The following is a 72,089-nucleotide window of genomic DNA, read 5'->3' as shown; positions in this document are numbered from 1 at the left end:
CCCACCAGACAGTGAAGATGTGGAGGGAAAGGAGAGGGAGAAAGAATGTAAAATATCTCATCAATAACTTTACAGTGAAAGGATATTTTGTAGATAATGAGTCAAATAAAACATATTAAAATAATCTGACCTGTTTCTTTTTAATTTTTAAAAATATGGCCTCTAGGAAGTGAAAAATTACCTCTGGCATGCCCATTATATTTCTATTAGACTTAATCTTGAAAAAAAAATTCTGCAGAAGTGATTCAATTATTCACTTACCATCTTTTAGAAAAATATAGCTAGACTTCAATAAAAAGCTATACTTCAATTAAAAAAAGAATAAAGATACAGGATGCCAGTATGCATAGACTGCTTGCCTAAACCTCATCTACAGCCCCACAGAACGTGTTCTTCTGCCCCTGGTCTAAGTTGTGTTACACTTTCAGTGGTCAGATATTTACAGTTGTTTCCAAGCGTGGATGAATTGAGGCTGACTCAAGGGCAACCGCACTCACCAGTTGCACCTACAGAAAATCTTGCCTTCTTCAGACTGACACATCTCTCAGAATTCTCTTAACTCCCCAACAATTTCAAGCAACAGCCTCCGTCCCCATGGATTTGCTCACATATCTGTGTAATGCTTCATTCAAAGGGTGCAGTCCCCATTTGGGACCACCTCAAATATGGCCAGGTCCCAAAAAGTCGTGCCAAAGGGACTTCCTCCATGTGTTTCCAGGCCATCTCTCAAAGTGCCCCTGCTATGAGGAGCCTGAAAATGATTGCTCTTCAGAAGAGCAGGGAAAAAATGAAACGAAGGATTCTATCTGCCTGAACTGCCAAACCAGACTCCGAGAAGCAGGTCCCCCAGGGGGTGACTCAGACCCACATGATGTTTTCCAGGGATGAGGCTTTCCTAGGAGGGGAGGTGTGCGTTCGGCTCTCTGGCCAAAGGCTACTCCAGCTTGGACGGCCAGCCCACCCCACAGTCCAGGGGACCTAGGGGGGCCCGGTTCTCTCTGCCCGGAGCTGCAAGCGCTCTCGCCGCAGCCATTAGAATAAATAAAAGCCTGATCATCAACTTGAGGGGCAGAGGGCGCGCTAGCCTGGCAATGGTGGGGGGCAAGCGGATGAAGAAAAGGGAAAAGCGAAGAAATAAGCAGCAAAGCGTGGCGGTGCACAGTACCCGGCCCCAAGAAGCAATGAGTCATAGTCTTCCACAGGGGGCGCTCTCAGAAAAGGAAAATCTGTGGTCCCAGTCCCCTCCTGGACAGAAGGCATACACCCAGGCACACAGACACAACTCTGAATTTTCCACTTGCAATAGCCTTCTCCTGTTAGTTTCTATTGTGTTTAAAATGGGGGAGAAAAAAACAAAAACAAAAACAAAAAAAGGAAAGGAAGAAAGGAGAGAATGGCTCTTGGATGGGGGTGGACCTGAGCCAACCTGCTGCCCCCGAGCCCAGGGGCGGCGGGGGGTGGGGGGACCCGGGAATCCTCTGACTGCAGTTACTGTATCAAGGATCCTGAGTCTGAACTGAGTTACCGACTCCCAGTTATTCCCTCAAAGGTGACTAACACGCAACCCTTGTCTACAGTTTTCATATTGTAAACCTCAGCCGACTCGACGTCTTCATAAAACTAAAGTCCCTTTCCTTACAGAGGAGTAGCTTCAATTCAAATTTTCCTCCAGGGATGAGAATCCAAAATCCTAACTCCATCTGTGCCTTACTACTGAGCTGTCTTCTTTTTTTTTTTTTTTCTGTCTGAAATTTTTTGGCACAGCTTACAAAGTAAAACGTTAAAGGAAATAAAGCTATAAACATGAAAAGAACAATAAAGATCATGATTGGCTTGACGTGTTTTACACTCTTATTATTCAGGCAGAATTTAGGAAGCAAAAACTACACTTAATTGCTTTAAAATATACCTCCAAAATCACTACATTAAAGGGTGTTACAAGGGGTGACATTGTAAGAACATTTCATTGATATGATTGGGGAAATGGAGGAGGGGGGTGCAGCACACAAGGAAGAATCGAATTTGAAGGAGAATTTGTTAATTTTAAAATGTCATCCAAGTAATTACAGTCATTATACCTCCCCATGTGCAGCAAAAAAGTAAAACATACCAAGCTCTCCCGCAGATTTTCGTATATATACATACACTGTTAAAACATACACGCGTGCACACAAACACATACGGCGAAACCAGATTTCAGACTTTAGCTCTTGCTTGCCAAGGTTCACCCTAGAGCAAATATTTACTGCGGAGTTACAAAGTTCCCCTAAAGGAGGACCAAAATGGAAGCGTTTACAGACGCCGCGAGTACTTGACCGGCGTAGGGGCCACAAGAAAGATATAGTTTAATAAAAACATTTATGGGCTTTGAAAGCAAACACAATCCAAGAAGCTTGCACATGTGGGAAAAGATGGTATTTCAGCCCGACACGTTTTCTCTTGAAGCTCCTTTGGCTGTTTGCAGTGAACAAGCCCCAGTTTCCTCTGAGGCCCCGGTAATCCGTATTGTAAAATATTCGCAGGAAACAAATGAAAGAACTACCCGACACCGCCGTCGGAGGCAGGGACAAGGATGTGGCTCTTCTCTTTTACATGCAGACAGAAACTTCCCAGAATTTACAAAGGTCGCTGCACTGGAGCTCTCTAACCTAAACCATCCCCATTTCCTCCCCCGCCCTGAGAAAATCTCTTTCTTAACTGCTTTCTTCTGCATTCTCTCACCCCATCAGCCTACCCACCCCTTCACGATCCCCAAATGAACCCGATGTTTGCAAAAAAAAAAAAAAAAAAAAAAGGGAAAATAACCACTGGTGTGTATCCTCGCTGTTTCAATGCCTTTTGGCCTTTGCCTCCAGTGCTTTCTCCGAGCCTTGGAGCCCACTAAGTATGCAGGGCCTGAGAAGTAAAATTTTGCATTTAAAGTTAGCACTTCTCACGTTCACTGCATTTTGCTGGGCCACTGGGTCTTGGTTGGGGGGGGCGGGGTGGGGGGTGAGCCTGTTCCTCATTAATGTTTTTTTACTTGATTCCCCATGAATCTCGGACAGCCTGAAGCTCTGGTTATCAACCAAAAGTAATCTTAAACTACTCTGCGACATTTACAAGTCACACAAATAGAAAAAGCAATCAACTGTTTGATAAACTTTTGGAAGACCTTGTGGAGCCTTGCAGCTCTATCCTTGGGTTCTATCGCCCCCTGGTGGCATCTCCGAAACAAACAGGGCCAAGGGCTCAGCCTCTCAAAGGTTCAAGGGTCCCGCCCTTGGCGGCTGGAGCAGCTCTCTGGAACGTACTGGTGCTAACTGGGGTGTCGGAAGGGGACTGAGGGACCAATAAACTTGGGGGAAAGGCAGCTTCCCGAAACCCACCCAGCCAAAAGGGTTCAGGCTTCTCCACCCCAAACAAAAATACATTAGAGCTGGACAAAATATGCAGATCTTAAACAGCCCCTTCATTTTACAGACGAGAAACTGAGACCCAGAGAGACCCTGTGACTTGCTTGGGGTCCCTGGTTGCTGTGGATTAATCTCCCTACCCCGGTCACCGCTGCTTTTTGGGGGGGGGGATGACAGGGCTTGGGGCCCCAAGCCGCCGGGCAAGATTGAGGAGTGGGCCTTATTCTGTTGGGAAAGACTCGAGGGAGTGATCAAATGAGGGGGCGAGCGGCGGCCAATTGTCCTAGGCTGAATAGTCTCCGTTACCGGGTGGGACCGGGTGGAGCTGCTTTCAGGGCCACCTCGGCCCCTGGTGGAAACGCGCCGCGCCACCCGGACCCCGCAGCGGCCGCACCGGGCCTGTCTTCCCAGGCCCCGGGCAGGCGGGCGGGCGGGCGAGACACAAAGCAGGCCCGGCGGGCGTCGCTGCGGGTTTCGGGGAGGGCGGCGTGAGCTGATTGATTGATTCACGGCGTTTAACCCCTGCCGCCGCACGGGAGGCGGCCGACCCAGCTGCGGCCGCGGGCCTCGGGTGGCCGCGAGCGGGTCCCCTGCCCCCGCCCCGGCTCCGGAGGGGCGGGGGGTGATTTACAGCCGCGCCGGGCGGACTCGAGCGAAATCACTTCGACCGGGGAAGCCGGCTCCCACGGCTCAGTCCGGAAGAGGCCCTGAAAGGGGAGAGGATCAGGAGTCAAGGGCCAGGGGGACCGCCAGCCTCAACTTCTCTCGCAGGCTGGGCTGCGCGGACAGGAGGCCACGCCGTTTCCTGCCTTCTGCCCCGCTTTTCGCCAGGAATTGAGGTCCCAGGAGAGCTGGGCATCCCTCGTCCCCGGGACTGCTGCCCCGCGCGCCCTCCGCGCAGTCCCCGGGCCTTTTCCACGCGGGCGGGTCCAGTTCCCGAAAGCTGCCGTCGCACAGCTCGGGGCGCCAAATTCGAACCTTTGCGCTCGCTTTTACTGGGATGAAGCAAAAGAAACCTAGTCATAGAGATTAGGGAGGGGGGCCGCAAGCTCCCAGAGGTCACCAGAGAGGCTGGAGAGCCCCTAGGCCCCACCTCTGATTAAACACAATTTGCTCCCTTTTTTTGTAACGCAGAAAACAAACATTAAGAGAGCAGCGAGACTGTGCTTAGAAATTTAAGGTTCTTTTCTAACTGGCCCAGGAGTTTATGTTGTTGAGTTCTTTGCCTCTCTTCATCATTCTTACTGCCGAAGACATATAAGCGCTCCCTAAAATTTTTGCTTTTCCTTTAGCCTCTGTATGATGCTCTCAGATCATACTTTGTTTCGGGAGTGGGGGTGGGGGTGGTTGAGCAGATAGTGAAATAAACATATGGTTCAACTTGAACTAATGAATCCTAAGTGGTAGCTCTAAAGTAAAAAATAATTGTATTCAATTTTCCTATGTATACGTGGCTGGGTGTGATGAGTTTTACTACCTACAGCTCGTGAAGTTGATCACTAGAAACGGGGTTGATGAAAACGTGTAGATTTTTGCTCTGCAGACACTAGGGATATGGTGTCAAGCTAGACAATTTTCCACAATTAGGATGTGAGAGGGAGACGTGAGTTCCCGTGGGCACCCTAACCGTTACTTTCTGGCCAAAACAAAAGTCAGCAGACAAAGCACAAGCAACAAACCCAGTAAATCCGCCCTTTTGTAAGGTGAGAGCTTAATAGCTGTTTTCAGAAAGAATTTTTTAAAATAATAAATATGCCAACTTAAGATCTTTTAAAACTGCTGACTGCAATTCTAAAACTCAAAATTATAGGGTAGAATGATCAAAAGTAAATGTACAATTGTCCTGCTAGTATAAATGAGTGAAGAATGCATGAAGTTTCCCAGGAAGAGGGCGTCAGCATGTAAATGGGCTTATTACTTTGAGTATTTTCTTTCCTCCCTTCTCCCCTTGCAAATACCATTAGTTCTACGTCTGACCTTGAAGTATGGGCAGCATGAACCCCTCTCTTCCTGATAAACTCAAACAGAAAAACAGATGTACTTGTAAAGAGGAAGGCATGAGAAATGGAGGTCAGTACTTTCCAGGGTCCCTTCGCCCGGATTGGCAAACAACGGCGCTGCTTGCGACTACAGCGACTTGTGAATGGAAAGAAAGTCTTCCCTATCCGTAATCGGGTCCCCAAAATGAGCTCCTAAAAAAGCCACGCTGTTCTAACAGCAGCTTGATCCGACCTCGGCCCCAGAAGTCCAGCTCCGCTCGCGGGAAGACCACTCGCTGAGAAGTATGACTTCACTCTCGATCTCATTTTAATCACTAAGAATCATTAAGCAGATTTCTTAACCTTCTTTTTACCCTTTTTTACCCCTAGCTTTTTAACTCGCGTGGTGCTGTGCTTGTGGTGCACACTTCGCTTTAAGGAAATGTTTTTGCAAACACGTTCACTGGAGTACTTTACTCGCAAACTTTCTGGGCAAAATCTCAAGAGGAGGTTTCACGTTAAAGCAACAACTAACAAAGCTTAGTTTCGTAATATGTAGCTCCTTAAGAGTGCTACTACATTCTCACTTCATTTAACTATAAAATATAAAAGTGTTTGGTTTTTAATTTTTCTAAATTCCTTTTGGGGTTCAGGGGTTGAGAGTGGGGACGGAGATCCAAAGGCGATCCTTGTGCCATCTGGCGGTACCGTGCGGAATTTCGCTAAAGAAGCTAAATTTACCGACCATCTGTGCCTGGAAAGGCTTTGTAAATCTTGTTCTTTTGAAATCAAGGGGGGAAACTGCCTCCTTCTCCAAGGATTAATTTAGAGACAGAGATTCTCTGTGTTGGTAAGAATGGAGAGGGAAATTCTGTGCGTTGAAACTCTACAGTTACATTACATAGATTTCTAGACTAAACCATCATATATGTGCAAGACATAACTCTTGGGGTTTTTTTAATGGATAATTTTTATTCCAGTGACGTAGAAGTTTGGGAAAGGTCAAGACGAACTGTGGAGTTGAATCTTTTGCTTCATTTATTCACTGTGCAGGCGTCTGTGCAATATCCACCTCTGAACACGTGAGGGCGCGCTCAAGTCCCTCCGGACCCAAGTAATCTGACTCCTTCCATTATTTGCATGAATTACCTTGATTGGATGTTAGGCTTTTAAAACGTCAATTTTACGTCAAATTGTGGTCAGCCAATCAGCAACCTACTCCAGCGTGATTGGTTTCTACTGTAGGTGTCAATCATCTGAAATTTGCATACTAGTTCGCTGGTCGCTAGGAGCCTGTCAGTCGGCTGTGGCAGCTGCAAGGGAAAGATTCGGACGGAGAAAAATGAAAAATCAATTTGTTCTAGCAAAGTGAAAGAAAAGTGTCCTTTTGCTCGTTATTTTAAAATAAATTTAGGTGCATATTTACCTAGAAATAAAAACATTCGATTAAACAAATAAAGCATCTATCAAAGCCTTGTTTACTAAATTTATTTAATATTTGCTGCTTTAAAATATCCATAAGTAGTAAAAAGCATAATGAAATGCAAAGAGAATATAGATACTAATAATTTAGTGTCGTTAATGATAATTTAAAATTAAAGGTGAACATGGGACTCATAAATAATTACTGTGATGGTGTAAAAACACTGCTTTCAATCCTTAGGTAGGCTGAAAGCACTGCTTCAAAAAAACAAAAGCATTAATGGGGAAATTTAAAGGAACATTATTTTGCTTTTAACAGTCACGTATTTCCACTACTCCGCTCTTTTAAATTTTTACCGTACACTCACAGACTGGATAGTACTTAAATTGAGATTTTGTAATACTTGTGTTTGTACATCTCTTCCCCCCCAACACATACACCCCAAAATAAAAACAAAATTTTTTAAAACCTCAGGGCCCAGGAAGAGGTGATTGCCAGTTATAAATTTCAGAATTCGTAAAACCGAAGCTTTGATTTGCCAGCTACAAAATTATTCTAGGGCTAATGTACTTTTAAATGTGTGCAGAGTAGTAAGACGTTTATTATCTCCCTAAAATATGTGCAAATACGAACCAACGACATAACAACTTACAATAGGAAAACACTCTCCAGTTTCCTTCTGCCCAGTTTCAAAACGCCGAAGAAACTTGTCCGAAACGAGAATTTGGATGCAACAGGGCAACGGAGAAACGTTTCTCCTCTCCACTAAGCCAGCCCTCGCCTCTGAAGAATTTTGTACTAGGCGTTAACCACAAGCATTGCAATGCTCTGGGGTTGCTTCTACGGCATTTACCGGATTGGGAAATTAATTTCAAACTTTACATTCAGTAGCCAATGGGTTTTTCCTTCGGTATCTTGTCTTTGACACTTGTTTTACTGGTTGCTACATATCTCTAGTTCTCTTTTTCTTTCTTTTCTTCTTCCTTTCTTTACTCCCCCCCCCCCCCCCCCCGTCTTCCTGTTAAGGATTATCAGTGTTCCAGGTCTTGAAAGTTCGCTCTGGTTTGCTGGTTTGCATAACTACAGGAGGCTAAGATATGTGTGTACCTGTGTGAAGGGGGACTGAACCAGGCTGTGTCAATCTGAGAGGAAGTGGGATGTGCGGTGCATTTGAAGGCTCGGCTTTGATACGAAGCATGATTTAGTGTGTGCTTTACAAGAAATGTACAAATCGACAAAGTAGAAAAATTAAATCTCTTCTTGAGAATTTTTTAGTATTTTCTTCAGATCCAGTAAAGCATCCATGCCTTCTACTTCTCTTTACTCCTTCCCCAATTAGCCTGCTGCTAGAGACCCTCCTCAGTAAATCTCTTCCAGACGGTCTCCGGAGCCGGCGAGGGTCTGTAATTGTCAGCCGTTCTGACTCAGCGGAAAATACCCGCAAAGAGGACTTACAGCCACCGAACCGGCAGAAGCAGCTTCAATTCGAGCACTCATCGCCACCACTATCACCACTATCACCACTATCACCCCCTCCACCACCACACACACACACGTACACACACAAACGCGCGCGCACACACACACACACGCACACGCACACTCACAAAACCACGCACGCGCACTCACCTCCCCTTGCTGTCAATCACACTCACGCCATAAGACGCATGCGCACTGATGGACTCCAGCCCCTACGACCCCACGCCCTTTCCATGCGTCACCCAGCCCGATGGACCAATAAGAGGGTGGATTTGGGGGCGGGGCTACAAGGAATCAGCCAATGAGAGAGCGGTTGGAAGTCAAAGCTTGAGAGGAGTAAATCCTTCCCTGGTCGACGTTCAGCCGCCCCCGCGATGATTTATATGTCCCTTTTATTATTTGTAACACTTTGGGAAGTTATTAAAAGGAAGATCTACTGCTTCCTCCTTTTTGGGTGGAACTGGATGGCGATATTTGTCACTGGCCCTTATTAGGGAAGAGTAAGGAGCGGTGGAAGGCGGTTGGATGCCGTGTTTGTGTGGGTCCTGTTTTTTATTACAAGACAGATTATCCTTTTCATTACAAGCTGTAGACAGGGCCAACTTCGAAGGTCCTCGCGGCCGAATGATCTTCGATCACTCTGGGAGCTGAAACCTGATGCCTTCCACTTTCGTGTCTGTACTCTTAGCGTTGGGAAGAGCCTCTCGGGAAGGTGTTGCAAATTTTGCTTGAGAGAGAAAGAAATAAGCAAAATCCCTACCTCCCCACCCCGCGCCTTAACACGGAGTAAACCTCGGCCTTTTTCCGCTTGGATGCTCATTAAGAAGAGTTAGTTGACTTTGTAGCGGATGCAATAAAACTTGGATGGCTTCAGGCCCCAAACAATCCTGGTTTCTGTTTTTCTCTCGCCCCAACCACACCCCTAAGGAAATTGCCTTTTCAGCAGGCGCCTGCGGGAAAGAACCGCAGGAGACAGATTCCCCTCGGAGACCGGCAGTTGCGGGGGAGGGGAGTCTGGGGGTATGGAAATAAAGGGGGCCAAGGTAAGAGTGCAGGGCAGCGAGGGAGGTCTTTCGCGTTTGGATTTGAATTTTCTGGCCAACTAGGGGAGGAATCTACAAACCTGGAGGACACGCTGAGGAGTGGTCACCCAAAGAGCCGCTTACCACCCCAACCTTGGCTTCGCTTCTGCTCGGTGGGGGATTTCCAGTCCTCAAGGGTGGAATAAGCGGCAAAGAGCAAAGGAAAAACCGGATAAAAATTTGCTACCATCAACCTACAAATACAAATACCAGTTTCAAACGTAAAACACGATTCCAAGAGGTCAGACAGTATGTTGTCTCTGATGGCTAGGTCACAGTCAGGAACTTCAGTCGTTGGTCTGGAGACAGTTTTATTTGAAATTATGAAAATCCATGCAGGGAAGTTTGCTGGGGCATAGGAGTAGGGCGATGAGGTCCAAGGCGGAGGAGGCGGGTAGAAGGAACCAAGAACTGTTTGATTGCAGGGCTGAGTTGAAGGAAAACAAAACCGTGAACTTCAAAGCTGCCTAATACCCTACAGGTTAATTTCTGCTTCCTAAAATGTTGATCAGGGTCATAAATCACCCGCCCCACCCTGGCCGGTCCAGCTTGGTTCCCGAGAGGTTCTCTCCCCGCTGCCCTCTGCAGAGGCGCAGGGTGATCCTCCAACACGAGGCTGTCTGCTGCCTTTTGGGGCAGGAGGGCTCCTGGGGCTGGGTGGGCGGGTGGATGCGCGGGAATCGGTTTACTGGAGGAGGTTAGGGTCTCGGGAAGACCCTGGGAGAGGGGCGCGCCCGACCACAGAGCGGGGCCCCTGCAGTGCCCACTTCCATTCCACCGGGCCCTAAAATAAAACCCAGCCCTCAAGTGTGTCTAGAGCACTGTTTGAGGAAGGTTACAGTGTGTTTAGAGATTTGCAAAGCTCTGCCTAGCAGTAAAGATTAGAAAGGCCTGCCTGAGATTTGTCAAATAACTTCCGGTAGTATAGGCCGTTGAAACCCGGGCGAGCTCTGCAGCCTCTGATCTTGGCTGGGTCGGGACCTGTAACTCGGTGCTGGACAGCTCGCCAGAGGCTCGGTTGAGCCAGGCGCGCCCGGGGAGTGCGGAAGGGAAGGTCGGCCTCCAGTCCAGAGGGGGCCCTCCTTTAAGGGATATCGCGGTGTGATGGTAAAAGTCAAGTCGAGGCTTTTCTGCCGGCTTTTCCCCAGGTGTGGACTAAGCGCCTTGCAGCTGACTCTTAGACTGAGGGAAATGTCACCAAATCCAGAGGCCAGACCTCCCTAAATGAAAGCCATAGCGGTGGAGGCTAGGGAGTGGACCTACCCAGGAAGGCCAAGAAGATCTTAATCAAAAGGGCCCACTGTCCCATCAGCAACAATAAATGAACAATTTTAATATAAAGCCAAATAGCATTTTGTCAAAAATCTAAGAGACAGTGATCCTCGCAGCCCAGGACGCTTAGTGGGCTTCAGTCCGTAGGAATTCTCGGCTCTTTCGGATTCTTTCTAGGCGGGCACTGACGCCGTACTTCTTTCCTTTAAGGATGACAGTTTGAGCCTCCTCACACCCCAGAGCTGCACGTCATATCAGTCGAGGGACGTGGCTGTCTCAGAAGCAAACGCACCTCTCTAGTTTACGTGGAGTTTACAGCTTGGGCTCACCAGGCTAAAATAAACAACTGAAGGAGGCTGTTGACCAACGGGGGAGGGAGGAGAGCGGGGTTTGGAGAAAGAAAGAAAACAAAAAAGAAAATAATATGGGACATCTGTTGTTGTCCCTCCACTACTACAGGGGAATTTTTTTTTAAATATTGTTATTGCCTCTGCATATTAGATACAAAGAAGTATATCCGAAAATGAAAAATCAAGCCAGGTAGAATTCGTTATCATAGGTAAATAATTACTTAGATTCAAACACCTAAATGTTCTTCTTTCTGTGAAAGGGAGCTTAATGTGGTCTGCCTATAATAAGATACACACGAGTTTGCACACACATTCACACACACACACACACACACACACACACACACACACATACACACATACACCAAGCTTATATTTCCATTTTTTAAAACATAAAATAACTCTGAAGTTGTTCAGTGATGAATACATTTTTAACGGTTTAAATATTTTATGATCCATGAATAAAAGCAGGATTAAGTTCCAGGAAATAACAGATTGGAGATTTGATCATTTTCCCCATGGAGGGCAGGGAGCAGAATAATAGTTTCCCAAAACAAAGTTACACCATCGATGAAAACAAAGGGCATAGAGAATCTCAAGAGAGAGATAAACCAAAAAGAGAGAGAAAGAGCGGAGAAAAAAGAAAAGAAAAGAAAAAGAAAAGAGAAGACTATGTGACGCATTGGGACATGTTTAAAGATCAGGCGTCAAAATAGTACAATTCAAGGGCAAATTAAAAGAAAGCCTTGAGGGTTTATCTGAGGGGCTGTCACGGCCATGGGTGGAGTAGCCACATCTGTCCCACATGTCAGACTTCCCTGCAATGTGCTCCATGCTTTTCAACTTTGGTTTCTGAATACAGCGGCGATTGCGGGGATGGGAGCCCTTGCAGCCTCAGGGTACAATGCGGACTTAATCTGGGCACGTGTGTGAACTCTCCCCAGAAGCTCTGAACGCCAAGCCCAGGACTCAGTGACACTGTTTTCTAACTCACTAGGAGAGGGTAATAAGAACAGCTTTCTCTCTTGGCAATCCCAGCCCCGGGCGGCCAAGGGAGAGAAAATATTCTCGACAGCTTTGGAATTAAAATGATTTGATAATAACCACTGCTCGCACTTTCCGGGGCCCCGACCTATCTATACTAGTGGTATTTACATTCCTGGAGGCCCCGTGAGGAACTCGCAGAGGCACGGGTGTCCACAGCGCCTAGAACCCTGCACTCGGGCCCCCAGGTCCATGGCAAACTATTTTCAAGACCTGCCCCCCCCCCACCTTTGTGAAGAACTTGGGAGCATTCATCAAGTCTGCAATGCGTTTATTCACCGCTGTACCTTAGAGCTTTCTAAAGGAATAGGAACCTATTATTTACATCCGTTTCTTGCACAGATATTTATTATCTGTAAGAATATTTAAGGGTCTGTATTCAGCCGACCACCTTTGACAGGTGCCGTCACCTCACACTCCCTGGTAATGGACCACACTGTGGCTGCATTTAATTTATTGGGGTGAGAAGTTACTGCGGGAGGTTTGCAAAGGAGGCATTTGCCACGAAGAGAGAGGCCGGGGCCCAACCCCATAGTGCTTGGAAGATTATATTTTTGCCTCAGAAAAACGCACTCAAACATAGCCCAAAATATGAAAAGCATTTCCTTAAGGCGTGAGTTGTTAACTAGGGTCCACGGATGCTTAGGGGTCTGTGAATTGGCCTTAGAACACTCTGAAATGGAAGGGTAAATTTTGGGTAGCAGTTGTAGTGCTCCTTAATATTTTGAAAAAAGTTTGTGACCACCACCCATAGATAAAGAAAAAATTATTAAGAGGCCATAAGCTGAAATTTACACCAAGAGGGAGGAAGCTTTATGTTCGGCCTGATAGAGGAAATCTGAGAAGCTGGTATAATTAGCAACGAACTAGGCACGATTTTTCGCTTACTTTCAGGCAATAGATCAAAACAAGCAATACTGAAACCCTTTAATAGCCGTGCCATTGTGATAAACTCAAGAGAGCTCAGGGAACTGGCAAACGGCTACCTGGTGTTAATATTAATGCATTTTTAAGCCAGATTATTTCAATGACTCCATTTTCTCTCTAAACTTCAAGGCAACCCAAGACCCCTTAATATTGTCATTACCACGGCCGATAGAGGGAACCCGATCCGATGTGGTTCTAAAACAAAATGGGATATTAACCGTGTTTGTTTTCACTTTGATCTATAGGAAATAGGTCCTGCGCCCTGTGACCCATTAAACTAATAAGATTATACACATCAGCAGAGCGGAGGTTCTAATTGTTTCCATCTGTCCCAGATCTTTGCATTTTAAAAACTGATGAAAATGGGACTTGAGTTACAAAAAAGAAAATATATTGAGAGCGAAAGAGTGACAATGCTGAGTCGGTCGGACCACACATGAAATCAATTACCGAGAAAAAAAATAGGTATATTTGGCGTGGCGCTTGTTAGGAAGAAAAAAAATGCAGCAATCATTTAATTGATCGGTGGCGTGCTCGCAGTTTTTCTGAAGCTAACACTTGCTCGAGAAAACCAGCCAATCAGAAGCGTTTCCGGGAGACACTCTACACCTCCCCGCCTCTTCATAAATATTTAAATAGTTAGAACTCTAGATTTCTTATTTAAATATTCAAGAAAATATGACAGGGTCTTCTTTCATTGGGTTGCTCACAACGAGGTGGGGCAAGAGGGAGGAGACGCGTTTGTCCGGCTCTCTTATTTGCTTAGACGGCTTTCTTTTACGTCATTACATCGCTAAGCGAATCCGTGAAGCTCACTTTGACAACCTCCTCTGCCCCTCCTCCCTCCGCACGTAGCCAGCCCTAGCCACTAGATTGGCGGCATGTAAATGAAAGAACGCGACGTTCCTCACTCCGCTGCTTCCCCGCCTCTTCCCGGGGCGTGGAGAAGTAAACTGGGTAGGAGGGGCCGATTGCGGGCGGGGCCGAAGGCGGGGACGAGGATGAGGCGGAGAGAACGGTGACACGTGGGACTGGGTTTACCTCTTTTCTTCCTCCCCCGCGGCTCCACCTCCCGCGGGGCGGGATGACGTTTGGTCATTGGCTGGGTTAATGAAGGCGGGGGCGGGTTTTTATTTTGCATAAAGAGTGGGCGGGCGTCAGCGGTTCTTAGTGTAATTGGAGAACGGGCGTTCCTACCCTCTTCCCGGGGGGTGTGGGCGGGTCCGGGGTGTGGGCGGGTCGGGGGTGGATCCCCACCAGACTCGCCCGGCTTTCCGCCAGGGGCTTAAGAAAACAAACGGTTTTCTGAAAAGATTCGTTTTAATTCGCCCTTTAAAGGGAATTACATATTTCTATATGGGTTTTTTCGTTTATTTTTACAAGTCATTCAGGGGTGTACCGTGAAATAAATAGACATTGCCAATACATCCAAAAAGAAAATTAATTTCCTTTCAATCTGAGTAAGGTCCGGTACTCCCCCTGGCCTTTTGTGAGGGGAAAAAATTTTTTTTGAATAAATTACTCTTTCACTAGAATTCATTTTTGTCTTTACTAGGAATTCCCTGTCTCCCTAATTTTCCACTAGCGGAGCTACGGAAAGCCGAGTTGAAGTGTGTAAAAAGGCAAGAAAGAGTGGAAAATTCTTGCAGGCTAAGCGTTCGTAAATTGCTTGTGAATGATGCAAGTGTTAAAATATTTTCCAACAGTACTATGCCCCAGGGATACTCGGTTGACATTTTTTTAAATAAGAAAATTACTCTTGTGATTTATTTGTTTTGGGTTTTTTTTTTTTTAATCCCTTCTGTTTTGCGTCCAACTGAACATAGATGTACCTTTTCGGGACTCGTGAAATAAGATGTCAGGTGGCAGATAATTGCAAAAGGGAAGGATGAACACTGATTCCAGGAACCTGGGTTTTAAAACACCATCTGTGCGTTTACATTGGATAAGATTTCTACAGCTTTCAGAAAAGTAATTGCCGTGGCTTGCTCCAAACTAAAATTTGGGAGTGTTCCTTAATTCAGATTACTCTTAGGCTACTTGATAAAATAAAGAGGGAGGAAAGGGCTGCCTTCTTTTGGCGGCCTTGCGGGACTTAATTTAAACAGAAATTACAAACTAAATTTATAGCAATAACGAATATATAGCATCCGCCCCCAAATTCTGTCTCCATCTCCCTCATGGAAGACAAATGACACCTTTCTGTTCTCCGATTCCTAATCCTGTAGCGCAGAAATAATGAGTTTTCCAAGTACTGCATTAGTAAAACCCTGAGCAATCTCTCAACGGAGAATAATGGTTCCAGGAAAATTAAGATCAAGGGGAAAGAAAAAGTTTTCTTGATAGGTCAATGTGGCCTAAACCTTTTTCTTTGAAACACTTTTTGACAAGTAATAAAAGTAGAAAACTTTGCTTACTTTCTGCCTTCCTGTAGTTCTATCAATGTGTTGATTACATTTAACTCAACTCATACTTAATTTTGTAGTCTTAAAAGTAAATGGCTTGAAACATTATTTTATGCCTCCTCTCTGAAGTTACATTCTGAAATATTATTCCATTGCTAACAAGTAATTTAATGTTAAAATACATGTTAATGCCTATGATATTCCAAGCAGTTAAAATAATGCAAATCCACCTTTAAGCCAAGAAACATTATGTCAGTTGATAATTTGTTAAAATTGTTACTTGAAATTGAACTCCAAGTAAAATAGACCAATTAAATATTAGTATTTTTACACACTCGATTCTTAGTAATTGTAACTGGCTACTTTTACAATATAATGGCAAAAAATTATATGTTCAGATTTATCAGTTTTAGGAGTTGGCTCTATCACTGTGTTGATTCTGTTTTAATAAGCTTTGGGACGATAAATAAAACACCAATTTAACAAATCTAAATGAAACTGTATTTAGTCCAAGCTATCAATTTTTTTTTCTTTCTTTCCTTTATTTTTAATGATTAAGGCTCTTCTAGTTCTAAAGTAATACATGTTCCTGAAAAATACTTAAAGGCATAAGAGGGGGAAAAAACTCTAAATATATATATATTCTCACAATCAAGAATTAAATCTAACATTTTCCTGTATTTCCCTTCTACCTTTTTCTGTGTATAATTAGTACTGGGATTTGTTCCTTTGCTTTTTACAAGATTCAGATTGGGCTCTATATTAAGAACTCACTCTTCAAAGTTCACATTTATATTGCTCTTATTTTCTGCTTGAATTAAAATTTAACTTTGTAAGAATGTATAGTTTTATTACATTAATATTTTTTTAAACTTCATTGTATTATAAAGAAATACATATTCATAAAATAACCATGTGAGTTTACCAAAAAATAGAAATAGAGTAATGATCTGTTCATACATAATCCCCACTGTCACTTGTTTGCATTTTTTAAAAAAATCACTGTACTATCATTTTTAAATATAATTAATGGGACCTTTGGGTTAAAAGCAAAATAATATACCCCAATTTAATTTACCTTTTTGCATATTTTTACAATGATCTTTAAAATTTTAAGGGTAATTTGAGAGTTTTCTGTATGTTTAGCTTATATTCTGCAACATATACCAGTAATTCCAATATTATTTATACAAACATTTTCTCTGAGTTTTACAAAAATCCTCCATCCCTATACCTTCTACTTCTCTTAAAATGCATAAGTTTATTATTTCTGTTTCAAATCCTGCAGGAATCCATAATCACAGCAAACCAACACATTAAAGACATTGGTCTGTTTTCAAATTGCAAAAATGTTCCTTTAGCCCAATTACGTTTTACTAACAGCATCTGCTTCCAATCTATTTGCACTTTTAGAATTACCGATTTTTATTAATGGCACCTGAAAATACCAGCAAGCCACAAAGGACATGTAATTAAGAATATCATCAAGCACGTATTTAACCAAATGCATGATTAGCTATGTTTGTGGCCTCTAAATTAGGCAAAAGTATGTATCTCACCATTTCATTTTACAGTCTCTAATGCTATTTACTTCTTCTGCATCATGATGTTATGATTCCAGTAAAAAAGCAAATAATCCTGTTCATCATTAAATCATAAACTCATAGCAATACAGTCTTTATAATATATCACATATCCTGTAAATTTCTAAGCCACATTATTTCATTGTGGTGGCAGACGGTCATGGAGAGAAATCCGTTTTTACATCTTGATTTCCTTTAACTTACAGTAATACCAACTCCAATATATTCAAACAAGAGTTCCAATGATAGATTTGAAACATTTTCCAAATATATAAACTAAATTGTCAACTGTGAGAAAGTCTAAATCTGCTTCATGTATGGAATACATGGATAATTTCATCAATTTTCCAGGTGGTTTTATAAGAAGAAACATGGAAATTGATATGCTTCACAGGACAGCAACAGTTAAGGCTGCTCTTTTTTATAGACAAAGAATCCAAGAATTGAATAAAAATATACGGTGGCATTTTAAAACATCTCTAAATAAGAAATTATCGACCAATTACATGCTCACAGCTGGAAGGTGGTTGCTTCATATGCATTTTAAAAGACTGTATTTGCCTTTGTGGGTAAACACCCTTCACAAGAAAGGAAATTAAGAACATGGTAAGGGTGTTTGTTTTGTTTGTTTCAGGTTTCTTTTACCATGAATGTTTTAAAAAATATTTTAACAGCATGAATTCACCATTGAAGATGGATGTATGTGTGTGTGTATGTGTGTGTGTGTGTATGAAATTTTTCCTTTCATGGAAACAAGAAGTGTTTTGTGTCTAGTGTGCCATAATTAAGTAACGAAAACAGACACTTGAAAAAAAAAAATGAGTGGCTTTGCTAATAGTTACCCTATTTAAGGATCCCATATTCTATGGCTGTTTCTTAAAAAAAAAAAAAAAGTGGTGAAGCAGTTATACAATGCTTTAACTTTTATTTACTATAAAAATGCAATATATAGAATAAAAACAAAATAGTACCAGAATACCAGCTTTCCATACAAAGACAAAATGTATCTAAGAAAGAAATAAGTCTACTTCCAAAAGGTAACAGGAACAATTTTTTGTTCCTTTTAAGCTTGGGTTGTGTTGAAAATTGCCTTGATTTTCTCCCTTCACATCATAGATAGAGGAGTTCAAATGAGGTTTCAAAGTAATATTCAGCCCCCTAAAACTATACAATCTTTTCATTTAGACTTGATTATAAAATGAACCTTGTATAGAAAACAAAAACTAGATTCCCTGATACATCAATTTCTCAGTTAACAGTGTCATTTGCACATTCTCGTGATGTGAAAAACAGAATGCCAGGCAAAAATTACATTTCTTTCTAAAATTGCAATATAGTACTGTAACTTCTAGAGGTCATAATGCTACAAACTTTTGAGGGAAAAACTCCTGGGAAAATAAATGTATTTCATCACTAAGATCTTCCCCTCTCTTTTTAGTTTATCTTCTGCAATATATGCAAAATGTCACTATTACTCAGAAGAATATTTGAAAGGATACTCAAGGCATATGAATGGTATCTTGATGAGCAAATTAAAGTATGAAATTGGCAGATGACTTAATATATCTGGGATCCGTTTGTCCTGATTTTAAAAAGAGTCATCGATCATTGAAAATCATTAACTATGGGCTAATACGCTTTCAAAACCATATATAGATATATTTTTCAACTGAAATATCATATGTGCATTGTAAAAAATTTTTAAAGCACAAAGAGGCAAGCGAAATTCAACCCCCAACAGTAGAAAACCACTGCTCAGATTGTGATGAGTATCCCTGACGTCTTCCTTTCTGTGTATATATTTTCATTTCAAAAAAATTAAACATTGCCCATAGTATTTTGTAAACTGTTGAGGGTTTTTTGTTGTTGTTACACTTAATAGATAATGGAAATCTTCCCATGGCCTAGGATTCTTCTACAACATTATTTGGATTAGCTGACAGATCCACTTTCAGTGATCATAGCTGGGTTTACTCAACACATTCCACATCATGAGCCATTTAAGTTGTGTCGAACTTTCTGGCATCATAAAAAGAGCCGCAGCGCACATGACATTACATCTTTGTCAGCAGCTGTGACTATTTTTGTAGAGAAAATTCCTGTGAGAGACATGGGGTCTTTCCAAAGCTTTTTATTCGTTTTTCACTTTTTCTTTCCTTTTTCTTTTTTTCTTTCCCCTTTTCCTTCTCTTCTCCTTTTTTGGGGTGTGTGTGTGACTGTGTTTTGGTTTTGATCTTCAGCTTGATTACTTGTTTTTTTAATTTTAATACTGACCTATAAATAATTCTCTTGCTTTGAAAAATCAATACATTAAGAAAATTAAAAAGGCTAAAGTTCCCATAGACCAGCTTCCTCTTCCTCAGCTTGGTGTATAGCTCTTTAATCCTTTTAATATGCATTTACAGATATATATGTACATATAGAAAATAAATCACACTGCTGTATAGTCTTAAATACTCAGAGTAATTCAAATTGTGCTCATTCTCAGTGATGAGCATACATCACTTAAAAGAAGAGAAGTGGGAGAGAAGGAGAGAAATTTAAAAGTATGGTAATGAGGTAAAATGAAAATAAAAGTTAAGTTAAAGAAGGTAATGACTTCCTTATCTCCTTTCCACAACTGGAGAAGGCTACTTAGAGTTACGAAAAAAAATAGTGATCCTTTCTTTACCTAGTGCCAAGTCCCCCAGCAGTTTATTCAATCCACGGAGGTGATGAGAGGGTCCCTGTGCTGCCAAGCCAAGTCATTCCTCATCTGGAATCAAATCCCTAGCAGTTGTGCAGTTGTGTGTCCTGGTTGACAACATCCAGTATCACCTTAGGAAATGCCCAAAACATTTGCAGAAAATGAACATCAAGCCTGGACTTTTTCTATTTTAACAGGCAATTTTAGCACAATTAAAATTAAGAATCTACTTAGATTTCAGAATTTTAGTAGAATAGAATTCCCTCAGTGAGCATCAATACTGCTCAGAAAATAGGACTGACAGAACTGAATTCTGAGTCTTCCACTCTCTTTTTCCTAGTTTTGGGGATGGCAGAGGGAGACCCCGGAGCTTCCAGCGGATTAGAGGGATGTCTTTGTTACCTTCTTAGTGAAGCAGATGCTGCAGTTGAAGGGCTGCGGGAAGAGGGCTTAGCACGTTGAAGTGCTTCTTGCAGGTATAGCGCGATCCCCGGAGCAAGGTCGCCTCCCGGCGCTCCCTCCGCCACCCACCCACACAATCCCGACGCGGAGCCGGTAGAAGCAGACGAGTCAGCAGGATAGTACAGGATACAGCTGTATCATCGCGGTACCACCTCATCCTCCTCCCTCCTGACCTTTCCGCAAAGATGAGTCTCCAACTTCCTTCCTTCCATTGTGAGATGCTCTATTATCCGTCTCCCCAGGGAAGTCACTCTTTCCGAACATAAAGCAGGGGTGTAGTGGGGTTAGGGAGGTAGCAATGAAGATAAGGAAGAGGATGAAAGGAAAAACTATGTAAATAAGAATAATCTGGAACCTCATTCATTTTGTTTCTTCTCGAATTTTCTTGCAGTATGTAAATCAACAAAACTGAACTGACTGACTGACTTAAACATACTGGAACTTAGAAATTGACCAGTTACTCCTTTCTCATTTCTAAGTGTCAAACTGATGCTAAAACGCCATGAAAACAAACTTCCCGTCAGTAAAGGCTTCCTCGAGCTTATGGAAAATAAAAACATACTAGACATCAAATAACTGCTACAAAACATTCTGATACATCAAGCCTGGACCTATCAGAAACAGATGGGCTGACTTCCTCTCCGTATTTCACACCAACTCCAAAAAAAGTTAAGGAAGAGCCTGGGGGGAAGAAAAGGATAGAGAGAAAGCTTTTCCATTTGCTCATCCCATGTTGGAAAATTTTGAGAACACCCAACCCATTTTAATTATATGGTTTTATTGCACTGGGAAATTAATTATTATTGCTCCATTAGAGGTGCTGACAAACACTTAATCTTTCAGAAACTTCTGGCTCTTCTTCATGTAGTCTCTTTTACAAAGGCATCAAGCCTTTTTTAAAAAAATGCCATAGAACTTTTAGGTTCTGGCATCAGAGCTGATGCCGTATTGTCCACAAGCAAACTAAATCTTTGCACGTGCATCCTTCCTGAGGGCTACCTCCACAGTACAGAAGAAGGGAAATGTTTATTATCTCTCTAATTAATATGAGCAAAAGTAGTCTCTCCTCCTCCAAGAAGCCACCCAGATTTTTCTAATTTTTTTTCCAACTGTATGCATTAACTAAATATTTTCTAAACTTCCACTTCTTTCTGAATGAACTATAGAAAAATCTAGGAACTATGAGTATCTTTGCACTTGTGTTTATCTATTTAAACTTTTATAAGCATGTCAGAGTGTATGGAGTGCTAATATCGAAGAACTTGGAGTAGTAAAGTAGATTCTACTGCCTCATGCAAATACAGTGAAATTCTAGACCGGGGAGACTGCATTTGTGGGAAATATTTATTCTTAAAGATGTCTCCCTGTCATTGCCTGTTGCTCTCATTAATTGATCATTCTGTTCTTTTTTTCTGGTAAAAATCCATCAAGAGTTAGGATCAAAGATGGAGACCCCCAACTTAAACCAGCTCCTTCCCTCCATCCTCTGTTTATTAAATCAAGAGTTAAGACCGGGTGAATTCGATTACTCCTTTGAAGACCACATCTTTGTTTTGAAAGGCAGATCCCTAAAAGCAGCATAACTCGAGCATGTGTTCATCTGAACAGTCCAGAAACGTGCCCAGATTGTACCAACTTGAAATTTCAAATGCAATCTGGAATGTAGACCCCCAAGCCAGGCTGATTTGCTGGCTTGGCCACTGGCCACCTGTGGGACCCTGGGCCAGCTTTGTAACTTTTCCATCTCTATTTCTTTCATCAGTACAAAGAGAATAATATGGTATCCACACTCTCATGGGACTGGGGTGAAAATTACATTAATATGCATAAAGCTCTTAGTGGCAAACAATCGAAAGATTATCTTTCCCGAGGTCTAGAAGTGATAGGGAAACTTTGCCTAAATAAATAGAAATTCCCTTTGCCTAGAAAACAGGATATTTCAGCCTCTTCAGGTTAAGTCTGTGTCCCGTCGGTGAATGAGGGCCAAGGGCTTCCTATTCTACCATCTTGCTGATGATGTCGCTTGCCGTATTTAGGCCTCTTTAAATGCTTTCTTTTTCTTTCTTTGTTTCTTCTTTTTCGAGGGGGTGGGAGAGAGGGTAATAGGATTCATGCCCTGCCCATAACAGACATCCAGTAAATAACTTTATAATGAACGAATGCAAAAAGAATGGACTGTGGCTTCACGTTTTAATAGTGGAGGGGATGGAGGAGGGTCGTGTAGGGGAGGAGCTGAGGCACCCGCAGGAGCCTGGGATTATCACCAAGAACAGAAACTGAGAGTTCTGAGTCCAGTGGCCAAGGAGGTGAGGTTCTAATGGCAGAGCCCGGGGCAGATGACAAACGCAGAGACAGCTGACCTGAGCGACACGACCCCTGAGAGTCGGGCAAGCTGTTCCTAAGCTTTGACTGTCCCACAAACAGTGTAACATCTGCGAGGCTCATTGTCTGGTGGCAATGGGCAAAAGAGAGTGTAACTGTCCTCCTGGGGTCCTGACCCCCCACTATCTCCTATGCCAGATGAGTCTTATACCTGAAACTCAGTTACTTCTTTCTGAAAGGATGATGCTTAGGCAGCAGTAAATGAGTACTCTATGAAAGTGCTCTGTAATCTGCATAAAACAAAACAAAAGGTAAAAAGCATCATGACCACATCTGAATTAGAACAGAAATTAGGGTTAACCCTAAGGAAGATGTTCCTAAGAATTCAGGACATCATACCAGAGCAGATTTTAAAAGGAGATTGTGGACTCTCTGTTAAGGGAACTTGAAGGAAAGGAGAGGAAGGACATCTGTTGGGAGGAGGAGTGTGTAAAGGGCCCCGGGCAGTGCTTTCTGGCTCTCAGATTCCATAATTATGCGGCCTCAAAGAGCAGGCACTGTGATGCCCAGAGGTGCTCGTGACTGAGGAGTGGTCACCTTTCCTGTGGCATCCAGAGGCGCAAGCCAGCATGGCCCCTAGGTGTGCTGGGATGTGAGGGAGCATGGCATCTGGAAGAAAGAGAAAAGCTGCAGACCTGCTGGCTTGGCAAGATCTTGTTTGATGGGTGATCTCTTTTTAGAGAGAGCAGTCTACCTGGGGTGCAATTACATTTTTAAATACTGCCAACCAGGTTTTGTAGGGCCTGAAACTCATAAAATTTGGGGGCCCCTCTTTGAAGAAAAGATCAGGAAATTACCCCAAAAAAAGAAGTCAAAATGAAGCACAGGATCTTGAAAGGGGCTCACGCAGATGAGGGTCCTGAGGTCTGGGCTTTGTCAGCTATCTGGTAAGCCAGCCTGCCTACGACCAGGTGATTATCTTCACTTTGCAGGTGGGGAAACTGAGGTTCAGAGAAAGGAGAGAATTTGTCCCTGGGCGTGTGGCTCGTGGCTGAGCTCCCAGTCATCCTCTTTTGCATGGCACCACGGCTGCACTGACAAGTAGGGTAGGATCTCTGTTCTCATCTGTGTAAATATAGATCACCGGGGGCTGTATTCCTGAGAGACGTGTTTGCACCTGACTCTGAGAGCTAGTAGCTAAATGCTGAACGTCCTTATGTGTGAGGGTTCCAGAAATCCAAGAGGTTTGCTGGGCCTTGGTCACTTGGAGGTTTGATTATGGGAGCTTAAGTGAGAGCAACAGGAAACACCGATGATCTACAAGTGTTAGTAAGAAACAATGTTTATGGCTATGATAAAAGATATAAGCTCTAGTGTCTACAGCAGAAGTCAGGAACGTGGTAGCAAAAGTGACCCGAGAAAGATAAAGTTACCAGAGACCCAGACCAGCGCCATCTTTCTCCAGCTACAGATGAAAACTGAGGCCCAGAGAGGGTAAGTCACTTGCTGAAGGCCACACAGCTTCCAGTGGCATATTTAGAACTAAGAATCTGCTCCTGCAGTTTAAGTTCTTCGATGCCAACATCGTCTTTGGGGTTGTAATCCCACAAATCATTCTTTATTTACTTCCTAAACAAGGACAGTAATGCTGAGTTGAACACTTAGCCTTCATTTTCATTTATTTTATTAATCTCAATGATAAAACAGTATCCATGTTTTGTTTTGTTTTGTTTTCTTCATCCTACAAGATGCTTGGGACTGTCTTCAATCACGATCCTTGCAAAAAGAAAGGATTTTCCACAACTTTTACATTTGCCTATTTAATTTTATTTCCTGGTGGTTTCTATAGTTGACTGAAGAGTTAGTCCAGTTGCAGGTATTGGTGAAAAGAAAGTTATCATGTCCTTTTGCATTGGTTTCAGTGAAGGACATATTTTCATGTCCCCTTTTTATTAATTTTTTAATCAACTTTTAAAAGATCATTTCCAATACAAGACTTAGATGGTACATCTCCAGTAAGCTGGCTACATCGTTCCCATGATCCCAAAGCAACAGATAAAGTTTACTGGTGAAAAAGGAGATTAGCCCTCCCATTTCCTACCCTCCTCCTATTTTTCCTACTCTACTCCAGCTCCAGATGGCCCTCTAAAGCTGTGCTGTCCAACAGAACTTTCTGCGATGATGGAAATGTCCAATATGGTAGCCATTAGCCACATGTGCCTGTGGAGTGCTTGAAATGTGCTTACTGTGACTCAGGAACTAAACTTGAAATTTCACTTTATTTTGATCAAATTTAAATTTACATAGTTATAGGGGGCTAGTGGCGATAATATTGGACAATGTAGGTGTAGAACATGTCCATCATCACAGGACGTTTTATGAGACAGCATTGATCTAAAAGGTTTACCCCTGAGCAAGAGCCTTGAGGTTCTGCCCGATGTCTGACCCTGAGCTGGGCGTCAGCTTTCGGGCTGAGCTGAAACAGAGGCCTCCAGGAGGGCTTGGTGAAGACTCCTGGGCATCTGGAGGAAAAGAATTAGGTCAGGGTAGACTTAACTCTTTGGTTCCTACACAATAAAACCCTAGAGTATATAACAGAGAAGGGACCTTTGTCCCTGCCCCTCTTTACAGATGAGAAAACTGTGGAGCAATGAATTAATGACTTGGCCAAAGTTAACACAACCAGTGAATTAGTCTTCTAGTTCCCAAGCCAGCCCTCCTTCCTGGTTAGGCAACAGACTAGTTCTGAGAGCCAGGGAAAGTCATTTTTTCTTTAATTCTTTCAACACATACATATTTTGTGTTTCCTCTGTACAAGGATTCTTAGGTGTGGAATGAACAGGGTGGGAGATGTGAGTTGGTGCCTCCTGGTGGAGGAGGAAGGGGTGTCCATCAGCTCATCTCAAAAGGCTGTACACAGGACCAGATAGGGTGACAGATCATCCCAGTTTGCCTGGGACTGACTCAGTGTTAGCCCTGAACGTCACACATCCCGAGAAGCACCTCAGTCCAGGGAAAATTAGGAGTCGTTCACCCAAAGGCTGATAATAACATCACTGACCTTCCAGAATCCAGAAGCAGAGAATCAAGGCAAGTACTATCCTTATGTGGGTGGCTCATGCCTTTGCTCTATAGATTTGGAGAAAAGGGAGTTTCCTGGGGTAATATCCTGGTATTTTCCCTTCATCTGCATTCAATTGTTCTTCTCAGCCAGCAACCTACAAGCAGCCCTGCTTTTAAATGGACCATGCCTCCTTACAGAACATTACGTCTTAAAATATACCTTTAAAAGGCCATAACACGATTTTAAAACAGAGATATGGAGTGATTAATCCACAATGTAGAACTCTGTTCTGGAGGTTGAGACCAGCCATTACAAGGTGAAAGCATTTATACAGTCGTCAGTCATCTGCACCAAACCTTGCTTTAGTGGAGGTCTGGGGATTTCTAATGACCCCTTTAAGAACGTCCTGTTTCCACTTGACTCAGTCCTAGACTGAGAAGCATTATTCAGGTGCCCTCTGAATACCTAGCTACAGCATCAATTGTGCAAAGCCCCAGGATGAGGGACACAGCAGAGCATACTAGAAAGAGTCTAGGGTTAGGAGATGAGAATCTGGGTTATAGTTTTAATTTTGCCGTTAACTAGCCTGTGTGACCTTGGGTAAGTCACTTGAAGTCTCTGAGCCTCAGTTTCCTAATCTGCAAAACAGATTCCAATGCCTGCCTCAATTGCAACAAATGTGAAAGAGCTTTGAAAAATACAAAATATTACACAAGGACAAGATATATATATATAGTGAGGGGACTCTGAAAAAGGAAGGTGACCTTTGAAAAATGTAACCCTAAGCAGAGATTAAGCACAATTACTGGGATCTGCGATGAACCTGCCTCCCTGAAGGACGGGAAAGGAGGCACGGGAAGTCAGGAGAGCACAGCACAAACGAGCCCCAGTCCAGACAGAAGCTATCAAAGGTCTAGGGATGTCAGGAAAGACACAGTGTCTCATTCTGGTGTGTTCGGTGACAAAGACATAACCACAAAGTGAGTCATTTAAAACAAACCACCAGAACAGGGTGGCAAGATCCCCAAAAGACAGAAATACGCATAAGACATATTCTATTAACGTGTCTTTACATATTGAGTCTCTAGTCTCGGAACGTACGGCAAGATGTTTTTTCTTGCCATTTTTGCTTGCAAACAGGAGGGTCATAACAATTAGATCATCCTCATCTGAAGCCCAAATCGGACTCCTTTCCTAGAACGTTGTTTTTACTGACAGTCCCTAAATAGCTAGCTTCTGCCACAGTAACACTGCATAGTAAACAACCAGCAAACCTCAGTGTCACACACCAGTTAATATTTTTGCTCATGAGTCTGAGGGCAGCTCTGCTAATTTCGGGCGGGCTCACTTATGCACCTGGGTCCGCGGGGGGTTGTGCTGACTGTGGCTGGGCTCTCATCTGTGTTTAGGGGTTGGCTAATACAGAGTAGAACCATCTGGATCAGCTCATATAAGCTGACCAATAAAATATAGGATAAGCTCAACTAGAATTTCACATAAGTAAAAAATAATTTTTTTAGTATATGTCCCCAATATTTGCTAAATCTGGCAACCCTACCCACGTGCCTCTTTTGTCCCCCTAGCAAGGGACCCTGGCATGCTTCGAGGGGCTGGGGCAGAGCAGCAGCAGCACACACGGGTCTTGGGCCCTGGGCTCTGGGAGCATCATTGTGTTCTATGGGCCAAAGAAAGTCACAAACCCAGCCCAGATTCAAGGACTGCAAAGTCACATGGAGAAAAGATGCAGGGTAGGTGAAAATTGGGGCTATTTTGACAAACCATCTGCCACCATCCCCAATGGCAAAATCACCAGCCAAAGACACGGGTACAGTACCCTGTAAGAAAAAGGACTCAAAAGTCGCCTGTCCGTTCTATTCCAATACAGAAGAGACGCCAGCTTGGGGAAGGGTTTCCTCAGGGCCTGCAGCTACGGTGGAGGAGACCAGGATTCTTGTCTGACTTTGTAAATCATCATCTCCTTAACTTGCTTGGGCAGAACACTTCTCTGGGGCTCAGTTTCTTCATCTATAAAATGGCAAGCACGCACTCACAGGACCTTGCAGCTCTAAGATTCCATATTCCTGAATATTTTTAACTTGAGCAGCTTGCCTTCGTCCATCACTTTCCCCCAGCAAACTCTTTCAACCGAATCAACTTAATGACTATACTGGCAATTCTATAACTTAAAACCACCCACTATGGTCCTCTTGACTGCTCCTGTATTTGAAGCAAATTTAATCACCAGTACATATCCAATAAAAAAAAATGAACAACTCCAGGCCGAGGGGACAGCCGCTCCTGGCAAGGAACAAGCCTCTTGAATAAATAAATCTGTTTTGCCCAATATTTCCCCCTCTTGATTTGAAGAGAGCCAGTAACCCCTTTTCTGTCATTGAATTAATTTGCTAGAAGTGGCTGTAATTTCTATATAAATCCTGAGATTGTTTCTAATTTACATGTTATATACGAATGTTTATGCATGTGGTGCCGGCCTAATGTTCTCCAGGGATCTTCTTGGAAACTGTATGAATCATGTAAACAAAATTAGACTGAAATAAAAAGAATGTATGATGTTTTCCTCACTAGTACTAATTTTTTTCTAAGTTTGGTTTTCTCCATAATGGTCTTCCTGCTGACTTTAATTATATTTATGGCACAATTATCCTGTGCCGGGAGCATCCTCGTGTGCCCGCTGCTCATTTGGCATCAGTCTGGTATGGGGGATGCCCTGCAGATGGAGAGGAGGGTACGGCTCGTCTGTTCTTTGTCCTTTTGGGGAGCCGGTGAGGACGGAGGGAATAAAAGGTGTTACAGCAGTATGCACCTGGCTTTTCTCCCTGCCCCGTTCCACCTCTGCACTACTTCATGAGGATGAATTCAGGTCATGGGCAAAACTGAAACCAGGTCCAGGGAGCTTCCTCTTTCTGTGGTTGCCCAGAATGCTGTTTGAAGATCATTCCTGCTGTTAATTAATGATTTGCCAGCTGTCTGCGCTGTTTGTGTAGCGTTTATGTATGCGCACACGTCGTCCTTTACTCCATTTCGCAGACTAAACCAAACACAATGAACGTGTAATATGAATTAAATCTCCCATCTCTCTTTCCAGCAAGATGCCTGCTTAGCTGAGATGGTTCTGCCTTGAGAAATCCCAGGGGAACTATGCTCACCCACAGGCGGGGAAACGGCCTCGGCAGCTCTGCTTTGCTGGGAGGTCCCACAGGGTCACGCAGAAAGCCGGCTGCACCTCAGGTCGGGGGTAATTATCAGCTCCGTGGTCTGGGTGGCCAGGCCACCACTCTTCAGAAAATTAAACTGTTCCAGGCCTCCGGAACTTCTGCCAGAAGACTGGGTCAGCATCTCCTCGGGACCCTTCCTTGTCACAATTTCTCTTCTCTAAATAGTAAATACTGTGTCTGTGATTGTTTTCACTAACTCCTGGGGCTGATCCCTGTCACAGCCGATCCGGGAGACAGCAGTGCTGGTTAGCACTCGGGAATATGAGACGTTCGCACTGACTCACCTCCAAGCTTCCTCTAACCCTGTGGTTCAGAATTGAGAGGGTTTTGTTATAAGCAGCTGGGTTTCTATCCATTCTCTAAGCCAACCTTCATCAGACTAGGTTGTCCCCATCCAAGCATCCCTTCCTGAAAAATCAAGGAGAATTATCATCTGCCTATGATAAAATTGGATAGAGCATAATAGTTCGATTTTTGTTGAACTATCCAACAACAACAGCACACAAAAACACTTTCTTTTACACTGTTAGGTTTAGAAGAAGATGGCAGAAACACGACAAGGTCCTTAGGAAGAAGGGAGGGGCACGGATGTTTATTGAGCACATACTCTGCACCAGGTCTTGTGTTCTGCCTTGTTTCATCATCAAAACTACACTGCATATTCCATCATTTTGTCAATGATGAATCTGAGACTCAGAGAAGTTATCGCTAAGAGAGAAGAAACACAACTGAAAAGAGCATATGACTGTTAAGTGCCAAGCCGGGCCCTCCGTGTCAGAAATGCAGCAGAGGCTGGGAAGAGACAAAGGTGAGCAAGAGCTGGGGTAGGTGGTCCGGGAAGCACACAGAAGGCTTCGGTAAGCGACGGGTAGCTGTGGGGGGAGAGAACATCCTGTGAGAGAATCCAAGTGAGGATGGAACAGAACATGTTCTCTGGGAGGGTGTTCGCCTGCTTCAAGACCCAGGTTGTGATAGGAGGGAGCTGGGGGCTCTGGACTCTACACTCTTGGCATTGGAAGTGGCCCAATATGGGCACACGTCTGTTCCAAGCGGTCAGAGAAGGAAGCACAGTGACCCACATGGTCATATAGCCACAAGGGTCCTTCTGCCCCTTGGGTGGGGCCCTTAATCTAGCTGGCAGACTTTTCGAGGCTTACTGGGGCAATTAAATTCAGCATATACATGTATATGTAAATACCACTTCTCCTAAAAACAATTAGTAAAATGAGTGCCCACAATGTGAGTATAAAAGTTGGACACCCCAGTGTTCTGTATTTAGTGACGGCATGAAACGCATCCAACATAACATCTCTACCTTTTGGAGTTTATCCCTATTTCTATGTTTCTTTAGGACACTGCAGTTAATTCTGATGTGTTCATGTTCTATTCCAATATCCCACAACTACTATCCTGTTTATTCATCTGTCTTTATGAGCATGAAGATTTTCATAAAGGTAGGAAAGAAGCAAAGTACATTTGGGAGATTATAAGGCAAAAATGTTTTTTAAAAATAGTTTTCCCCTTTTTTGGTGTGGGGAAGAGCAGGGGGTACAGCTCAGTGGTAGAGTGCAGGCTTAGCATGCACGAGGTTCTGGGTTCAATCCCCAGCACCTCCATTTAAAAATAAATAAATAAAGTAGAATAAAAATAAATTTTAAAAAAGTTTTTATTTTCAATATTGAATCAATTCAAGAAGAATTCAGTCTGCAATGTCAAAACTAGGTCACATATCCTGACTTCCTTACACCCACAGCTTAATAATCTAAAAATAAAAATCAGTTCTTGTCTGAGGGTTGTGAAGAGCTCATAATTGCTTTAGAGTGAAGCTCAGAATGACTGCGCCTTCTCCCCTCTCTTCCATTTCTTGGAGAGGAGAGTATCATTTTTCAAGTCCAAGGTATTACATTGCGTGGTAACCAAGTAGGAAAATCTCTGTTGAAGACGAAATAATTCTCATCATTACGCTCTTCAGGCAAAAATGAGGCCCCTTGTTTAATGCTGCCTATAAAGATAGCAGAGAAGTAATATGAACCAATTGTTGGTTAGAAATCTTTTCCCTGTAAAAAAAAAAAAATTGGTTCACAAACGTTTTTCTGCCTGCTATCATGGCAGTATTTTGAATTAAGAGCTTGCTTTGATTTTTACAGAAAACTGGTTGCCCCTTTTCCAGCTACTGAATTTTCTTACTCCTTAAGCCCAAGATCCAGCGGTGTTTGGAACATCATTACCACACACACATTAGCTGTGTGCCTGGCTGGGGTGAAGTTCTGGTTTGTTTGCTTTATGAGATTTTGTGCCATTAAATAAAACCTTGGGCTTCTAGAACACTGATGAATTTCCCATCATAGCTACTCATCCATTTACATACGTGGATATTTGTAATAGGGACAGCCTTCCATTTTTATTAGCACCTTCTTATGGAAGTATTTAGCCTTCTAACCAGCCAGAGTTTTTAAAAACCAATTCCTGGAGTTTTCATAAAAATTTAAAGTATCTATCAAGAGTTTTTTAACTGTAAAGATCAGCTATAAGATGGAAATGGAAGAATCCATTAAAATCTCATTATAGGAAGAGAAATTCCCTGCCACTTTTCCTCAATTCTACCCCACAGGAATGTAACTGCCCTCCCTTCCCTACCTCTGTCTCTATCTCTACGGCTCCCTATTAGAATCCAAGAGCTGGGGTGGGAGGGGCCAGTGGAGATGTGGGCACGTGGTCCTTGTCCTCAGCCTTGACCACAGATCCTGGATCCGTACCTGCTGTGGTTGGCTGGCTGCGATCCCTGCATCCTCAGTCCTGCTCCCTTCATTCTTCATCCACAACCTTGGAGAAGCAGAATAAGGTTTGAGTCTCCCAAACCCTATTTCTAATCAAAATTTAGACATTTCCACAACCTGATTTCTTTTAGACCAAGCCAGCGTTTCTTTTAAGCCCGGTCTGTTCTGTGAGGCCAGCTAATTAGCCTGCCTGTACCAGCAGTACTCACTTTTTATTACCTTTAATAAAACAAAGCCAGGTTTGAGGAAGTGTTGGATGTAAGCTGTCTCCAAAACCTCAGGAAGGGAACCCCCACCTTCCAAGCCCCCTCCTCCTCCCCAGGAAGATTTGTGGTCTGGTTAGAAGGACCATTTAGATGATGAAAGGAACCAGTGGACAGCCCCTGATTTATAAGCAGTGTGATTTTTTTTAATATCCACCAAATTAATATTTTTATGTCTGTTCCCCCATCAGGTTGCTTCGGTTTGAATTTCAACGAGGGGAGCCTGCCAAGACCACGTAGTAAAATACGAACTGGATCATAAATCCCAGCAGGGGTGGGAGAACGTAAGACAGATTGCTAACACCTTTGAAAAAAAAAAAAACTTTTTAAACAAAAAAGGCAGGAATTTGCTTTCAAGTATACCAGGCCCAGCAGGGAACAGGAGAGACACAAGTCGTCAGAACGTGAAAGCTGGTTTGCCTCCCCAAGATCACTTCTCGTGGACTCCAACCCATAGAAAGCCATTCCGGCAGGTAAATCAGGCCCCGTGGGCCTTCCATCTGACACCAGTGATGTTTCTCTGGGATGTGTGTTAGAGATAAGGCAGAAATACTCTCAAACGAGTACCTTCCAGAAAGCCGCTTCTTTCTGCATGCCTCCCTCTGGAGTGACCATTCACACAGCTCATCAAAGTCTCCTTTCATTAGTGCCACGCCGAGGGAAATCAACACAGCTGGCAAGACGGAGTTTGAAGCTGTAAGAAGAAAGCCATGTGTTTCCTCCCTAAGACGAAAATCATTTCCCTACGAGGAATAAAGAGCTTTTACAAACTTTCTGGATGGATATGTCTTGGAGGGGAATGAGCTGATTACTCTCACACCCTCACTGTGTACCAGCAGGAGAAACAGAAGCCCTTATTTTGCTTAGTTTTCTAACAGGTTGACTATATTTGAGCATATATGGAAAAGTAAATGCCCTTATAACCTACCTTATTATTACACCGATTTGGATAAACCACAGATCAAGTCATGTCGGCTGAAACGTAACCGCTACCCGCAGGAGAAGCCCGATACAGCTCAGCTGATAGCCCATAAAACAGACGCTAGTCCTGTCTGTCAACACCGCATTATAAAGGCGTCTCACTAATCCTCCTGCTGGGCAGCACTAAATCCTGGACCAGTGTTGTCTTTCCTTTCTGTCACTTGCCTATCCCTGGGTCTTAGGACACACAATTTGATAACGGGAGCCAGATGACCTGCTCTCGGCAGCTGTAACATCTCCCGCATCACAACTTCACCAGGAACTAATGGGGTTCCACGGAAAGCCACTCACAGACCAAATTGCCCTTTCTCATCACACTTTACCAAAAAACCCTTTGGACCTTTGTTTTACCCAACTGGGCTTAGAGGCAAAGTCATGGCTGCGACTTTCAGAAATCTTGTAAACAGGCAAGGGTGCAGCCCCCAAGAGGGACCAGATGTGTAAAGAGATTCACACTGAATGGAAACACACGGAGGAACTCAGAATCTGGTTTTACTTTTTGGTTCAAGGATGTAAAGATTTTGAATTTGTCAGTATGAGCATTTCATTACAACCATAGGAGAAGAATTTTATATATATAATATATAATACATATAATATTTATATATATATAAAAGATAATGTTAGTTTTTAGTTGAATAGCCTAAACCTTTAGCAAACTCTCACAAGTTCCCACAGTTGAGCACAAGTCCCACAGAAACCCAAAGTACATGAAAAGGTTTTTTCTAGGAAGTACATTAGTAGGACAATTACTGAAATTTGGAAAAGGTCTATAAGTTAGATAATAATACTGTAGCAGTGTTGATTTCCTAGGTTTAATACCCACACTGTGGTTATGTACGTGAGTTTAGGAATACACGCTGACGTAGTCAGGAATAAAGCACAACGTGTCTACAACTTCCAAACCATCCCAAGAAAAGTATTATCCAGAAAAGTATTAGCACAAAGAGACACACACACACACACACACACACACACACACACACACACACACAATGATAAAGCAAACCCAGTAAAATATTAACATCCGAAGAATCTGAATGAAGCCTATACAGGTATTCTTGTTACTATTTCTGCAACTTTAATATAGATCTGAAATTATTTCAAAATTAAAAGTTTTTTTTTTAAGGCTTCTTTTTTAGGCCTGCCAGAGTTATTGTCTCTTTTTCTTTTTTAACTTTCTTTTAAAATGTTTATTTTTTATTGAGGTATAATTGACATATAATATTATACTAGTTTCAGACGTGCAACATAATGATTGGATATTTGTGTACATTGCAAAACAATCACCAGGATAAGTCCAGTTGACATCCATCACCACACATAGTTACACAGCTTTTTTGCCTTGCGATGAGAACTTTTAAGATCTACTCTTAGCAACATTCACATGTGCGATATGGTATTGCTAACTATAGTCACCACGCTGCACATTACATCCCCAGGACTTGTATTTTGTAACTGGAAGTTTATACCTTTTAACCCCCTTCACCCATTTCACCCACTCCCTAACTCCCCATTGTCTCTTATTTAAAATAAAAGCCCAAAAGAATGCCTTTGTAAGTTTCTTTATTTGCTTCCCCATATCCATCTCAAAAAGGACTTGATATAGGTTCTTCCTATTTTGAATATCATTTAAAACCCTTGATCTTGAAAAACGGAGGATGTGGAACCGGAGATAAAAATGGCAAAACACAAATTGCCACCAGTTACGTGAACATCCAGAGAAGAGAGATTCTGGAAGGAAAAGACCTGAATTCTCTAGGTCTAGAAATTTCCAAGCTATGACAGTTCTACCTCTGTGGCCCTCAGTTTCCTCATCCTTAAAATGGGCATAAAGGCAGGGCTCTAGTGAGGACTGTACAGGACCTGCCACCTGCTCAATCAGTGGTGTCCAGTCTCGGCTCTGCCACCTCTTCCGACCTCTAGTCTCCTTGTCTGGAGCAATGGGACAGCACCCCATGGCGTGGGGTAGGAATCACAGTCTGCCCCACGTTTTCTGAGTGTCCATGGAAGCCCAGTGGGAAAGACAGCCGTCACCAAGGCTCTGCTTAGGCACCTGGGGGAGCTTCTTTGCCCTTTCAGACAAGCCTTTCCCTGTATCTCTGCCTTTGGTAATGGAAACATCCCAACTGCACTTTTTCCTGCTAATCAAATCCCATTTGGGCTGAAGACCTTGCTGATGTTTATTACCCCAAATCTGCTTTTCAGAAATTTCTGAGCTAAACATGTGGGCCCCAGCCCTGGGCCGAAATGGAGATTGCACTTTCTTCTTTCTCTTTATAACCAGAAACACCATTCTGCTGCCATGGAGAATGGATGCACCTGAGCACAAAGTGTTGTTGCCCACGGTCTCCAAATGAACGTGGGCCAGATTCGACTCTGGTACACGCACGCTCACGCCCGCACGCACGTTCTCAGCCAGTAAAAGCCAAAAGCACCGAGGACCATCTGAAACCCACCAGCCAGCAAACACTGTCCCCTTTCTGGAACCGCTGGGGATGTAGACAATGTCCTGATGTGGAGCATGTGTGTAGCTTGAACTGGCGATAAATCGAGGCCCTAATCCTGATGCACAACAGCACAGGCAGTAACGGGCAAGAACGTCTCAGCCGCTGACATACCTATAAATCACGTTTATTTTCATAGCACATTTAAATAATGTTTTGGCCCTGGGGATTTTCCACCAAGTAATGAAGCATCACCCAATGAGAGTCTGCAACGTTGCTCGGATCTGTAATGCCCCTCACAGCAGAGGAATAAAATCTGTGATTTATATGGATGTCATCGGGGTGGTACAAGGGCTTCCTTTCCTCTGCACAAGACACTGCTTTGCATCCGGATTAGAGATGAGATTTATCTGCAAAATAAACAAAGGACAGGCCCCCCACGCCCTGTTTTCTCCCTGCATCACCCCAGATGAGGTCTCAAACCATCACACGCGCACACATGCACTCACTCACTAAAAGCACACCACTGCGCGCACGCGCACACACACATGCACAACACAGGCAGATTTATTATGAGATAGGAGAGAGAACCATCTTGATAAAAAGATGATAATTTGTACATTGACGAAGATTTGTTTTATCAACAGTTCCTCACAGGAGGCGTCTAGCTTCTGGGCTTGCGCTGTCCCTGAGCAGTGCTGGCTGCCCTGCCCGATGTGGCGTGGGTTCCTGAGACCGTCACCCAGTGGAGAGAAATCAAACAAGGTGAACGTGCAATTCAAACTCACCTGCCACGTTCTATCTTCTTTTTTGAGGGGAAATATGATCTCATTTTAACAAGATTTTCCTTTGGATGGTCTTATGGGTGGTTGCCCCTGGTCACTCAGGACAAATTGCAAATAGTTCTGTTAAAGCCATCATGAATTCTTCCTTCCTTCCTTCCCTCCTTCCTTCTTCCATCTCTTTCTTTTTCCTTTTCTTCTTTTCTCTCCTTGACAGCCTCCTAGTCTCTAGAGCACACCAGCACCCGCAATATGCCTTACCTTGGGGCTCCTGCCCTCCTTACTAAGTGTAGGTTGCTTCTGACAGTTAGGGAAACACGTAAACTGCATTTCAGTGGAGCATAACCTTGTGAAAATAGGATTCATCGCACATGATTTGGATACGAATCTACAGCTCATTCTGTGACTTTCAAACTTTCAATTCCATGCAGAAAACAGTGAAAAGAGGGTAATAACTCACGTTGTTCTGCTGCTTTGCAGTTAGCAAAACACATTCCTGTGCCATATATTGTCATCACAGCTGGTCTTCACACAAACCTGAGAGACAGGTAGGGCAGCAGGCGGGCCAGCATCTTACGTGCAGTCTTTGCTCTTGGAGAAATCACTGCTGCCTCAAGGACCCAGAGGTGCCTTACTTTTCTGCCGCAGGTTCACGGTTTCAGAATCACTGGAGAAACGAAAAAGCAGAAAGCCTCATAATTTAATACACAAAACCACTCCTTGGCTGGCCAAGAGTGGATAATGGATACCTGGTGGCAGCCTTAAAGGCAGGGACACTAAACAGGCAGTTTCACTTGAATCAACCCAGAGTCAGGGTCAGGCTCGCTGGATGCTACCTGGATATTGCTAAGTGAGGGTTATTTCCCAGAAAAACACATTCTCACATTTACTGATGTATATTCCATTTTCAAGCCAAAGGGTGAACTTTCATTCATGCAATCTGATTTTTGTGGAATGGAGAGAGATTACAATGCTGCTTTGTGCAAAATTTCCTATGCCTTAGGTGAAGGTAAGCACATTTTCATGTTTTGGCCCAGGTCACAAGTTTAGAATAAAAATAAAATGCAAGCTCACATCTCCCCTTATCTCTGCAGTGGTCACATCAAAGAAAGTGCCCAGCAACCCCACATCTGGATGCGAATATATTCTTTGCTTTTTGTTATTTTAATTTTTCAAATTTGTTCTGAAGTTGCACAGTAGCCATCCATATAGCAAGGGGAGATTTTTAATTTACAAAGGTAATTGCCCCAAATTAACATTAAAAAAAAAAAAAAAAGACAATTAGGAAAAGCAGCATTGCCTAGATGAGTCATTGACTAATCCTTGACTGCTGGAGAGGGTGGCCTGCCCCTTACAAGCAGGGTAACCACCCAGGGTAGCTGGCCTGGGGCAGTTCTGGCCGATGCAGCAGTTCTGGCTCAATTATTAATAGCTTCTCTTTCACTTTCACAACTGTCCCATATTAGATGCTAAATGACACAGTCAGCCTACCTAAAAGCTGTAGGAAAATCCGAGTTGAAACAGGTCTTAGTTTTTAAGGGCTTTGAAAAAAAAAACCTGAAAATGGAACTAGAGGAGTGGAAAAAAAGGAAAAAGAAAAAAAAGAAGAAGAATCTGTGCAGTCAGTTCCGTTGTTGAGCCATAGAAGACTTAGTGAGATTGTATCTATTTTGTTCATGCAATTCTAATTATGAGCCAATAATGTGGAATAGGACTAATTTTATTATAACCACTAGTCTGCAATAAAGCAAATGCACAAAATAATTTGTTGAGTCATGAGGCCCTGATACAGATTAACTCAAGTGCTCACAAGGGCGGCAAGAGGCAGGCCCATGTTTCCCATCTCATCTCATGTCCTTGTGGCTGGTGGGTGGGAGGGAACTGGTCTGCACCCAGTTTGGTTAGCAAATTGCAAGTAGATGGAAGTGCCATCCTAATTAGATTCTGGACAGCGTGAGAGGCAGGCCCACGGGGCTGAATGAGCAATGGAAACAGCACGCCTCCCTGCCTGGACCGCACATAGCACACAGGGCGCAAGCCCCAGATGCCCCCTCCCCCCCCCCGAGCAGCCCTGGCTTTAGGGAAAGGAGTAGTGGCATTTTTCAGTTACGGGGCTTTGGTCTCCCTTGAGCAAAACAGGGCTGTATCTTTCCACTTCTGGTGGCACTTCACGCCATGATGCCCTGTTTAAGGCTGGCATCCCCGTCATAATTAGCTCAGTGGCAGATGTGGAACCAGCATTCCCCCAGTCACACATCAGGGAACCCAGATGCATCATCTCTGCCTGGCCAGCTCCACGTTGTCTTCCAGGAGAAGGACCTGGAACATTCCAGGAAACCCTCTCTGACAGCTCCCCTCCTTTTTCTGCACCCCACCCCAGGGTCTCCCCACAATAAGTACGCAAAGAGTGTAAAACTTCCCCAGCGTTGCATCCTGCTGGTCACGTTTCTAGCCAAGCACTTCGCCCCTTCAGTGACAACTGTTTACTCCTATGTCTCCCCTTCTAGAGACTTTGCTTTTGAGGTAAAGGACACTGTTCTTCTCTGGACTTCCCCAGCCTCGCCTGGTGTCTTGCCTACAGGCACTTGGCCCTCATTTGTGGGATAAATGTTTGGGCAGGCTGAGACCCACTCGAAAACAAAAATAAGTAGTACCATCACAGGGACAGCGTATTTACCAAGCACTCAGTACATGGCATGGGAATGCAGTCAGACTCCTCCAGTCTCTCACTGTGTTCATGTCTGCATAAAAACAATTGAGGTATATTTATATTGAAAGAGAAGTGCATTAATTTATTTCACAAAAATACATATGCACAAACATATATATATATATATATATTCAAAGAATTCTATGTGAAACTTTAAAGAGGCACATGGTAAGTATTAACTAATTACAATTATCTACAACTTCCATCTATACACGGACAAGTTTTGATGTGAATTTAGTGATGTGGGCGGAGCTATTGTTTTAAAGATATATATATGTGGGTGGGGAGGGCTATGTGCAAACTCTGTATTTTCTGCTCAATTCTGCTATGAACCTGAAACTGCTCTAAAAGAATAAAGTCTATTTTTAAAAAAAGGTTTTAAAAAAAGATTTCTTTGAAATTCAAAGCTGAATATAGGATAGCTTGTCTCTACTGCAGGGAATAAATGTGGATACTGCTATTACAGAACAGTGAACCAGAAACAGAGTTTTTTTTTTTCCATCAGCAAATTTGATAATCAGTAATAAGGTATCAGGGTGTGCTAAGGGTTTTGAATGGATTATCTCATTTAATCCTTGCAAGGATTATGCTAAGAAAGCATCTTATCTGCATTCTGCAACCGAGCAGACAGAGGTGGGGAGAAGTTTGTGACGGAACTGGAACTCCACACCAGATCTTCCTGTCTCGAAGCCAGACCCCTGGGCAACTGCTCTGCCCTCGCACCTGGCTACAATGGGGACAAATTCAACTGCACTTTCCAAAACAAATTATCAGTCCCAGAGACATAGGGTTATGGGAAATATTGCCCCCAAATGGAGGGTTCCTTTACCATTTTTCAGTTGTGTCACCACCCTAGCAAGATAAGACATTGGCAGAGCTGTCCCCAGACATTATTCTCTGTCCTTTGTTTGATGGCTATTTTTTTAAAAGACTTTATTTTTTTAAGAGTAGTTTTAGGTTCATAGCAAAACAGTGACGAAGGTACAGATTTCCCATGTATCGCCTGCCTCCAGAGAGCCTCCTCAACTATCCATATTTCCCACTGGAATGGTACATTTGTTACAGTCGATGAACCTACACTGAGACATCATTATCACCCAAAGTCCACAGTTAAATTAGGGTTTACTCCTGGTGCTGTACGTTCTCTGGGTTTGGACAAATGTATAGTGACTCGCACACATCATTACAGTATCATACAGAGAGAGTAGTTTCACTGCCTAAAAATCCTCTATGCTCCACCTGTGCGTGTCCCTTACTGCCACCCCCAACCCCTGGCAACCACGGATGTTTTCCCCATCATCACAGTCTTCTTGCTTTTTCCAGAATGTCAGGTAGTTGGAACTATACAGTATGTATTCTTTTCAGATTAGCTTTTTTTCTACCTAGCACTATGCATTTAAGGTTTAAGCCATGTCTTTTCATGGCTTGATAGCTCATTTCTTTTTAGCACTGAGTCATATTCCATTGTCTGGATGTACCATGGTTTATTCATTCACTTACTGAAGTGAATCTTGGTTGCTTCCCAGTTTAGGCAATCAGGAAAAAAGCTGTTGTAACCATCCATGTGTAGGCTTTTGTGTGGACCTAAGTTTCTACTTCTTTGGGTAAATACTAAGGAGCAAGTTGCTGGATCGTGTAGGTGTGTATAGCTTGGTAAGTTCAGACAAACCATCTTCCAAAGGGGCTGAGCCATTTTGCATTCCCACCAGCAACAAATGAGAGTCCCTGTTGTTCCACATCCTGCCAGATGTTGATTTTGTCAGTGCTCCGGATTTTGGTTGATGGCTGTTTTTAGCATCTGTGATGCACCTGAACCACGATGACAAAATAGATACAGCCCCTGCCCTCAAAGGGGCTTACAGGCCAGAAGGAGGAGGAGACACTAACTGTATAAGCACATAAATACATAGCCACACACTGCGGGATGGTTTCAGGATGCTGTGAGAATACACAGGGGCCTGGCTTGGTCTGGAGCATTTACAACGTGACTCATTTGCGCTTGGATCAAAATTAAGTACTGTTTACAAAGGACGCCTGCAATGTGCCAGCCCCTCTGCCAATCACATCCCAATCCTGTAAAGTAGGTATTATTGTGCCCAATTTACTGGTGAGAAAAACTGAGGCTGAGAGAGGTCACGAAACCTGCTCAAGGTTGGCAGGGGCCAAGCCAAGGTTTGAATGAGGACCGACAAGCTCCAAAGTTCCTTTACCCTGAGCTCCCTCCTCAAACGGCAAGGATCTCCGTGAGCCCTGGTGACTGTTCTCACGAAGCCAGGAGAGAGAGTTGGAGACGCCACCCTGCCGTCCCACTGAAAATCTGTTGTCTGCCCTGGCTGGTTCCCCTCCAACCCGCCCTCCAGAGGCAACCGGGCTGCTCTCGCCCCTTTCCTGCCAAACCATCAGGAGCAGCCCAGGGCTCTTGGTGCTACACTCTTCAGTTTAGTACGGCTCGCTGGGGACCCTCCAGGCTTGGCCCTCTTCCCCCCGCACTCGCTTGCTAGACAGAAGTTCTGTGCTGGCTCCTTGGCTGTGCCAGTGCCTGTTCTTATAATGCCCTTGACCTTCTTTCCCCTCTGGCTAATTCCAGTCTCCTAAGGTCATGTCCTCCAGGGAAGCATCCCCTGATTCCTCAGTCCTTCCAGGCTCAGGCTGCATGCTCCCTCACCAGCCCAGCATCCATCCCACCGATTGGAAGTGGCGGGTGTTGCCAGTGCGTCTCCCTCCTGGGCTTGGCACCCCCGAAACTCAGGGACCCCACAGTGCCACCATCAAGTGCAGTACCTGGCAGCTGGAACCTCGCATGAAATATCTGCAGATGGAGTAGGACTAACTTTTGTCATCACAGAGGGGGTGGAAGAAGAAAAGACCCTTCTTTTTTCATGACTGATTATAATTTTGGCTGCAGCTTGTAGAGTTAAGCCAGATTCATCCATATTTACCCAACAACCTCAAATTCCAGACAATTGCTTTTCATTGTTTTCCCTTGCTAAATATGTGTAATTTAACTAGTTCCCTTTCCTAGGAATATGAATATCCTTATTGAAACAGATTTCAACAACAGTTTTTAATGACAAAATACTTTTACAATATTTAAATTTTGTCCACAATCTTCATTCTCATGTCAAAGGCTAATCTGTTATGTCTTTTATTTAAATGAATAGGTCTCAGAAAAACATAAAGAATGGCTCAATTATTATGTGGGATAATTAATCTCTGAAATTAAAAACTGTCCTCTGTCCAACTGATTTACAAAGAATCTTTTAATGGGCAAAAGAAACTGCTTAATAATCTGCCTTCTGACAAATAAAAGAAAGTCAATAATTTTTTGGAGGTGTAAAAGCTTTTTTTTCAAGATAACACATGGCTTCAGTTTTTAAATCTTACACCAAAGTTATGGTGTTAATTACTTTGATATGTTGGTGGTAACCCATTTGAAAAGGGGCTGGAAGAAAGGATTTTCCCAGCCTCCTGTGTCTCCCTACTCCCCCTCCAAGTAAGCCTGGCCCCCGAAGTCCCAGCCTCGTAAGTAAATCAAGAAGCTTGCTAGCAGCTAAAGCCGGGCACAATTACATAGAAGAGTCACCAGGGAGCACCATAGGACCATGTTTTGTAATTTCAGGCGCCATTTTCCCCTTGGAATTGAGAAAATAATTTCTTGGAAAAAAATGTTAACCTTCTGAGCCCCGACCATCGTTTTATTTATTACTTTCAATATGCCATTGCCACTCATCTTAACTAACTGGGCTTGAAAGGCTATTTTACAGGACAGTGCCATAAAAAGAGAGGCACAATCAGGCTTCTTGGCTTTACCTTTCTGTAAAACGCCACCTTGGCTGTTCGTTTGTGTGTGTGTGTGTGGGGGGGGGGTGTACATTTTACTGTTATCTTTGCAATTAAAGAAACCATTCAGGGAATCCAAAACTACAATGTAGGAGATTTCCCTGCCAAATTTTGATATTTCAGGCAAAAGGATTGTTTTCATTGTTACTACCTGCGTAACTGTCTTCATTCATCAATTCAACATCAGCAAATACTTATTAAGCCATTCATGTGCCCGTCCCTGGGCAAGCCATGAGACTTGAGCCCTGTCCCTCCCCCAGGGTCTTATCCTCAGTGAGAAAGCGCTTCTCTTCCCTCCTGGGAGCCAGATTTCGTTTTAAAGCACCAAAATCTGTAAGTGAAAAGTGAAACATCTGTTTAGATCTTTTCTCTCTTCGCTGCTCTCCAGAATTTTGTTTCCAAAAGAAAACAGTAAAGTTGTTTCTTTCTTGATGTGACAGTGGACTGAGCATAAAGGCTTCAAGTTCTCATTTTGGAAAATGTATGTTAAGCAACTGAATTTCTGTTAATGGTATAAAATAGATGTTTGTGGGTTACTGTTTTTATTTTCCCTTTCCTATGTCAATTAGAATGAATTATTTTGAAATTTAGATCAGAGGAACATACCACCACTCTCGGCATCCAATGGCGGATGCTTCTGGACTCAGCTGGGCTCTGCTTGGCAGTCTCGACACCCAGCGTTTGTCAAAATAAGTGCGGGAAGTCAGTCTGTTTCCTCCTCCTCCCCACTCCATCCAGTCCCATTCGTCTGTAAAAACAAGGTGAAAGTGCAATGTGACATGGCCGGTTTACCACCATTAACAATTTAATCCTCGCAATGTCCCCACAAAGTGCCCCCATTTCCTAGCTGAGCAAACTGAGGCTGGAAAGTATCCAATGATGCAACCAGTATCCAGACCCAAGTTTATCCACCTGCCAAGATCACGTGCCCTCTGCTACTCGACATACATCTCCGAAAGCCTGAAAATGACAGTAGCTCTTGCCAGACCACCTCCATCATCTTCCTGGGCACACAGCTAGACTACATTTCCCAGCCTCCCTTGCAGGAAGGCAGCCCCGTGGTTTCCATCCAGCGGAGTAAGAGTAGAAGTGAGGGACCAAGCTTCCAGGCCTGCCCACCTGCTACACAATCCTTCACTCCCCATCTCTACGTCTCAGCCCAGCAACTAACTTCAAGGCCCTTGGGGATGGGGGAGCCACAGAACAAAAGATGCCTGTACCCTGAATCACTGCTTGGAAGGTACCCACCAGACACTGACGTTAAATGGTTCCATGAGCAAGATGTAACTTCTGTTGTGTTAAGGCACTGTGACGTGGGGTTGTGTGTTAAAGAGTTAGCCCTCATCACCTGACAAAAGACAAGGAAAGATGATGGCATCCACGAAGGCTCCCATTCACCCACCCAGGGGCCTTGGGAGCCTTGCTCTAATTCTGTGATAGTGAACTTGTCACAACCTTCCTGGGCATCAGTCAAAGAAGAGCCTTAAGCCAAATGATCTTTAAGGTCTTTCCCTGATCTGAGAAAATCCTATAATTCTGTGGTGCCCCTCCCTCACCCACTGCAGCCCCTGCCCCCCACTACTAATCCTTATATGCAGGAGCAAAGTTGCCTGGACCAGGAAGGACTTCACCCAAACTCTTACCCGCTCAGGTTTCCTTTTCACATAGCACCTTTCCTCTGCTTGCTGACCAGCCAACTCAGCCATGCCAGCAACATGAGATGTAAGATGTACCAGCAGGAAAACAAGTGTCTTCGAATGGCTCACCCTGGGCATGTCATAACCTCCCCTGTCCGCCTCCTGCCGCCTCCGTGGTCTGCATGGGAACAGAAGCATCTTCCACCAGGAGCAGGGCTAACTGTAGACCAAGACCCTGAAAACTGCTGAGCATCAGAAAAATAAATAGAAGGAATTCCCCTCCCTAAAAGCACTGATTCTTCAAATCACATCCCTTTGGCATCTATAAAATGTATCAATACTTAAGATACTAAGAATATCTTCAGTGGTTCCTGTGATATCACTTTCTGTCACTGAATATGATGGGTGCAAATTGAAGATAGTATTAATGGAGATAAAGGTAGAACTGAGCATTTTAATCGCAGACTCCTGGCCAAATCAGAAAAGGAGTGTGTTGCTTGCAGCGTTTGTTATTCAAGCCGGGTACCTTACGCTGAGACTAATTTCGCCCTCTCCTGACCTACCTCAGCACTTCCACAGACAAGATGTAAATGCTTGCAAATCACTCCTGCCGCTGCCCACCTGTTTTATGAACTCTGCACCTGAGCTCCTGACCCGCCATAAACTCCCCGAGGGCAGGGAGCTTGGCCTCCCTGTGGCTCTCACTGCCCATGGCAGGCTGTGTTGAATTGGATAACACTGGGGTTTCTAGAAAAACCAGTGAGGGTTGAAACCTGATTTTTGAGAGTTGTGACAAATTGGTGGTGCAGGTGTAAAAATCCAGGGCTCATGTGCTGGCAGTTCTTGGCTATCTGGATGTGTCAGAAAAGAAAGCGGCAGAGGAGGGAAAGCTGTCAGGAGAGCAAGGACGCAATAGATGCTCTTAATATTAAAATTTTAAATATCAACATAAATCTGATTATTCACAATGGCGGACACTGTTTGGGGGCCGGCCACTGATTTTCCTCCTTCCCCTCTTCCTCTATAACAGATTCCTCCCTCTCTGATCTCAGGAGGAGGTGGGGTGGGCAGAGAGCAGGTGCCTGACCCAAGCTTGGCCATTCAGAATCCCTTCTCCTCCACCAAAGTCACTGGCCAAATAAAACCCCTCCCTGGGGATTTTCTGCTGAACCATGCCCCCTCCGCTTCCTCCCTTCCATGTTGCCTTTCTGTCCCCTGTAAACTAAAGAATCCTGGCCACTCAAGCCATTGACAGGACCCACAGTATGTATTGTTCTAATGCACTAGCACCTGACTCAAGCCAAATTATAAATTACCATAATCACCAAGGGTAAAATCCAAGGTTAATGATGAAACAAATTAATGCATACTTAAAGTATATAAAAGTGTTCTCTAACTACTACAAGATGGAATAAGGTTAATTAAAGTAATTTTCAAAATATTAACAGAACTGTAGTTCCAGCAAGTACGAGAACATTATCAGCACATTTGAATCATTAAAGGACTTAAACAATGTATAGAGCCATGGAGAGAGCACTTTTATTTCTGAAGGTCAAAAAAAGGATGAACTCTTAAGCTTTTCTTTGTGTGTGTGTGTGTGTGTGAGAGAGAGAATATTCTATGTTTTACAAACTGCAGCATTATTATATAGAAGATTTAAACTGCTCTAATATTATTTGAGGATTTCTATTTATGAAAGAGGTGATCTTGCTTATAGAAAAAATAATTAAGTTTAACCATTCACGAATGGACAGTTATTTGTAGGTACTTAAACATGAAGATCTTATCCGAGCACGGTCATTTGTAATTTTTAGTGCTTATTTGACCGCCTGTAAGCACACAGTTGAGTACAAGACGGCGACGGTTTCTGTAGTGCCACTGCTGCTTTGATTGATAATGAGAAGCTACAGCCACCATTTTTAATTTTTAAAATGCAAGATTATTCTGGAGTAAATTAACCTAATCACACAGGGCAAGTAAATTAATGTCAGTTCATTACCTAACAGCAAAAATAATATTAACCCAAAGAATCTAAATCCACTTCTGACACATATTCAATTTTTATAATGTTACGTTGACAGTCTTTTCTAGATTATATGTGGTGGTTTTCAGCATTAGCTTCTCTGCTAATTGGAAACGTTGGGCGTGAGAGCACAAATAGTCCAGGGGTGCTGAAGAAGGCTGCTTCCAGGATTGATCCAGCAACATTACAACTCGGACACCACTTCGCTGAAACACCATTGGGTATTTTGCAAGGCCAGCCTGCCTGCCGTAAATTCAGCCAATGAGAAGGTCTCAGGGCTTTCTGTGCAGTAGGTCTATTTTTTCCAAAGCAGCGCAGTAGTTCTGGTTTGAAGAATTAAGGCTCCCCGGCCCTCCTTCCTCCCCACTCCTCCCCCCCCTCCCCTCGCAAGTCGCTGGGGGGTGGGGGGCGTCAGGCAGTGCCGTGAGCGCTGGCTGCTTCCTCTGCTCCCTGAGGGATAGTTCCCCCCCATCCCACCCCTCCCCCGTTTTCCCAAAACGGGGCTCCACATGGGTCCCACTGACTGGAGGAAAGGCGCTGAGCTTCTCTCGGCCTTAACAGCTTGCGAAGTTGGGAAATTTATGTTGCAACCTTGAGAACGGCAAAGTAAATAGAGAGCACGCCAGCTCTGTGTTTTCCTGTTGATGAATTCTCCAAGTTCAGACTGGAAGCCCTCCAACGACTAAAGTCGCCACAAGTGGAACGTTAACCCGGGGCCCTTCGGCTGCTTTTCCCACCTGGTCTGTCTGCTTTCTCTCCCACCTAGAAAGTTCCAGAACACCTCTGGGCTTCTGCTGGCTCTGTATGTTGCGCAGGGAGGAGCCGGCTTCTCTTAACCACGCAGAACAAGCCAGGGCCAAAGACGGTGAAGGAGGAAGCCAGCGACGACGTGGGACAGGAACTTTCCAGAACTTCTCGTAGCGAGGCTTGCTGGAGCCCAGCTCCTAACGTTTAGCGAACCGCGCTCAGCTCGTGGAAGTGAGTCGACGATTTAAAGCCAAACTTTTCTAGCTTTAAATGTTTGCCGCGTGCTCTGTTGCACATCTTCTATCATAAATCCGTCATCTTCTCCTTGGGAACGTGATAGATTAGCCTTACATTTATTTGTTTTTTCCGAGCATGAGACATACAATTTATAGACCAGTCTAGGTAAAACGATGATTTTAACTCTCTTAATCATTATTTTTAGAGTTTATGCAACTGGATTTTTTTCTTTACCATCTTTAAAATTCTAAATATAATATTTTCCTAATTATAAAATTATTACATTAACTATAAGGGAACATGAGAAATGGGTGTAAAATTTTAAAAATATTTGTAATTTCATCACCCACAGTTAAGTGTTGTTAACATCTTGGTGTATTCTTCTTTTTCTTCTGGTAGCTACACTATCTGGATGCTGACTTTTTCATTTGATTTTTATATCATAAATATCATCTCAATATTTATTTACTATCAATAATCTTCAAAAATGAGATTTTTAATGACTTCAATAATATTCCATCATTAGAATGTGTCATAATGTTCTTAACTAATCTACTGTTGGATATTGTAAGTAGCATTCCAGTAAACATATTTCTAGGTTAATCTTTGGCCACATCTCCTAAGTATTAATTCCTTAGGATAGATTCTTAGAAGTGAAATTACTGGGTCAAAGTGTAGGAACAGTGTTAACATACTTAATACATTTTGCCAGTTTTTTCCAAAAGATGCTTATCTGTTTAGCTCCCACCAGCAGTGAGTGAGATGCCCTACTTTGCTGTGCTCTCATCCACAGGGAGGTTTGCTGTTTTCCTACCTCTGCAGATACAATAGGTATTTCTGGTGTTGAAACAAGTGGTCTGGCCCAGGGGTGGGGAGGAGTGTAGGCTGGGAATCAGGAGACCTGGATTTGAATTTAGGCTGTCCATTAGTTAACTCTGTGACCTTATGGAAAACCCTTAGCAGGAAAGATAAAGAATTGAAACAGTAATGACTGTCCACATGAGATAACGAATTTGGACAAGTAAAGTGTAAAGTATAGGGTTTTTTTTTTATTATTACTGCAAGGTGCCTACCCTTTGCTATTAGTATCTAAGAAAAAAATCAAAACTTGAGTGTGCAGATTATAAACAAAAAAATGAACTCTTGATTTAAGGTTTCCTTTTTAAAAATAAGAGAAAAGGACTTTCTTGTTAGCATAATTTCTCACATCCCTTTCTGAGCTCACCAAAAAACAACAAAAAAATTAAGCAGTATCTGAAATCTCAGATGAGCCTAACTCTAATGTATTTTGAAATAAAGTTTGACATTACCTTGGATTATGCAGACTAAACCAATAGTTAACAGTTGTATGGAAGGTGGATTCAGCTGTGATTGGCATTTTTGAGGAAGGTACCAAAAACACAAGACATTTTTCAACATTAATTGCCACAACCCACTTCAAAGCCTTCCCTCCTACCATGCTGCTCTGTTCGCACGGTTCCAACACACGCTCCTCCATCCATGTTCTTTCCTCCTCCCCATCCATCTGTAGCTGTGTTTTCTTTAAGGTTTCTCCAGTATCATCTTTCTCCTGAAATCTTTCCCAGCTACCGCAGAGTGAAAGTTTCCCCTTCCCAGGAGTCTTACCTGTGACCCTCATGGGCCAGCTGGGGCTGACCCACTGCTTTGTGAGGTCCTTTCGTCATGTCTAGTGTGTTGCTGTTCGCTCCCCAGATACGCTGTACACGATTTGAGGAGAGAGATTCTTCCTTTGCGTTTGCAGTTCTGTGCCTACACTTGGCCCTAAATTAACTTGCCCCTGAAGTTGATCTCAAAGTTTTACCCAGGGCCAAGCAGTCGCTTTCCCAGTAACTCCGCTGGGGATACTTTCTGTAGACTTTGTCCCTCTTGGCGCGAGGGGGATGGAGGGCAGATCAGTGCCTCCAGCCACATTTCTTCTGGGGACTATTTTTCCCTCATTAATTGTGCTGACAGGATAAGAATAGCTCACAACCCAGCAGCAAAGTCTCATGTGGACAGTTTTGTTCTTTCCTCCTTTTTTCCCTCACCCTACAGTTTCCCGAGTCGCCCTCCACCCACCTTGCTAAATCTATATCCCCTTTCTGATTAAATGTCACTGTGTTTTAAAACTAAACTAAAGAGGAGGCTGCATTTCGGTATAATCGTGTGATTCCCAAAGAAATCTCAATGTTCTGACACATTTTGGAGAGGTGAAACTTAACGGTGTTTTAGTGACAATTCTAGGTCGATTCTAATTTCCAGAGGCTTAGTTAAGCAATGTGTGATTGCAAGAAACAGAAAGCTACCCAAACTATTCAAGTCAAAGGACAGAACAAAGGTAAGGGAGCTATACCAGCCTTTCCAGCACATCAAGCTTGAAATCTTCTGTGAGGTATAAAGTGTTCTGGTTTTAAAAGCATTGAGAAGGGCTGTGCTGGAGTAAGAAATTGGGGCCGTAATAGAGATAAAATTCTTCGCCTCCCATCAGGCAATGGGGAGAGTTCAGAAAACTTTCTAGTTTTTCAGAGCTGTGAGAGGAGGTGGTGATGCCTGGTTTCAGCTCTAATGGGATATAAAGATTGCAACCATTATGTCTACAATTGGGGCATTAGGTCCTGGGCAGTGACCCAAGACAACTTTCCTCAGACTTTACAACACAGTTACAGAAAGAGCATTTGGCAACTGTCTGGAGAAGAGGTTCTGAGAAAGAGCTCAGCAACCCAGCCAAATATAATCGCCTCCCAAAATTAGGTCAAAGTTGTCAGTGTTAGTTGAGGACCTAGAGGCTAAAGTCAAAACACTGACCAGTCAGTCTGTAAACAAATTCATTCTTGGCCTTCTTCAGAAACCAGTCCGTGGGCTCTATCTGCTGTCCTGGCAATAATATCTCAAGAAAATATATTAGGAGCAAAAGTTGAAAGCTAAGTTTGCCATCACCCCTTCCAAAGGAAATCGTTCCACAATTCAGAACTTTCAATTCCTTGTGTTTTTCCATTCCATTTCACACTTCATTTCCATTTTAGTGCTCTTTTCATTTTAGCATCATCTCAGAACTTTTTGCATACTACTGAAACCACTGAAACAAGGTGCTAGGTAAGGCCGTATTGAGTTGTATGGAACAGCTTCCAACCCCTGGCTTCCCATGGTTTGGGAAACAGTGTAGTTTTACCCTGGTTCCCAGACTCAGTCAAGCCATCCCATCCCACCCACCTCCTTCCCATCCTCCCTCTGATCGTTCTCAGCTCGCAAATACACAGGCAGGATGAAGCTGAGCTGTCACTCTTGTCGTTAATAGTGAACAAAAGACGAGGTAACAGTTTGCCAAGATTTAGTTCCAGTCTCAAAATCAGTACAGCTTCTGACTACAGTCCAGAGACTGAGCGAGTGGGACGAAGCTTCCTCAAGCTTGGAGCCCTTGCTTCCCAGGTACCACAGCTGCTGAACCCGAGAAAATGAAAAGGAAGTACAGCTGTCTCCTTGGCAGCTGTGGAATGAGATGAAACTTAAGAAGGACTTGGAAAATGATAATGTATGAGAAAACATGAGGCCATGAAAGAAGTATTACAAGGAGTGCCACGTCACCTATTTCAGGAAAAAGTTGAATAAATGTTATCACTAAAGTTTTGAATTCAATGTTCAAAAGAATTAAAATCAAACCAGAATCAGTCTGCAAAAGAGGCATTAGCACCCTCCAAAGGGTCCATGTGCTCCCTGACATTTCCAGCCTCCATTGCAGTTAGTCAGGGGCCGGGTATTACTTCTGTTCAAAAGATTACGAGCAGAAGGGCTTGTTGGACTGTGCACCAATTTGGTCCAGAGTACTGGAAGAGAAATGAGTCCCCTACTTGCCTGCTTCCTGCTTCAGTGACCCTGGAAACCTCTCACTGAGATGGAGGGAACCTGGATCCCCGAGTTACTCAATGGAGAGTGCCCACCAGTTGGAACACAGAAGTTAGTATGAGGGCTGAGCCACAGAGATGCCAGTGTTCACTTAATACCAGAGCGTAATAAAGCCAATCTTCTAAAATACACTGACTTTTTTCTTTTTAATTAAATTTCTTCAGGAACTTATCATTAGTGCCCTTCAGAGATGCTCATGATGAAAGGAAGCGATTGTAATTGGAGTAGTTCTTGCATTAGGACTGTGCCATCAATGATCTAGGTATTAAAGAAAAAGAAACAGTCAACTCTAAATCAGGTAATGCTTTATACAGTGAATAAACTTCTAACCAAACGATTCAGTGGATTAAATAAAACGGCTGACTTTGGCACTCAAAGGTCTCATTCTGATCTAGTCCTCTTTTTCTCCCTCAGACCCTCAGTAATTTAATCTCTTCTCTTTGCTTTGGTTTAAGATGTAGGGAAGGACCTTCCTCAGAGGGTTATGGTGAGCATTAAAAATAACTGTAAAGCACTTTTCCGGCACAGAGTGCTGCATAAATGCTTAATGATTTCCTTTAATGATATCATGGACAGGGCCACTGTCCTTTTAGGTGGAATATTTTCATTTGAATTATAGCATGCAATACTCTAGGTGTCAAGGCCTGATGGATGGCTGAAATAAGGATCTTTTGTTTTTCTGGAGTCTGGATGATTTAATCATTTCTCTATCTCCAAAAATTACATCTAATTAAACACATGCAGGATTCAGTTATAACAAAGGAGGCTAATGATGGCCAATATAAAGAGAGGGAACATGAATGATACAGCCTTCAAGCCATCAGTTTTGCTCATGAATTCTGCTTTGGAGGCAGAACACTGAGGCTTTTTTCTTTTTTCTTTCTTTTTCTCTTTTCTTTTCTTTTCTTTTCTTTTCTTTTCTTTTCTTTTCTTTTCTTTCTTTCTTTCTTTCTTTCTTTCTTTCTTTCTTTCTTTCTTTCTTTCTTTCTTTCTTTTTCTTTCTTTCTTTCCTTTCTTTCTTTCCTTTCTTTCTTTCTCTTCCTTCCTTCCTTCCTTCTTTCCTTTCCTTTCCTTTCTTTTTTTTGTTTTTTTATATAGCTTACTTTGCCTTAGAAAATCATAGCCTTGCATTCCTGAGCCCAGGTCAGAGTCTCAGGCAGCAGGCGTTTACTCTCCAGTGCAGACGGGCATTTTGTTTCTAGAGCAGAAATGAGAGTCTTCTGTCAAATATATCCACCCACCGTGGAGAGGCTGCATTCTTCTTTGTAATTATTATGTAAGAAGGGAAAAGGCAACAGCAATTTTTTTTTTTTACAAAGATGTAGTTATAGAACCCTTTTGTCATTTTCTATGTGGGTCATAAAATAAGTGATCTTGAGAAACTCTGCCCTACAGGTCAGTTTGCAAACCCCTCAAACTTTATTCACATAGACGCCCACCTCTGAGCTATTCCACTTCTCAAATGCTGAATATGCCGCCTCTCCTTCCCCCACATCCTCGCACAGCGACCATTTACTGAACGCTTACTTGGTGCCAGATTCCGTACAGTGCAGTGAAAGTGATCTCCTGTAATCCATACAGTACAATCCTGTAGGGCTGGAAGCATTTACCCCATTCTTCAGATGAGGAAATGATGCTCATCGAAGTTAAAGAATTTACCCCCAGTCACACAGCTGGTAGGAAGCAGATCCTAGATTCAAACCCAGTCCAGCTCCTCCCGCTCTAACAGGTCTGTTTACACAGCCTCATCTTTTAGACGGTGAGGAAAGGAATGGGGAGGGTGGAGGAAGGAAGGAAAGGGAAGTGAACAAAAGTTACTGCTGCTGCTTTTTCTCAGAAAGAAGGAATGTTTAGAGCCAGAAACAACTCCCCAGGCTTTCCAGTCAGTTTCCACACTTTTTAGAAAAGGAAACAGATACTCAGACAAATGAAACGGCATTTACAAGATCCTGCGGTACCTTGAATAAGTAAAACACAAGCACGGTGTGTTGAGGCAAGAACCAATATCCAAAATTTCCAGCTCCCAGGTCTACTCTTTCTACCCTAGCATCCCCATACCTCATCCCACCTCTCATTTTTAAAAATAACTTACATTAGTGAATTTATCTCTTTAACTAAGAAATAAAAAAAGGTAAATAGTTTAAATTGTTTCAGTGACCTACAATAGCAGTCTGTCACATACATTTGTGTGGATGGAAAGGCCAAGCCCTAAAGTGGCTCATTGTTCATGGAATTCACAATTTAGAGCATCCACCAAGTGCAGAGCTCAGTGTCAGGGTCAGAACACAGTGCCAACCTGGGCTGATTGGTCTCTATCTACATGAGCAGTTTTCAGCCTAATGAATCTAAAATTTGATGAATTTGACTCTTCTATTCTACACTGTGAGTCAAGGGGGAAAAAAGTGAAGTTGATCCAAAATGTTGATTTCTATAAGAGTATCCTTTCAATACTTGAATCCTTTGCCTGTTTCTGTGGTACATTTTTGCATATGGTGAAGGAAAGATTTCCTTCATTCAACAAATATTTGTTGCTATGTGCAGGAAACTTCTAGGCAGTTGGAATGTATCACTAAATGAAGTATTATCTGTCAAATGTCAAAATTATCTGTCCTCACAGAGATTACATCCTAATTGGGAGAGATAGGCAATAAACAAGGACCACAGTGAATAAGGAAATTGTATACAATTTTAGAAGGTGATGTGGGTTAGAGAAAAACAAATGTATTGAAGGGTGAGAGGAGTTTGGAATTCAGCGGAGGAATGGGGCAGATTGCAATTCTAAAGAGGGTGGCCAAAAAAATAATAATAATAATAAAATAAAAAAAAATAATAAAGAAGGTGGCCAGAGCAGGACTCATGGAGAATACCTGAGTATAACTGAAGGTGAGTCAGTCAGCCTTGTGGATTTCTAGGGGGAAAACATTCCAGCAGAGCGAACAGTCGGTGCAAGGCCATGGGTTGGAGCTGTAAGCAAGCCAGTGTTGCTGAAGCAGAGTGAGCAAGAGGGAGAGTCGAGGAAAGAGCCAGAGAGACAAGGGTGGGGGTCGTGAACAGCCCCATATCCAGTGGGAGGACCTGGATTTACTCTAAGTGAGATGGGACGTCCCTAGAGGGTTGTGGGTGGAGGAGTGATACGATGAAACTTAGGCTTTAAAAGGACTGCTCTGGCTGCTGTGTAGAGAAAGACTTCAGGGCAAGGGTAGAGGCAAGGAGACCAGTGAGAAGGCACTAACGTATCTAATTGTGGTATTGTGATTTATAATAAGAAATAGATATTTGGTCTTTGGTCCCTTCCAGGCACAGAGTTCCTTAAGTCATGAAAGCCATAAAGGTGTTTTTGTTGTGTTAATGAGGTGACTTTTGAAAAGTCCCTGGGTCACCTAAGGTTGGGGGCTGGTCACCAGAGGAACCAACCAGGTGATCAGAGGGTTGGAACTTTCAGTCCCACTCCCCCACTCCTCCCTGACCTCCAGGAAGAGAAGAGGGACTGGAGGGTGAAGCAGTCACCACTAGCCAGTGATTTAATCAATTGTGCCTACGTAATGAAGCATTCACAAACACCTAAAAGGCTGTGGTGTTGGATTGGTACACTCATGCAGATTCGAGGAGAGTGGTGCACCCAGAAAGGGCGTGGAAGCGCTGTGCCTTTTCCCCACACCTCGCCCTAAGCATCTCTTCCATCTGACTGTTCCTGAATTACATAGTTATATCCGTTTATAATAAACCAGTAATCTAGTAAGTAAAATGTTTCTCTGAGTTCTGTGAGCTACTCTAGCAAATTAATCAAACTCAAGGAGAGGATGGTTGGTCAGAAGCACAGGACAACCTGCACGTGAGACTGGCCTCTGAAGAGGGCGGGGCAGGGCAGCCTTGTAGGACTGAAACCTTAACCTGTGGAATCTGATGTTATCTCTGAGAAGCCAGTGTCAGAATTGAACTGAATTGTGGGACACCCAGCTGCTGTAGCAGAGATCTTGTTGGATGTTTGGGGAAACCCACCCCACCCACCTTCACACACTTTGGAATTGGATCCAGAATCTTCACTAACTGAATTAATCCAAGCGAGAGACAAAGGTGGCCTAGACCTTTGTGGTAGCAGAGGAGGTGGGAGAAATGGTTGAATTGGGGGTATATTTTGAAGAAAGAGTCCTAGATTTTCCTAGCAAATTTGACGGTTTGGGGGTGGAGGGGTTGGTGAGCAAAAGAAAAGAGTCTAGGATGATGCCAAAGTTTTTCACCTGCGCAGCTGGAAGGCTAAACTTGCTATTTCCTGATGTGGGGGAGACTGAGTGGCACTGATTTGTAGCAGTGAATTCAGGAGTTGGGATGTGGTCATATTAGAGACATGAACCTGTCTTAGGAGGAAAGTCTGGGCTGAGATGTGAATTTGGGAGTTCCTCCCCTGAAAACCATGAAACTAGACAAGACCACTAAGGGGCTTATGCTGTCTGGTAAAGGCTAATGAGAATGTCCCGTTTATCCAAATGGAGAATTTCATTTCCCCAAATTTGTAAGAACAGGAAGAAATGATTAAGAGCCAAAGGATTGTTTGACAATGATTTATTTTTTAAACAGTCCCCAAAAGGAAAACAAAATCAGGGAAGCAAATTAAATCTTTAAATTTATTTTTCTCAATTACGGTAACCGATTTTGGCCAGGGGCCCCAGTCCTCAACAGAAAACTCGAAAATGTGGGCCAGGAGCGAACATAGACATTCCTGTGCACGTGAAAACTCTGGCACCAGACAAAACCAGCAAGTGCAGTAGAGTCCCAGAGGCCACGCCCTATAATTACTGGGAGACTGACTTTCGTAACTGCAGAACTGGCCCAGCAGCCGACAGCCTGGAAGCGAGGAGAAAGGGGGCACACAGGCCCTTGGTGAGTGGGACCCCTAACTAAGTCCGGTGTAACTGTTGCACTGCTGGATATTTATATTAAAACATCTGCCCTTTGGGGCTCTACCATTGTTACCAACATGAATAGGAGGCCGAGGTCCTCCCACTGCCCTCATCTCCTCGAAATGGTGAAAGAGTCTGGAGTGTGAAGTGACCAGTGCCGAGCCATTCATCATTCAGTTCATTTCAGCTCCATCCGTGTACCAGGGAGAAGTGAGCCTGCCCTGCAGGAAACAGTAGGCGCCTGTCCCAGGAAGGCTCGTACAATCCTTTGCTCAGCAAAGGAACCACCCTCTCTCAAATCGGCTTCCCACTGGATTCACCTCCTCCTCCTGCCATCCCGTGCGGCCCACACAAACAACGGAAACATTCTGGCAAGGAATCCAGCAATATTCAGTTTGCCCTCCTAAAGTAAACGTGCTCTCAAGACTCGCTCGATTGCTGCAGTTGCTTAAGAGCTACTGTGTGATTTGCTTTATCCCCAGGGTTGCAAGTGCGGCCGTCTGAAGGATTCCTCGCTGCGCGGCCATGCCATTAGCTCCCCGCGTTCTGCCGCTTTGCAGCCTTCCCTGGCGAGCACTTCAGTGTTTCCTTGCCTCTACAGTGCTCCAATCGCTACATGTCAAAACGATCTCTCTTTGTTTGGTCAAATTACATAAGCCTAGGTCTACAAGTGCCCAATAACCCAGATGTTGTGCGACAGTGAACCAATCTCTTCTCGCTTTGTGACTTTAAATTCCCTCATAAGCTATAGATAGGAACCCCATGTGCCTATATTTCCACAAGCCAGTCCTCTCTTTCCATGCCTTCCTCCAAGGAAATTCTTATTCTGCTGGCATCAATGCAGCTGCTGTAATTGCTCATAAAGGCATCCGTGGGACTTTGTGGCCGGCGCCTTTACTAAGCTCTGTAATTAATTCTTGGAAAGCCATAGAAGGAGCTTGTTCAGAGCACTGTTAAATCAAAAGCAGGCTTCCTGTTGGCCCGCTCGGATGGAGCCCTGATAGTTTAAAACAGATAATGAACCAAGCTAAAGAAATCTCCTAACAACCATTCACTTCTCCAGCAGTAGAAGCTATGTGACACCCAAGATGTGAAGAGCGAGTGTGGGCCACGCGGATACAGAGACCACGGTTCTCCAGGCACACGGGGACTTTGAACAATGAACTTTGACAATTGGCCAGACACTTGGTTGCTTCACGTGATTTTCTTTAATGCATTTGTTTGTTTGTTTGCTCATGGACGCTGAGGTCGTTTAAGTAAAAATTTAGAACAATGTATGGGTGTGGTGTGTATCATGAACTGAAGGGACAGACTGGTCAAGCTGGTTGATGGCCCTGGTCTATATGCATGGAGTCAGTTTGAATAATAATAATAACTGTAAAAGCTACAATGTGTTGAGTAATAGCATGTCCCAGCAGGCTTTGACCTTCATGCACACATTCTCCCAAGGGCTCAAAAGGGACAGAGTGATCTCCTCCATTGTACAGAGTGAAACCTGGTGTTGCAATGTTGTCCTGCCCAACAGATGGCTTCATGAGATTAAGGCAGACCATAGCTTTCTTTCTCCATGCCTAAATAAATTTGCTTCTGCAAAAGCACTGTGCCTTGTACACATTAAAGACTCAATAACTGTGCTTATTGACTCGGTGAAACTCATATTTAGTCACTAGTTTTAAAAGGGAACTTGCCGTTTCTCTATAGTAGTGGTTCTCAACCGGGGGTGGTTTTGCCCCCAAGGGACATTTTTAATTGTCATAGCTGGGGAGGAGGGCTTGGCTACTGGCATCTAGAGGATAGAGGCCAAGGATTCTGCTGAACATTCTACAATGCACAAGACAGCACAACCCCCCCACCCAACAAAAAAGTATCCAGCTCAAAATGTCGATGGTGTTGAAGATGAGAAATCCTGATCAACAGCCAAGGTCTACCAATAAATAGATCATCATTTGTTGATTAACATTTTAATTATAAAATGTCAAACCCAAAAAAGAAAGTGATTAATCCCACAGACTCTGACTTTAGGCTGCATACTAGAACTGGCCAAAGATGTATTTTTATGTTTCAAAATCCAAACAAGTATCTAGCACAAATATTAATGCCATACACCTTGCTTTGGACGTTACCTGAGAAAGATTGGGACGCCAAGCCCAGTCCTGTGTATGGAAGTTAGTTTTGAGCTAGCATGTGAAATGAAAATCCAGCCAATATACCAGTATAAAAATTGTCTTCCCCTAAGGCCCATACCAAATCAGAAGAAGACTGCAACAAATTCCAAAGAACCAATATGGTAGAGGCTATGTTGTCTGTCCACAATAATATTAAAATTATTAACCAATAATAAACATGAGAACAAAAATTAAAAACTTATTTTTGGAAAAGAAAAAATAGACATCTCAATAATTCTTGGATTAAGGAATAACTCATACGACTTTATCATTTGCTTTTATCACTTAATCTGTCATAAACATTTCTCATATACCTTTAAAACATGTTCTAAAATATGCTTTCTCAGGGCAGCATGATATTCCAACATAGAGATGACATGTAATTTATTTAATCAATCTCTTATTTGGGCACATTTACATTTTTTCCAATGTTTACCTATTAAAAATAATTCTATAGTGAAAATGAAACATTAGTATGTTTACTTCATTGTTCACAAATATATTTTGCATTAAGTTCTTCTTATGTTTTCTTAATCAGAATTTTCCCAAGACCAGCTTTACAATGACTCCATCTGAAGGAAGAATAGCTGTAATAAAAATTAAGGAAAAACAAAAAAAACAAAAACTCCTGCATGTTAGATCTTTTTACAAATATCAGATTGCTCCAGGAAAACATCAAGCGAGGTGATAGTGGTTTACGTCACCACTTCAGAAAGAATAAGGAAAAGTGCCGTGCAGACACCGCATTATCAGATTCCATCATTATAATTTGTAGATCTTACACATCAGTATGTAAATAACAGATGCCGAGTTATTTCCTCAGCAGGCTGCCTCTAAAGTGAAGTAAAAACCGTATTACTGAAGCTAGGCCAGCTAGAACAGCAAGAATGATAAATCAAATAATGATATCAGTTTTATTTAACACTGAGAAAACAAGCATTTCTAGATAACTCCATATTATGTAAGATAAACAGTTCTGGAAATGGGAAATAAATAGATGAGTCAAAACTAAAAGGAAGAAAATTGGACAAAATTCATCAGAACTGAAAATATTGGCAGTTCCAGAGCAGGGATATTAGCTGAGTAATCAGGTGAATGCGTGTGAATACTGACACAGTCCACACTGTCTGAACTCAGGGAAGCAGCAAGCAGCGCCTGTTAAGGGCCCATACTCATACCAAACTGCCTTGGCTTAATTTTGGCGGTAGAGCTGGGTGGCCTTGGCTAAGTTCACCAAACCTTGGTTTCTGTATCTCTAAAGTGGCTGTAATAAAATCTTATACTTCACAGGGATGCTATGAGAATTAAATGCAAAAACCCACGTAAAGAAAGGGTATAGCATAATGCCCTGCACATTTGTGAACTCAGTAAGTATTAGCCATTATCACACGAACTTCAAGAGAATAAGAAAAGCCACATGGCTGGTTGAGAAACAGGAATAGGAGCTAGATGTTATTATGTCCCTGTGATAAACTCTGTAGTTCATTTTAATACAAGGACATACATTTGGTTCTACAAACCACTTTTAAAACATTCTAAATTCTAAATTTAAAGTGCTATGAAATCTGCATGCAAGTTTGCAGTATAGAGTCTAGTTATTAAAATAGATATTTAATTTATCATGGCAAGACTTATCCTGGGGCTGAGACCATTAGGCATGGATGCAGGTAGACCAGCAACTTTTAGGAACATAAGATCAGGTCACCTGGGCCACCCCAGAGAGGCTGCCTCTGATTGGAGGTTGATTGCATTCTTTCAAATGGTGAGGATACAGATCCACTCTCTGATTTAGCAAAAGATAAGAAAATTGATTTATATTTGCCAAATGCATTCCGTTGATAATGGCTGAATGCCAAAACATTGTTTTCTGTTTTGTTTTGTTTTTTAAGGATTTGACTTTGAAATATGGAAATTCCCATGATGAGAGGCTACTCAGTAAGAACTGATGATCTTAAAATAATTATCAGCTACTGAGAGTTCTTCTCCACCAAATCCATAAAACCCTTCCAGCTGGAGATGGTTTTCAATTTCCTTTTAGTCAGAATTCAGCTGGTCAATGATGGACCTTTTCTGACTTCATCATTTCCCCAGTAAGTATTTTAAAGCCACTTATTTATTTGCAAAACTAACCAATAGGTAATTATCTTTCCCTTTTTGAAAGCAAGCCTGGTCTCTCTGCTCTCAAATTCCAAATAAAATAATCTTAGAAATTATGCATGGGCAAGGTTTATATTTCCAGAGATTTTTGCCTTGGGGCAAAAACATCTGACCCCAAATGCTGCTTATGGAGCAGCTGTCTCCCCATGAAAGGAGACTTCTTTCTGCATGGAAGTGAAGGGGAAGTGAAGTGGATGTTCTGGGGCTTTCTCTTTGGCCCCTCCCGCAGTTAGGTACATTTTACACCTCTAGTTATCGGCTGGATACTTTGCCTTGGCAGAGAAATGTATTGTCTATTTTAATGCTGACCTGTGATGTTTTATTCACATTTTAAATCTTTTATCGCCTGCGGCTCCCGTGAGATTTTCCCTTTTGTTAGCATTTTTTCTGATTAGTATTGATTCTCTATTTTGCAAAGGGTTAGGAAACCTACTGCCCTGTTGGCAAAGAATCTTGACTGCCGTTTTCCTCCCCACAAGGGAAGTATCTACAGCCATTTAATTATATAGTTTATTTTTAAAGCAAGAATGAAAGAACTAGGGATCGTCTTTCACTTAAATTCAGCTTAGCATGTTCTCAGAATGGTAAGCATTCTCAGTTCCTCCAGTTATGGAAATGTGTGCCTCCATCCAAAAGGAAAATCAGTGCCTTTGGTTTTACCCAGTCTAATGTCACAAGATTTTATTGTATGCTCTTCCCTTTCTTTGAATAGAAATAGAGTCCCTAACCTCAAATACTGTCAAAAAGTAATAAATATGCTCTGTGGGAAAAGTAATAACTCTTAGACATTCCAGTTGCAGAATAAATCCCATAGCTTCCATCAGACATGGCCTGCATGTAATGGTGACCGGCACTGCCTTAAACGCCCAGAGTGAAATGCTTCTTGCATTTTATATCCAGAAGATACCAACGTGTTCTCTGGCAATTGAATTTTAATACAATTATAAGTGTTATTCACAGGTAAGATTGATAGAGGTATATTGATAGAGGCAGGGGTATATTTAACAATTCATGTTGTCAAAGGCCCAAATGTATGTGTCCAGAGACAGTTAACTGTCTAGACTAGAGAGAAATGTTTCTTCAGTGGGGAACGGCCCGCTCTGGGCCACCCAGGGTTCCAGATCTCACAGTGCTTCCTACTCCCCAACTGTCTTCCCTTCACACATAGACGGCCTCATTTGTGGACTTGGTTTTCCAGGAGCCTCCACTTTCTAGAAGTCTGAAGCTCTGAAGCTTCAGTTTACTGCATGGTATTGCGGCAATTTCAAAGGCTTCGTAGGTGGAGGAATTACAAGGGAGAAGCCTGAAGATTAGAGGCTGAATCCTCCTGCTGACGCAGAGGAGATTCCTCTGCACACGTGGAAGGCAAGTCGCCACTGCTGCTTTCTTGGTTCACCTCCATCCCAAGGAACAGTCCCAGATCCTGGGCTCTCCGGGAATGGTTAGGAGTTTTGCAATGTGGTCTATGGCTCCTAGTTCTTCTGGGTCTCTCCCCAAAACACACCCACCCTCTGCACTCTCCAAAGCCACAGCAGAGATGAGCAGAGTTGATGCCTACATTGGCCCCGGGACAGGGAGCTGACTCAGATGCTGCTCCTTCTCCAGCTTCTCCTGGGAAGCAGGAAACACCAGGACACTCCCCCAGGGGGCAACGCCAACAGTTCTGCCAGCTTTGGGGAGCTAATCCAGTAGCTTTGATGGGCTGCTTTAAACCAGCTCCTCAGATGATTCTGAAGCAGGTGGTCTGAATGACACTTAGGGAAAAAAAACCAAAACGGTAGAGACCATGTGATGATGAGTAACACGTACTAGGTTTTACACAGAGAGGAAGCCAGAGAGCACTTAGAGAAACTCCACAGTAAAGAATGTGGGGGGTAAAAATGGCTAGTACATATAGGGCTAAGAGAGAAGAAAAGAAATAGAAAGCACTAAAATGGCCACCTTGGTAAGAAATCAGAGCTTGGGGTCGTACAGGAAATCAGCGCAGCACCACCAGCCAGCTTCTTCCCACTCACAGGTGGGACTCCAGAAAAGAGTCCACCAACCACCCCTTCCCATGAATCAAGTCCTTCTACGCATTATTTCAAGCCCAGCAAACACAGCAAGCAGAAAGGCAGTGTCTGTTGGAATGTTCCCTCATATGAAGGGGGAAGTGACCAGCTTAACGCAAAGCAGCTTCAACACGGCATTTCTGATGTGTCTTCTTGCTTTGTGGTGGAACCTTAGCTATTTGTGCAGATAACCTTCTACTGCCCACACCCTCACCCCACCCTCACCGTCCAACACGCTTTAATCCATCTTGTCCACTCTAGGACCAGGATAGGAAATGGCCTCTTGTAGACTAGAAAACAGGCCTGAAAGAAGGGAAAGAGGAGTGGCTTTGGGAGAGCTTGCATTGTTTCACATCCCAGGGCACATTTGACTTACTGAACGGTCCTTTTTCATCTCTGCCAGAACTGGATGAGCACAGACACACAGTCATCCCCCAAACCCTTCTCTTTGTGGGGGACATCGTGATCGACTCACCCCCAGATGACTGGTCTCTGCCACTGAGCCCATGGCCTTCCTGTCCAGTCCAAACTGGGACCAGAGTTGACCCCATCGGACCAGAGCAGCGCTGTCTAGTAGAAATATAATGCAAGCCAGAAATGTAATTGTTAATCTTCTAATAGCCACATTTTAAAAAGTAAAAAGAAACAGGTAAAATTAATTTTTAAAATATATGTAACCCAATATATCCAAAATATTATCATTCAAACACATGATCAATATAAAACATCATTGAGGTATTTTACATTCCTTTATTTCATAAAATGCCTTCAAAATTTAGGATTTTTTTATACTTATAGCACACGTCAGTTTGGGATAGTCATATTTCAGGTGCTTAACAGCCACATATGGCTACCACTACCACAATGGATAGTATAAGACTAGAGGGTAGGACTTTAATCCCACGTTTTAGAGTGGGATGGGCAGAAGATGGTTCTCCTCCTCCTTCTCTTCCTCCAGGTTATGAATAAGAAAACATCACCCATGTGGCTGCTGGCAGCCATCTTATGACCATGAGGTGATGCAGATTGGATCCTTGGGTCCTTGATCATGTAACTAAGCTTTGCTGCTTCAGAGCCTGACTTCCTCTGAACTTCTAGTAATGGGAAGGTAATTTCTCTATTACTTAAGTCATTTTGAGTCTACCTTTCTGTTACATGCAGCAAAAAAAACCAAAACCAAAACCAAAACCAAAAACACCATGCTAATCTACATACCCCTCCCATCCATATTCTAGCCACAAAGGAGTGTTTACAACCCTTAGTGTGATGAGTTTACTTGCGTTTTCAAGCAAGTGGCTACAAACCAAACACGTTTCTCCTCCAGGCTATAAACTGGGAGAGCCAATAAAGTCACCCATTTCCCTGAAGAGTTATTATTGTTACTCTTATGTGAATACTACCGCAGCTGATCTATTGTTAATGAAGTTGAGGTAGCACTTCATATTAAATATTTTACAAGTAAAAGTGGACTCATTTCTTCTAAGCACTGTTTCAAGCAAAATGAGCCCATTGTTAAATATAGACGTAATCACAATAAATAAAATTACTTAGGTCTAAAATAAAACTGGGTAGTGCAAACTTGATGGGATTATATAAACAGGAAGAGTCCCTCCAAAGTCTCAGATGCAAAAGTCGCATGGAAATCCGAAACTGAAACACAAGCAGCGGGAAAGTGTTTAAGGAAGGGACCTCACCTGGGGTGAAATGCTGCTAACTGCTCACTGGTTTTCCCTGCAAACTTACCAGAATAAATACATGGTGATAACTCTGTTTAAACATGTTCAAAACACTTGCATTAAAAGAAGAAAGACCTCAAATCAACAACCTAAATTTACACCAGAGGGGACTGGAAAAAAGAATAAACTAAGCCCAGAGCTAGCAGGAGGAAGAAAATGTGCAGAGTAGAGATAAACAAAATGAAAAATAGAAAAATCGACCAAATCGAGTTTGTTCTTTGAAAATTCAACAAAATTGACAAACCTTTAGTCAAATTGAGTAAGAACAAAAGAGAAGACTCAAATAACTAAAATCAGAAATGAAAGGGGGCAGTACAACTGATTTTATAGAAATAAAAACGATTATCAGAGAGTACTTTGACCATTTGTAGGCTAACAAATTAGATAACTTAGATGAAATGGATAAAATTCCTAGAAACAGAAAAGCTACCAATATCCAGAAAAGAATGGGCAGTTCAACTCATCCAAGGGTCCCTCTTTTCTAAAAAGAGAAACTCCAGAAGGTTCTTACAACCAACGGGCAATTGCTATTATCTGTACTCACATCAAATCGATTTGAGCTCCGTACCTGTCCGTTACTCTGGGGAGAATTCCCTGCTGAGTGGAGGGTGTGAAGAGGGCTCTTCCCTAAGGTCTCACTCTAGGCAAAGTTGACCTTCCCAAAGTCCCTATCCTAACCTGTGTACTGCACAGTAAGTGTATGTGACTTGCTAAGTCTTTCTTTTGAAAATACATTTGATTACAGCAGAATTATTTTAAAATGCTTGCACTGAATTTTCCATTCCCAAGAAAGTATTTGCCATGTACTACTGAAAAGAACACTATTAATATAATTTCTCTAAAATTTGGGCTATTATCCAAGTAGTTTTCAAATTCTCATGTTATATAAACATTCATCACCACAAATGAATAAAGGAATCTCTCAATATTTCTCTTTACTTTGAAGAAGCTAATGTGTGTTTGGCAGGAAAGCAATATAACTCATATTACTTTCCCGTAGGGCTTCAGGAGTAAACATTTTCCACTGTCAATATCTATAGGCACAAATGAAATCCAGCGATCACTAAATCTGCATTTCAGAGCTGATTAAGACACACTGATGAAGTAGTTAGGAAGACTGGTTTCCTTGCAGAGATGAGGAAAATTTATGAAATTCAAGAAGCTAAAATGATACATCAGCGGCCACTGACTCGCTTGAAAACCAGCGAGAGTCAGAGGGGGTGCTCCTGGGGTAATGGGACATGACGTAGACTAGGAGAGGGACATCTGTGTTCTCGTCCCAGCTCCACCTCTTCTGAGCCATGTGATTCTGGACTCTGATCAGTGAAACGGAGACGAAAACATCACCCACCCTGCCTTCTACCCCACAGCACTGCTACGAATGGCAAATGAGATAATGCATATAATGTGCTCAGAAAGCTACAAACTGCTCTCCTGAAGGCAAAGTCGTTCAGACCCTTACAAAGATTGTTAGTATTCACATTACATTAAGGAATGCTAAAACTTTATATATTCAATTAATCTTTTAATAGTTTGCAATCAGGCCTCATTTTTGTACACCACAACCCATTCTAAAGAATGTCTCAACTTAGAAGCTGACAGAGCATGGAGATACAGTCACAAAGGAGCCAAAAAAGCCAACCATAGCTAGTCTATCCGTCCTATGTCCCCTGACTACCTTCATTTACATAACAGAATCTCCCTCCAAAATTGTCTGAAGAAAGGGTGTTTTAAAAATCAAATCACATTTTAAATATATAGTTCATTTAGTTCAGTTTTAAAAGGCCTGCAGTGGTAAATCCTTTGGAAAGTAATTATTATCCTTAATCTGTTGTGTAAATACAGATTTTTACACCTTGGGTTTGCTTGAACTATACATATTCTTGAACTGAAGGGGCCACAAGAGCGATTTATTCCTCAACTTCAGTAACAAACTGCTGTTCTCGGTGCATGATTGCTTCATTGCTTTGGCAGCAGCAATTGGGATTAAGAAGGAAGGCAGCGGGTCAGGTCTCCAGCAGCACGTGTGGCGAGGACTTAGGACTCTAACACGCTCCTTTGTGGCCCTCAGGAAGAGGGTTTCTCCCCTTTTAAGTGAAAGGCGATCTTAGTTATAAACACCCGGTGTATTATATTAACTCCAAATAACATAGTTTTTTTAACTACAGGCTCTCAGGAGCAAATATTTTATTTCGTGTTAATCATGTAATTTACCTGTGTAAAAGTACCGCATGCAGTTTATAAGTGCTACATAAACACGAATTAATAGAACAAATATTCAGAGAAAAGAAACAGCACCTAGAAGATTATGTACTTACTCTTAGGATTAAATAACATTGCTTTATTAATAACTACTTAAGCATCAAATCTAAAACCCAAATGCTCAGGCATACTGAATCATCACTTCAGTAAAGCAAATGCCATGAATATGAATGAATGAATGAACATCATTTTATTGGGTCTTCTCCTTCTTGCATCTTTCTCTTTCAGCCAGGTAAGTCGAGGCACACATCGTAAGGGTAACTGGGATTTGTCTGAGTCAAATATGGTAAGGCAAGCCGGCACAGAAAACACTGCCATAAAGGAAGAAATTTTTTACTTACAGACCCTGGAAACCGGAGGCACAGCATGCCACACAGGGCCACGTGTGGAAGCACCAAGGTCAGCAGGAAGGAGGGGGGGGGAGAAAGAGGGAGAAGAGCCTGGGGGAGAGCCTTGACTGCAGCTTCAGCAGGAAGGAATGGACGAACTAAGAGAAGCAGGTTTAGTATCGGCTTGCCTGAGTAATTTCAGTGATCTCCAGGGGGAAAGGGCTGGCTTTCCTTTGTGTGATGATGAGGGCGGGCTGAATAGGGACTCAGCGCAAAAGAACCCAATAGAGGCGGTGGCTGGGGATGTGGGCTCTGGATTGGTTGGTATGCATAGGGAAGGCAGGCTCACAGGTGAGCTGTTTGCTGTTTCTAGGCATTAGCCAGCTCTGGGAAGAGCAGTCTCTCCGGGGTCAGCAAGGTTCCAAGATGTCAAAGCACCAAAAATGCAGACAAGACAGATACATCAACTGAAATTCTCTGGAATTATACAGGAAGTGAGAGGTAAGGTCCAAACATGCATTTCACCCCTCACTTCTCCTGAACCCAGAGAATCTGGTAGAAATGAAAACTGAAGTTTCAGAAGTAGAATCTTACTTGCCTAAGACATTTCATTAAATAACCATAAAACCATTCATTAGAGTTGATAATACTTGGAAGTCCTCAAATTAGAGTATCAACACCATAAATGTGTTGTGAATGAATTCGAGTTAGGTTTGGCTACACGTGGCTGAACATCAGATTAACAGTGGCCTAAAGAAAGTAAAAGCTTTGTCTTTTCCATGTAAGTGAAAACTAGAAGCAGGCACTCCGCTCCACTCAGTCCTCAGGGATCCAGGCTCATTGGGGCTCAGGCTGAGCTATCCCGAGATCTTCTGTTGGCCCCCAGGATGGAGGATGGCAGCAACCATGTTTCAGGCAGCAGGATGGAGGAGGGAACAAAAAATCAGAGAGTAAGAAGCGCATATCACCCTGTTTTGGGTAAGCATCCTAGGAACTTGTTTGGAAAACCCGGGAACGTTTGAAGAAAGCACTAACCACGCTGTCTCCAGACTGCTGTGCTGATCCACAGACCCTGGACTTAGGCTGCAGCATCCCCTGCCTCCGGCCAGTCCTCCTCACTCCAGACCGGCCCCCCACAATCCCAGCTGGCAAGAGCCAATTCTTTAGTATCCTGTTGCTACTATTTTCCCCAAATTCAAGTTTGTATACTGACTGCTTGGTTTGTCTCAAGTCTGAAGTCAAGGGGAGATTCTGTCAGCAACCAAGTTCCTCTCTGTCCTGAAAGGGTTTCTCCTTAAATCGGAGGGCTTGTCCCTCTACTTGTTTACTAAACGCATCACGGTATGTATAGTCATACCCCCCCACTAGATTGTTTTCTAATTGTTGAGTATCTTGTGCAGTGCTTAATACATCAAACCCTTAGAAGATGTCCATTATTTCAAAAATCTTAACTTAGGGCCAGCATATACTTGAGCTCAGTGTTTGGGGAAATTTAAATGTGAATAAAATAGTAAACACACACACACACACACACACACACAAAGAAGAAGAAGAAGATGAAGAAGAAGCAGTGCATATCTGCTATCTTTCAAAGATGGTTTCCAGACTTGTCACATGACACTTCAGTTTTATCTTGTTGGCCAGAACTTAAGACACATGGCCATACCTAGGTACAAAGAAACCTGAAAAATGTAATTATTTACTAAAAAGCAAAGTCTCTGTTGCTCCAAAAGAAGAGAAGATTGGGACAACTAGTGGTCGTCATGCCAGCGTTCGGCATCGAGTTTATGTCTTCTGTCCTTCCAAATTCCCTTCTCTTCTGTGCCATCACTGACATCTCCAAAAGTGGTAGGCCGGGAACTTTTCAAGCCAGAAGTGGGTGGGTAAACGAAGGGGTGAAATGTAACCAGGGAGGCCCTCAGGAAGGAGCCCTGAAGTAAGGTGGCCAGGTTCAGAGGCCCCCGTGGGGACCAGCTGCTATTGAGCTCTGCAGAATGGTCTTGGGAGCCTCTGGACTGGAATCCTGGCTCCACGTCCTGACTTTGCCATTTGCCAGTTTTGCAAGGTTGGGCAAGTTACTTGACTGCTTTCTGCCTCCATTTCCTTATAAACTAGAGATAATACACCAGAGTCACTTTGCTGTGAAAATTAAATTAGATAATTTATGTACAGTGGTCAGCATAAGGCCTGGTCCAGATTAAGCACCCCATAAATGTTACTCTTAATTCTATTATGATTAAGAGAGGAGTCAGTATCATGGAGCCAGACTGCCTGGGAACAGACCCCGGCTCCACCCTCTCCTAGCTGTCTGCCGTTGAGCAAGTTATTCAATTTCCCTGTGCCTCAGTTGCCTCATCTGTAAAAGGGGTGCAATACCAGGTTGTTTTGAGGCATGAACGAGGCAAGTCTGACAGTGCCTGTCACATGAAAAAAGACAGACTGCAGGGTGGAGCTGTTTCCAATGGTGCCTCTGGAGATAAGCTATTCAGGACCTGGGGACTAATAGTGGCGGCAGTAACTAGGGTTAGAGTGAATACTAGCAGAACTAGTAAGCAGTAGCAGCAGCATTACTGTTTACTAACTAGAGCAGCTTCCACTTGCTGCGTGCTAGCTCTATGCCGGCACTCGTGCTAGTCTGGGAGCGTCTCCTTTCCTGTCTTGTCCCCAGCTTTAGGACGATTCTGCCGAGCATCCCCTACAACCAGGCAACACTGTCACTTGGTTACTGTGCCATTCCACCTACTAGCTCCCTTTCCAAAAGGCATAACCTATAGTTTGGTCTTCATAAGTTTATTTATATACCTCTCCCATCCCTTTTCACCTCAAGAACTCTGAAAAAGCTATGTGCTCCAAGCACAAATTTAAGCTTAACATTTTCCATAAGTTTAAATAGTTACCAAGAATGTAATTTCCGCTAATTGGAAATACTGAGATTTTAGAATAAATATGTGGTGGTACTCCTGTGTATGTATCCAATGAAACTTAAATGTCACAGCAATTTGATGCCAACAGATCATCCATTTAAAAAAACATGAAAAGCTCTTATTTAACAATTAGAATACTTATTGTGTCCTTTTTTTTGAAATTATAATTCATAATACTTTCCCCACAGAATTTTTCCATGATTTAATTTTTACACTTTGATTGTGCTATCATACTTCTCAGCAGTGAAGGCAGATATATGAATTGTGTTTTAAATTTGTTTTAATTTCCTGTGACCATGACATTCCAAGTGTTACATATTTTTCTAGATGGAGCCTTCACTACAATTATTATCTAAGCAAAAATCATGAGAATATAAGTTTTGATTAAGAATTATTCAACATAAGAAGGAAAATTTTTTCTGGAAGCCGTTTCTTCAGGAGGTTGATCAGAAAGTGGTAGGGCCTTGATTAAAGGAAGCAGCCCAGATAACACTTTTTTGCTCCTTGGCCGTCTCTTCCTGCTAGACTGGAAGCCCCACGTGGAAAGACTCTGTGCTGTTTCATTCCCTGCTGTGGCTCATCCTTTAGAACTGTGCCTGACACACAGTAAACACTTGTTGTCAAGGGAAATTGTCTTTTTGATTGATATCTCAGAGGCTTTTACACCATAGGCCATGCACTTTAGTAAGATCTGGGGTGGGTAAGGGCAGACGAGAAAAATGCCCTTCTTTTGTAGAGCGGGAGAAGCCTGCTGGGACAAGGAGATGGAGGAGAGGATACATTTCTCAGAACCCAGATGATCCTGATGTAGATCACTTTCAGAAAGCCATCCACAGGGAAGTTGAGGACACAGAATTGGTTCCCTTGACAGTTCAATGCCCGAGTGCCCCCTATAAAGCTGTTATATACCTCCCTGGATATGCAGGACCCAGTCTGAAGATCTCCGGGCTTCATAACATTAATCAAAGATGTAATGCTGTTGTTTTAAAAGAGAGAAGTGGATGTGCCAGCATCAAGAAGAGTAAGGAGATTCAGGATGACACCTGCACCCCAATGTTCATAGCAGCACTATTTACAATAGCCAAAACATGGAAACAACCTAAATGTCCATCAACAGGTGACTGGATAAAGAAGATGTGGTATATTTATACAATGGAATACTACTCAGCCATAAAAACCGATAACATAATGCCATTTGCAGCAACATGGATGCTCCTGGAGAATGTCATTCTAAGTGAAGCAAGCCAGAAAGAGAAAGAAAAATACCATATGAGATCGCTCATATGTGGAATCTAAAAAACAAAAACAAAAACAAACAAACAAACAAAAACAAAGCGTAAATAAAGGACAGAAATAGACTCACAGACAGAGAATACAGACTTGTGGTTACCAGGGGGGTGGAGGGTGGGAAGGGATAGACTGGGATTTCAAAATTGTAGAATAGACTACACTGTATAGCACAGGGAAATATACACAAAATGTTATGATAACTCACAGAGAAAAAAATGTGACAATGAGTGTGTATATGTCCATGAATAACTGAAAAATTGTGCTGAACACTGGAATTTGACACAACATTGTAAAATGATTATAAATCAATAAAAAATGTTATAAAAAAAAAAAGAAGAGTAAGGAGAAAAGCTTCTTTCGATTATAATCATTTTAAGCTGGAAATGACCCAATCCAGGATCGCCCTAAAAAGAAATTTTAGAAGAGAAATGTATGAGTTACCAATTCCACAAAAGAAAACCTTGGAAAGCAAATAGGTGGAAGGATGTTATCTCACCTGTCATCATAGCAAACATCTAAGGAGCCAGCATCAGTGAAGATAAATTGAAATCATGTTAACTCTCAAAGTAAAGATACTGAAACACACACACACAAGGTTAAGACCCACAAACTCATTCACACATTGAAATATTTATGCAAATGGCCACTGTGTGCCAGGAACAGTGACAGGGGTCAGGACATAGTAACAGATCAAGCACAAATCAGGGGGAGAGTATAGCTCAAAGTGGCAGGTTGCATGCTTAGCATGCACGAGGTCCTGGGTTCAATCCAGTACCTCCTCTAAAAATAAGTAAAAAAATAAATAAATCTAATTACCTCACTTCCTCCCCTCCTAAGAAAAAAACCTAAAAAAAAAAAAAAATAACAAAAGCACAAATGGTCCTGCCCTCATGGAGCTTAGCAATGTGGCCAATCTTCTGGGCACTGTGCTACAATTTATTTTCAATAAATCATATTTCAGAAACAAAAAGAAGCCTCATGATTTGCCTTGGAGAGGAAGAAATGATATGAGAGAAAAACTTTTCTACTATTTCCTGTTTTTCTCTTCAAACTCCGTTTTTCAAGATAAATTATTCACAATTCACTATACAGTGAAATGCCCCAAATGATTTCACATTCACTGTCAGGAAGCTAGAAAGATGAACAGAATTCAGTGTTCAGTTTTCACAGGGTACAGATAAATCCTGATCAACTGCTAACATCAGATGGTTTAACAGCCCCAGC

At 42.8% G+C, this 72,089-nt stretch overlaps 1 long non-coding RNA gene across 8 annotated transcripts; it reads right to left on the bottom strand.

Annotated features, from left to right (window-relative positions):
- Positions 1-30,357: 30,357 nt before the first annotated feature.
- Positions 30,358-49,233, bottom strand: LOC141578155 (uncharacterized). Of its 8 annotated transcripts, none has more exons than XR_012508163.1 (9): positions 48,780-49,233; positions 44,153-47,240; positions 43,758-43,857; positions 43,116-43,257; positions 38,637-38,700; positions 36,420-36,626; positions 32,317-32,443; positions 31,466-31,532; positions 30,358-30,711 (listed from the first exon to the last, which is right to left on the bottom strand). It is a non-coding gene; the product is annotated as an uncharacterized LOC141578155 (long non-coding RNA). The 8 variants fall into 8 exon arrangements; XR_012508162.1 differs by having other exon boundaries at positions 32,317-35,587; positions 48,780-49,231; XR_012508161.1 differs by having other exon boundaries at positions 30,358-30,766; positions 32,317-36,626; positions 48,780-49,228.
- Positions 49,234-72,089: the final 22,856 nt, after the last annotated feature.

This window comes from Camelus bactrianus, chromosome 7 (genome assembly GCF_048773025.1).
Source record: "Camelus bactrianus isolate YW-2024 breed Bactrian camel chromosome 7, ASM4877302v1, whole genome shotgun sequence".
Lineage (NCBI taxonomy): Eukaryota > Metazoa > Chordata > Mammalia > Artiodactyla > Camelidae > Camelus > Camelus bactrianus.
The sequence above is the reverse complement of the archived record's forward strand: the minus strand, read 5'-3'. Positions and strand labels throughout refer to the sequence as shown.